The following is a 52,442-nucleotide window of genomic DNA, read 5'->3' as shown; positions in this document are numbered from 1 at the left end:
TTCTCCCATGTGTGAAAGTGAAAAGTGAAAGTGAAGTCTCACAGTCGTGTCTGACTCTTAGCGACCCGATGGATTGTAGCCCACCAGGCTCCTCAGTCCATGGGATTCTCCAGGCAAGAGTACTGCAGTGGGGTGCCATTGCCTTCTCCAAGGGAGTAGGGTGGGGGAGAGGAAATTAAAACTTGAATTCCTGAAGAGAGGAATAGTTTAAAACATGCATGGCTATATAAGATCACTATAAGATTATAATAAAACCACTATAAGACCAGATCCTACTCTGGTGTTTGTTGTCTGAACCCTTTTCTAAGGTTTGGGAAATGCCCCCATTTTCTGCCAAAAATGTTAGCTGCTCTCCAGGTTTCTCTTCTAGCTAAGGCCCAGGCTCTTCCAGTTCACACCATCTCCTCCAGAGAGCCAGTGATGCCCACAAGTTGGGTTGGGGAGGCCCAGGAGCAGTTTTCTCTGGTGGGGGCTGTGGTGACAAGACTGAGGTCCTGGGCACAGCGTCAGGACGGGCTGGGCTGCTGGCACAGGCAGCAGCGTCCAGAGCTTAGCATAGGCGGGGAGAGCCGTGTCCTTTCTGCGCCTGTTCTGTGATGTGAGAGGGGTATATACCTCAAGCCCAGCTCTTTAGCGCTCTTGGTAGTTTCTTGAATTTGAACTAGCTGGAATTTATTTCTGCTGCTTTCTGCTGAAAATCTTGACTCACCCCGAGGGACTTGGCCCTGCTAGTCTCTCCCCTTACATGGTGACATAGTCTCCCTCCTTCCAGATGACAAGCATATGCTTGCCTCAAGGCCTTGGCACACACTGTTCCCTCTGCCTGGAATATCCCCTCCCCCTCCCCTGCACCTGTTACCCATCACCCCAGCCTAGTTCCTATCCAACCTCCCAGTCTTAGTTTGATGCTTGCTTCCTCAGGGAGGCCCTTCCTGCCCCTCCCCCAGCCTGGGCTCAGTCCCCCAGTTATACGCTTTAGCTGCAGTCGTTTTCCTTCCCAGCACTTTATCACAACTGTAATGAGTAACTTGTACCCATTGGGTCCTCTGGGACAGAGATCGTGTCTCATTCCAGGATCCTGGCATACAGGATGCCCTGTGGAAAAATAAGTTCACTGTCCAATACACTCCAGGGAGCTCTCTCCTACACTAACAGCCCTCTGCCAGAAACTGCTCAGCTCCTAGCCAACTTCCTGGCCCTCAGGTGCAAGTAACAGATTTCCCAACTCTAATCAGCTTATTGAGATTGAAGGTGGGAGGAGAAGGGGAGGACAGAGGTTGAGATGGTTGGATGGCATCACCAACTTGATGAATGAGTTTGCATAAGCTCTGGGAGTTGGTGATGGAGAGGGAAGCCTGGCGTGCTGCAATCTATGGGGTCGCAGAGAGTTGTACACGACTGAGCGACTGAACTGAATTGGTTTATACAAAATAGTGAATTGATTGGCCTTTGTGTTTTAAAGTTCAGGGGCAGACAGTCTCCAGGAACAGCTGGATCAGGACTCATTCTCTTTCCTGTTTTCTTCCCAAGGGCTCCTTTCTCCAGCAGATGCTCCCCAAGAAGTAACAAAGAAGGTCACCAACAACTCTGGGCTCAAGACCTTCCCAAAGCTTCTAGCAGAATCCAGGAGGGTAGAGTCAGACCCACCCAGACCACAGGAGCTGAGGGTGGGGCTTTTCCAGGAAAATCTTATCATAGGAAGAACGGTAAATAGATACAAGGAAGCCAAAACAAGGGATACATACTGTACTTGGTGATTCTGTGATCCTTTACTGTGCAATGAATCATCCCCAAACATAGTGATTTAAAACATTATTATTATTCCTTGTGATTCTATTGAAGTCGAAGATGTTCTCCTTCATGCATGTGAAATTGGCTACTGGCTTCTGTCTCCATGTGGTCTAGTCCAGACTTCTTTTCAATATGGTGGGAGTGGAAGTTTCAAGGCCTATGCCCTAGCCTTGAAAGTTGCACAATATCACATTCCTACATTCTCTGAGCAAAGCAAGTCTCGAAGTCAGTCTAGATTCAAGGGATTGTGAAATGGACTTCCTATCTTGATGCCTGGGTTTTCCAGGTAGCACTAATGGTAAAGAACCTGCCTGCGAATGCAGGAGATGTAAGAGACTCAAGTTCAATCCCTGGGTCAGGAAGATCCCCTAAAGGAGGACATGACAACCCACTCAGTATTTTTGCCTGGAGAATCCCATGGACAGAGAAGCCTGGTGGGCGACAGTCCATTGACTCGCAAAGAGTTGGACACAACTGAAGCAGCTTAGCATGCACGCATGCATCTTGATGCCTAGAGTGACAAAGTCACTTTGCAAAAGGGCTCAGACCCAGGAGGCCAAAAAATCCTGAGAGGTCATTATTGTAACAATCTACTACACCCCATAACTTCTATGTCCTTTCACTCTCTTCCCACCCAGCAACCTGGTTCCTTTGACCTTGATAATCACTAGAGGCTCTGCTCCTTCAAGAAGTCTTCGTGTAAAATTCCAGCAATGGTCCCTACGAGCCCATATTCACTTACCCATTAATTTACTCATCACAAAACAGTTATTAAGATAATCACAGTCCTATGCTAAGCACTGGGGACTCAGGGTAATGCATAAGGTCCAGTTCCTGACCTCAAGGAGTTTCTAGTTTAAATGAAAGTGTTAGCCGCTCAGTCATGTCCAACTCTTTGCCACCCCATGGACTATAGCCTGTCAGGCTCCTCTGGCCATGGGATTCTCCAGGCAAGAATACTGGAGTGGGTCGTAATTCTCTTTTCCAGGGAATCTTCCCAATCCAGGGATTGAGCATGGGTCTCCGAGCATTGCAGGCAGTTTCTTTACTGTCTGAGCCACCAGGGAAGTTGACCATAATAGAGAATATTAATAGTAATACTAGAGGAGGCACAGGGCATCTGGGAGCAAAGAAAGGCAGGCAACTTAGCCTTGAGGGTCAGTGATCTTCTCAGGATGAGTAGAAATGTATTAGGGGGCACTCTTGGTTGAAGTGATAGAAAGTCAACTTAAACTGACTTAAGGGAAAAGGAATGTATTGATTCAGAACTAAAAAGTCCTGAGAGTATTAGCTTCAGGCATGGTTGGATCCAGGTGCTCATTAGAAATCAGTCTCATCTTATCTCTCAGCTCTGTTTTCCTCTGAAAGCGAAGTCGCTCAGTCATGTCTGACTCTTTGTGATCCCATGGACTGTAGCCTACCAGGCTCCTCCCTCCATGGAATTTTCCAGGCAAGAGTACTGGAGTGCGTTGCCATTTCCTTCTCCAGGGGATCTTCCTGACCCAGGGATTGAAACTGGGTCTCCCGTATTGCAGATGCTTTACCATCTGAGCCACCAGGGAAACCCTATGTTGGCTTAATTATCAGGCAGACTATCCTTATATATTGGCAAAGATGGCTACTAACAGCTCCATACTTATGATTCTGATTGCCCATGTTTAGATCACAGGTTCACCCCTGGAACCAGGGAGTGGGTGGGGTCAGTCTCTCAGAACCACAGGGTCTAAAGAACGGAGCAGAGACATCACGCAAGTGAAGAGTTTTAAAAAAAGGCTGATGAGCAGGCTAGACATCAGGTGTACTCCCGGGCAAGTGACTAAATTAGAGCCCTGAGAGTTCTCCCCCAGGGGACACCTGGTAAGGTGTGCTAAAACTTGGGATCATGGGGGTCATATCTCTGCACACTATGTCTTAGTTGTGTAAGCTTTGCAAGAGTTTGCCTCTGTATTTCTCCTGTTAAAATGAAACTTTTCAAATTGTTTTGAGGGCTAAATGAAATATCAAATACAGGGGCTCAGAAAAAGTCATTCTGTTCTCTCTGGCCTTAAATCAAACAGTACTTTGGCCACCTCATGCGAAGAGTTGACTCACTGAAAAAGACTCCGATGCTGGGAGGGATTGGGGGCAGGAGGAGAAGGGGACGACAGAGGATGAGATGGCTGGATGGCATCACTGACTCGATGGACATGAGTCTCAGTGAATTCCGGGAGTTGGTGATGGACAGGGAGGCCTGGCGTGCTGCGATTCATGGGGTCGCAAAGAGTCGGACCCGACTGAGCGACTGAACTGAACTGAACTGAAAGGTCCTGAGACTGGTCTACTTTGTCCAGCAAAAAAGGGAGCTTTCTCCACCTAGTGGCCAATGGGGTCATTGCACTACAGAGTTGACCTTTTCACAGAACTGTAAGATTTCTTCCCAGTTTTGAAGCTCCTGGATGGATAGAAGCAGCATTTGTGGAGAACAGCAAGCTTGGGAGTGCTAGAGCAGGGCTGTGTCTGCCCTGTCTGTAATGTGGGCTTGACACAAGGCAGAGTAGGTCAGGTCATTAGGTGGAGAGATGGTGAGAGGGAGTTGTTTTACCTATTTGACACTATGGAGTGCCCATCAGAAGGCCTGGTTAGGGGTTGGAACAGCTCATCGGACAGGGGCTGTTGTGAGGGAAGGGCTTTCTTTTTTACTATTTCTTGGAAGCATCCCTGCCCATCACGACCTCTTTAAAACTCTGGTTGAGAACTCTGATTTCTTCTAATTTCTACTTCACAAGAAAATATCAAGGCCTCAGGACACATGAAGCTGGTGGCAGGGTTCAGACCAATACCCAGGGATCCAGAATCATATAGCTCCTGGCACATACACAATCTTGTGTCTGCATTGAGTGCTTGGTGCATCCAGTTCTGAGCTAAGAGCTTTACCTGCACGATTCCATTTCACCTTCTCTTCAGATGTCATTGGCTGTAGGGCTTGGGGTGCAGCGATGGGTTGAGGTCCCGTATCAGTGGAAGATGACTTCTTGCTAGAACCCAGGGGAGAATCATCTTTGGCCAGCATGTTGCCTTTTCTTCCTCCCTCAATCAGATTGAAATAGGTTTCTGACATTTCATAAATCACTGAGTTTTAATACAGGGGGCTGAGCCAGATGCCATCTGCCTATAGACTTCCCTCCCCAGAGAGACCCAGAGCTTAATTCTGGCCAATGGTAGAAACAGTAGTCATCATTCACATAGTTTCTATCATGTGTCAGTCACTGTAATTTTTTCATACGTATCTATTCTTCTGGGCTTTCCAGGTGGCACTTGTAGTAAAGAACCTGCCTGCCAGTGCGGGAGACTCAAGAGACTCAGGTTCAATCCCTGGGTTGGGAAGATCCCTTGGAAAAGGGAATGACAACCCACTCCAGTATTATACTTGCCTGGAGAACCCCATGTACAGAAGAGCCTGGCAGGCTACAATCCATAGGGTCACAAAGAGTCATACATGACTGAAGTGACTTAGCACACATATATTCTTTAAATAACCCTATAAGGTAAGTGAGTACTAACATTTTACCCATTCCGGAGCCTGAGCTCTTAATAGGTACTTTTGTTTTTTTGTTTCCCCTTGGCCACGTTATGTGGCAGGCAGGATCTTACCTAACCAGGGATCAAATCTGTGCCCTCTGCAGTGGAAGCGAAGTCTTAACCACGGGACCCCCAGGGAAGTCTCAGAGCCCGAGTTCTTTGCTGCTTCACTAGGCTGCCTCTCCAGGGCTGATACCCTTCTTCCATGAGAGCTTCCTTGGCCAGTGGAGTCATGGGCAGGGGTTCCCTCTAATGTTTATCTGCTGGGTTGTGTATGGTAGGTCCTGGGCCACACTGGAGAATATTCCAGGCTACAGAAATTCAAACCTGATTTCAGGGATGCTCAGAGTAAAAGGATCATTGATGAAAAGATAAGACTCTTGGGTTCAAGTTCCTGGGTGCCACCAGAATGGTCAAAATTAGAAAGATGAACAATACCAAGTGCTGACAAGGATGTGGAGCAGGAACTCTACACTGCAGGTGGGAATGTAAGATGGTAGAACCACTTTGGAAAGCATTTGGCATCGTCTAGTCCAGCTAAACATGCACCTACCCTACGATGCAGCAGTTCTATTCCTGAATGTATGCGTGCATGTGCACACCAAATGACACAGAAAAATTTTTTATAGTGGCTTTATTTATAATAGTTCAAAACTAGAACCAACCCAACTGTCCATTAGCAGTAGAATGGGTAAACTACAGTATATTCATAGAATGGACTACTATCCAGCATGAAATAAATTTTTTGTTTTAATGAACTTCTGATCCACACAATAACATGGATGAATCTCACAGACATAATATTGAACACAAGGGATGCACAGACGAGTCCCTTTTTATAAAATTGAAGGGCAAGCAAAATGAATCTATGGTAAGGCAGGTCAAGATAGTGTTTGCTTCTGTGGGATACTGACTAGGAAGGGAAACCAGGCCAGCCTCCGGGGACTGGTGATGTTTTCTGTCTTGATCTGGAGGCTGACTGACCATATGGATACAACCATCCTCATCAAATTGTACTCTAAAAAATTTGGCTCACATTATTGAATGTATGCTGTATCTCAAAACATTAGAAAAGCAATGATCAAGTAAAGATAATCTTTGAATATGGCTGACAACAGTTATTTTTGCCCTCCACATCCACTATTCTCCCTTGGGACAGAGGGAGCTCTGCACTTTCTTCTTTGACACAAGCACATCTTTCTCTCTTTCTGTCAGTGCATTGTAGGTGGGACTCACTCCTTTCCAGGTGCCCAGACGACCATTTCCCCTAGCTGCAGCGACTGGTTTAGGGATGGGAACAGATCCAGATGGGCTAATGAGTCAATCCCAGCATTTTTTACTGGTACCAAGAAAAAGATGTTCTTTCCACTGCAGTTACCAATCTATTAGGATATAAACCTGAAGCTGCCAGAGGCTGTGTCCACCTTCTGGAGAAAGTCTGCCCAGGGCAAGAGGCCACACAGAGCAAACCAGAGTGAGACAACTGTGTCAGAACCTGAATCTAGCCATCCCCGTACAAGGCTGTTTCATTTGGAGACTCAATAAATTTCCTTTTTTAGATAATCACTTTAAGTTTCTTACAGTTACAACTAGAGTGTAATACACCAGGAATCTTGGGTAAGATTATGAGAGGGGAAGGGGGCTGGGAATATAAAATAACCACAGAGCCTCGTCCAATCTCATTTTGATGGTGCCGCTGCCGCCCCTGCCTAGTGGCTACTCACTCTGTGAGGCCGTGCCCCTGCCAGATGAGTGAGACAGGCCCAGGGGTCATGGGGGAAGCACTCTGGTCCTTGTTTGTAAAGACAAGGAATCTAGAGAACCAGATTCTATGCTCCATTTTGCTCTTAGCAGTGAGACCTTAGGCAAATCACTATACCTTTTTGAACCTTGTTCTTTTTCTATAAAATGGAGTATCATCTCCTAGCTCACAATGTTGTTATAGAGATCAAATGCTAGTTTCCCAATTTCTTCAGTGTCTTCATACCCTTGGCTGAGTTAGTGCCTACTAACTTTGTGCATTCCCAGAGCATCCTGTATAACCCTCTATCACCATAATGATCTTTGACTGTATGAGCTACCCAAGGGCTCTAAGAGAATGTTCATTCCTGCATCCCCAGGCCAACAGGGCTGGGCACACAGCTGGTAGGACTCTTGAATCCTGACTAAGGGATCCTGCAGGTCAAGGGCTCATACTCTGGCAGCTCACTCATCTCTCTGCCTTTTGCTTCCTTGCCTGGCAGGTGGGGCTGATCATGACATCTTGGTTGGGGTAGAAGGACTCTGGGGAAACTGCTAAGGCAGTTAGGCTTTGGAAGCTGAGAGCTGTGTAGGACCTTTCCCAGTTGGTGAAGAGCAGGTTCCCAAGAATAATTTGCTGAGTGAAGAATGGGAGTTCAGGCCGCCTGGGCACCTTCCTCAGATCTGGTTGTCTGAAGCAAAGAAGGCTGCTGAAGTCATCGCATGCACTCCTTTCCCAGCTCATTTCTGGGTCATGGAAAAGGTTTTCCAAGAATGACAAGTCCCATGGCACCAGCCTACTGCTACGTATTAGCTGAGCAGGAGAAGCCCATCCCTTCTTATGCATCCTCATTCATTCATTCTTTCATTCAACAAACACTGCACGACAAACCACTCTGTCCACCAGAGGAATGGAGATGAATGACGCTAGGTCTCTGCCCTGAAGGAGTTAGCCTGGAGAGAGTCAAATTGGACACCCCTTCCCTTTTGGCCTCCCTGTACATCTCCTTTCCTGATCCCCTGAATTCCTTCTCACACAGCAGCCACACGATCATCTCAAACAAAGTAGATTCCCAGCTTAAAGCTTCTAAAGACCTCTGTGAGGCCCTCCAAGATAGCGGGAGGTACATGAGCAGATAAGCTTGTATTGAATTTAGGGCACCTGGACTCTGTAGGACTTCTACAGAGCTGCCAAGCAGTTTGGATACCTGTTTCTGTCCCCGCTCCTAAAATTACTGCTTAGGGTGCTGGAAGTCTGAGCAGGGTGAGGGCAAAGGGTAAAGATACACATACTAGATGATTCAAATCCCAGATCTGTTGAGTTGCAGTCTGGCTCATGGGAGAAATTCTTTATTTAGATGCTTCAGTGACCAAAAGATAGAGCATAAGTGCGCACGAGCGTGCGCGAGCACGCACGCACACACACACACACACACACACACACACACACACACACAAATACACAAAGGCATTTACAGGCGAAGGGACAGGGAGTGGAGGGAGGAGCCCACGAGAGCAGATGTGGACTTCTCTGACCCAATGAGGAGGGACCTCAGAGGGTGACCCTCCATGGAATTCCTGTTTGAAAGCTATGAGGTAAAGTCCACTCCCAGTGAAGTCCCAGGCCATAAAGCACAGCAGTGTTGTAGAAATCTACATTTGGGGCTGGGGACATAGCTGTTTCCTCACTGCAAAAGCTTACGCCAGCTCTCTTTTCTATTCCCTTAAGGGTCCATCTTGCTCCTTGGTCTCAGAGTCTCCTAGTGGGTGATGGGGGAGGACTAGCACCACAGCAGCCTGGGTGGATGGTCTGCTCGCAAGGGGAACAAGAGGACCAGTAGGGCCGAAGGACAGCGGCCAGTCTCGGAGCTGGCTGGTGTGAGGGCAGTTTCCCTTTAAAGGGAGAGAGCCATCCAGGAAATTTTTACGTGGGGACCTTCCCACATGACCCTGTGCCAGAGCACCTCTGATGGAGGAGAGGAAAGGCCTCTGTTGGCATTTTCTGTGATCCCACTGGGCGCTGAGGCCTCCTTCGGCTCTAGCTTGTCCCCAGTTGCTGCAGGTCCTTAGCACCATTCAGGACTGTGGAGAAGGGGAAAGCGGGAGAGCAGTGCTCTGCCAGGACTGTGTCACCGCTCCAGGAGGAGACTTCACAGTGGGCAGAAAACTGGACAACTGGCCAGCATCAGATACCAGGCTCAGGAAAGCTCACACTCTTTGCGGGGCGGGAAGTGTCACATGAACTCCAAGCCTCCATGTGGCAGCCACTTCCATCTGCCCTTTCCTACCTAGGCCAAGGCTTAGAGTGAAAATTCCGGGTTTCACTGGAGATGCCTAGAGCCTAGGGAGACATCTGTTCTTTAGCTGCAAGGAGTGGTCCATAAGTGACCTCTAGTGGAAAGACAGGCCTGGGGTCTCATGACATATGGCCCAGAAGGGCTGATGAAAGGGAAAGGCCATCCTCCAAATTATCACCCTGGGAAATACCGAGTCCTGTCAACATCTCTGCTTCCCTTACCCTGACCTACAGGGCCGATTCCAAAGGGGAGGAGAAGAAGTAGATCTGCCTGGGCCAATCTGAGGCTGTCTATGGTCTACTCCTGCCTCAGGCCTGTGTACTCTCCAGGTGTAAGAAAGGAAGAAGAGGGAGCCAAGGGCTGACCACAGTAACAGGAAGCTGGCTCATGGCTGGTTCAACTTGGGTTGCTGGACAGAAACACCTCTAGTTTTCCAAGGTGGTTGAGTCTTTCTGAATGGATTGCCTTTGCGTGGGAATCTGGCCCAGAGGTGATGCCACGGTTTTTGGTGACCTGTAATTTGAGAGGGAACAAAGGCATAGGATTAGTTTGTGGTGGTTGTGATGGTATCCCAGGTAGCTTATTCTAATGATAGTACAGCTCTTTCAGGGTGTGGAGTAATAAGCAGGGCAGCTCTCCTTTACTGAGGACCACTGCATGCCAGGCACAAGGCCGGGTGTTCTGCTTTCAGTATACTGTTTCATTCTCTGCTAATTTTGCAGGCCGGGGGGACCAGCACCCCCATTTTATATACAAGGAAACTAAGGTTCACAAAGTATAAGTGACCTGCCCACAGTAAGCTGTTTTAAAGTGTGGTAGATTCAGGACTGAAGCCCATGCGTTTGCTCTATACTGAACCACTTTTTCTGCCTGTGGGGCTCTACATGACCTGGATGGGATAGAAAGACCATTCTCCTCAGCACATGGAATCAAGTGGCTCTCCAGTCATGACCTCACTAGTATCACCTGATACTGTCTGATTTGTTTTGGATTTGTTTAGGATCTCTTTCTACCATCAGAGGGGGATCAAATGGAAAAGAGAAAAGCATTGGTCTTGGTTCCTACCATAGCCCTGGTGCTCAAAACAGGGTTTGACACATAATAGGTGAACAATAAATCGTTGGTGAGTGAATGAAAGCTTATCTCTAATAGCTCCTCTTATCAGGACTAGGACTTCACATTTATTATCTCTAACACTTACTTCTTCCCATAAGGTGAGGAAGAAGAGCTCCATTTGGAAACAGCAGAGCAAAATGAATGGGCTTTGGAGTCAGAGGTTTGAATACTGGGTCTAACTCCAAGTAACCATGGGATCTATGGCAAGTTACTTAATCTATCTGATATTAGGTTTCCTTGGGTTGTAAAGGGTTGGGGGAGTCCTAGTTCAGAGATGCTGTTGCAAATTAAATGAGATTGAATTACGTGTTCAACAAATTATACTATAGTCTTTGTTTTGCTTTTTTGTACCATAATCTTACAGAGAACAAATCGGAGGCTCAAAGAGGTTTATTGACTCACCTAAGGTCACACAGCTGGAAAGTGTAAGAAGAAAATAATAAACAACACTAGCACTTTCAGGTCTGGGTAGCCCCACGGTAGGGTTCTGACTGGTTCCGAGCTGTTTGCCAAAATTGCCACCAGCCAAGCTGCAATGCTAGAAGCGAGATGCAAGCCAAGTTGCGAGGGCTTGTCTCAAATCATATCTAAGGGGAGCCTCACGAGTTCTCCCAGTTAAAGATGCATCTATCAATAAAGCCAGTGTGGGAGAAGAGACTTCAGGCAGAGCAGAGAGGACCAAGAACGTTTTGAGCCTAACACTCTGCACTTCTACTACCTTAATTCACTTGCTCTGTAAGCAATGCAGAACCAATCATCAAAGTCAAAGCAGTCATCTCAGCAGATCTGCCTGAAACTGTTTCCTCATCTGTAAAACAGGGATAATTCCTATCTCTGAAGGTTATGCTGTGGCACACCGTCCACACTACCCTCCTGAAAAGCAGGGACTGAACCATCTGAGCCCTCCCAGCCAGATGTGGCCTGTTCGTATCACATGGCACCACAACCCCCTAGTCAGCATTGCCCTGGAGGAGCATGCTGTGAGCCTGCCAAGCCTCAGTGTGAATTGTAGCTCTGCTGGTCGCCTATGTCTGTAAATTAGAATAACCCTTTCCTCCCAGGACTATTGTGAGGATTACCTGAGAGAATCTGCTTGGCATATGGCCTGCAACAGACCAGGAGCTCAACCAAAGAATGTGAGTCATTTTCAAGATTATTACAGACAACTCTGTTAGTCTCTTCCCTTTAAAGCACTTACCACCATTTGTAATTATTGGTGGTTTGCATGGTCATCGTTTTTGTCTCCTCCCATCAGAATGTTAGGTTATCAGAGCAGGGACTGAGTCTGTCAGACTGGGTCTGTCTGGGCTACCACTAGGTGTTCAGTATTTGATTAATGAAAGAACCTGGTCATATTTGGTAATAACCTGTAGAGGGAGCTCTTGCCACAGAACCAATGGCAGTGAAAACTAGGGTCTTCAAGCCAGTGGTGGGTTGGGATTGGGGAGTGTCCCCAGTTAGACTGATAACATGTTGCCAAAAAATTTAGGAGACCACTAAGAGAATCATTTCTGTTTTTCTACTAAAACCTTCAGCCCAACAGGTCTAAAGACTGGGGAGAAGCTGACAGGAGAACTCACATAGGGGATACTTCTGTTGACTGACCGAGCTTCTGCTAACTAAAAAGAAAAGACCGCCAGGATTCCTTTTTAGCCAAGGAATACCTGGCTTTGTTCTGATTCCGAAGCCCTGAACTCCTGCTGCAGACCCATGAATTTCAAAGTGTGATTACTTACTGGTTCTTGTGTTTGAAGCCGCTGACATGAGCTTGGTACTGTTCTATGGAGTTCAGCACTATCTTGCATGTCTTGCAGGGGTAGCCCTTCCCGGCTGAAACACACATAAAAGTCAAGATGCTTAGTAATCCAATAAGAAGGGACCTGGGGACTCTGTGCTTCTCACAGCATGTGCAAATGCCCTTCTGAAGATGGACGAGTGGAGTGAGGTTAGGTCTTTGGCCCTGGTAAGAATCCCAGAGGCCTCAATGACTCAATGATCAGGGGCACATGTATGCCTGTGTGTTCCCTGGAGCTGGGAACCTGCTTGTTCCCCACTGCCCTGTACCCTTAGTCCCAACATGGAGCCTGGTCCAGAGTAGCTGTCTGCTGAGGAAATAAATGATTGATAGAACAAAGAAGTGACATTTGGTGTCACTCTTTTCCAACTGGACTGTGCCCTTAGATGAGAGATCTCTGGGAAGGCAGCCCTCTCCTTGGGATTGCAATAACAGTAATTAACGAGAAGGCTTATAAGGAAAATTAATCTCTCTCTCTACTGTGGGGCTCACAGACACCCTTTTTCACTAACAGGGCTGTTTCAATGACAAAGTGGCCTTTCTTCACATGGTCTAGCAGAGAGAGCATGGGTTGGGAGCCAAGAAATGGGGCTGGACTCCTGGCTCTGCATTCACATGACCTTGGCTAAATCCCTTTGCCTTTCTGATCCTCAGCTTTTCTCAACTATAAACCAATTATACCATACCCATAATATTTACAATAAAAAGCAGTTATTATTTACTAAGTGCCTGATATAGTCATGCACTTTATATTATTTTGATTGATGCTCATAAGGATCCCATGAAAGCCATCCTTCTCTTACAGAGGAAGAAAATAAGGCATGGTCACATGTCCACAAACACAGAGTTAGTGAATGGCAAACAGGAGTGGCTGACTATGAGGTTCTACTTACCCAGCATGCCTGGTGCCAGCTGAGCAAGGCAGGCCACTGTATACATGACTTCAAGAGCCCTCTGACACACCTTTTGAGTCATCTGCCATCCTAAAACCTCACGGCTCTGGAGTGAGATCACCTAGGTTCAAACCCCAGCTCCATCATTTCTTACCTGTAGGACCACATGCTAGGTACTTAACCTCTCTGATATGTGTAAAAGTGGGGCTTCCCTGAGACTTAGGTTCCATACCTATAAAATACAGTTAATATTAGTATCAACCTTATAAGGTTATTGTAATCATTCAAATAAAAGTAACTGACACATAGTAAGTGTCCAGTAAATATGAGGTTTTGGCTTATTTGTATTTCACTCTTATAGGTTCCATGAGTGATGCTGGCAAAAAAGTGGAGAGTATCTTTTAACCAGCCTTCCATGGCAGCTGGGAACACCAACAATCTCCTCTAATTCAATAAGCTAGCCAATGTTCCCAGCTACCTTTGTTTCTCTTGTATCTTCAGGTATTTCCTGGAAGACATATCCTTTTAAAGTATTTAAGGGGAAAATTATTGCAATTAGAATTCAGGTCTTTTTTAGACACTGAAGGCCAGAATTCATGGTTCAACACAAACAGGCAAAAGACTCATAATGGACTAGCAGAACCACCATCCCTGCAAGGTCCAGGGTAGAACCCGCGGCTGGTGTGGGGGTAACAACCACCAATGGTTAAGAGTCACTGATGCCCAGATTACAACAGCTCACTCATCATCTATTAAACACCAAGCACCATGACAAAATTTTAGATACATATGCCCTTGGATTCTTATAACAATACTGGAAGATAGGTAGGTGGTTTTCTCCATTTATCAGAGCAGGAAGCAAGCTCAGGGAGGTTAAGTGACCTGGGGTCACAGCTGGATTTGCCCTCTGCTTTGTGAAGCTCTCATCCTTTCTTCTGCACCACAGGTCTCTGGACTCTTCTATGCAAAGTACATCTCAGTGCAGAGTATACTGATCTGTAAGTTAGATTCAAATCGTCACTTGGGGTAAGTGAAGAATTCATTGGTGCTTCTAAAAAACAGCTTTGTTCAGTACCCACACTCATCCATTTTTATCTGGTTTTCATTTGACATGTTTGATATTCTGGTTTCCCCCTGTGATCTTATGAAAAATAAGTCACTAGAGCTCATTTTAAAACATCTGATTTATTTGGAAAAGCACCTGTATCTCCTCCCTTTACTGCCAAGACTTTGAAAGCCCTGTTTACAACTGCTTCTCCATTTCCTTGTCTCTCAATTATTCTGCAACCTATCCCTCTACACGCACACACGCTCTTTCTGAGGCCAATGGAGGCTTCCCTGTATCTAAACTTAATGGACAAATGGATGCTTATGCAACACTTTTGTATTTGGCTTCTCAACAGTGCCTGACAGCACGGGTGATTCCTTCCTCCTTCAGTCTCTTGCTCTTGCTTTCAGCATGCCACACTCTTGATTCTTCTTCGCTGGTGGTTCCTTCTCAGTTTCTTTTGCTGTCTCTTGTTTGACCTTTACCATTTACTATTGCCAGTTTCAGAGGTTTCAATCTTGGTTTTCTTTCTTTCCTTTTTTACTATTTTAAATTGTGGTAAAATACAAATAACAGAAAGTTTACCATCTAATCTATTTTAAGTGTCCAATTCCGTTAATGTTAAAGGACAGTTCTGGGTTAGAGAAATTTGTGTTTTCATCATGTTAAGTATCTTCACATTATTGTGCAGAACTTTTGTCATTTTTGTGAAACTGCCAATCTATACCCATTAAACTCTCCATTTCTCCCTTCTCCTAATCCCTGGCAACCACATTCTACTTTCTGTTTCTATGAGTTTGACTACTCTAGATATTTCGTACAAGTGAAATCATATAGGAATTTTCTTTTTGTGACTGATTTATTTCACTGTGTATAATATCCTCAAGGTTCATCCATGTTTATGGCACATCAGAATTTTCAGAGGGCTCAATCTTAGGCCCTTCACTCCTCTCTCTCCAAATTCTCTAAGGGATCTCATTCGTTTCCCTGATTTCAAGTACCACTTATTAGCTTCAAACATATGAAACTATCAATATTTAGCAGTTTCTAACCACCAAAATGGTGGTATCTCTAACCAAGACCTTTCTTTTAGGTCTACACCTATGTATCCAACTGCCTCTTGAACATTCCTACTTGGATATCTCATGGGTGTCTTAAACTCAGGCTGCCAAAACCTGGTTATTCACCTTGTGGCTTAAGGCTAAACCCTGACTGCTCGCTTTCCTTCAGCTCCCACACTGAATGGCCAATTCTACTTCCTATCTACCTCCTGAATCCATTTACTCCTGTCTATCTCTACCAATGCCACCTTAGTCCAAGCTCCCATATTCCCCACTACGAATTACTGCAACAGCCTCATTGTTGGTCTCTCTCCACTACCCTTCCTCCTCATTCTAAACCATTCTCCACTTTGTAACTAGAATGCTCTAACTAATAATGCTGAAGATGTGAATGGCTTCCCAGTGCACTTAGGATAAAGGCTCAAATCTCAAACATGACCTACAGTGCCATGATGGGATACCTGCTCATTGTCCCAGCATCATGTTGCCCCACGCTATCCCTTTTGCTTCTGGGAGCCTTTGATCCTTGCTCCTCCATCTTAAGTTATCTTCATAGCATACCATTTGTTTCTCTTTCTAAAGCTTGCCACACTTGTAGTTAATTGCTCAATGCCTGTCTGCTCTGCTAGACTCTAAGCTCCATAAGAACATGGACATGTAATTAATATGTTATATACACAATGCCTGGCGTATATTAGGAAAGAGCTCAACAAACATTTCTTGACTTTGTATGAAATGAATAGACCTGAAAGCCTGTCCCATGTACAGAGGTTGAAGAAACTAGGGGATCAGAACAGGGCAGAGAAAGCAGACCTGCTCTGTGCAGGAGGCAAGGCCCTAAGGAAGGAGGAGCGAAGGTGATAGGGGGTACAGAAAGAGGATTCCAGTAACCCAGGAGGGATGTCGAGAGCTCCAGCGACTGAAAGCATTCGGCTACCTGAATGATATGCAGGGCTTAGTTTGGCATTCTTGAATAAATGAGAGAAATGTGGGCCTGGAGTACAAAGCAAACTCCAAGTCTTGTTTAATCTGCTTGGTAGAGGCTACATCTCACCCTTGTGGGAGACATCTGGACACTCTGGGTCATCCATCTCTCATTTGACTCATACTTGTCATGATACATGCCAGAAGCCCCATGGAAACTATTCTGTGGACCTAACACAGAACCTTACCTGGATTTCAGTGTTGGCTGCCACAGTCTAGCATGGGATCCAGAACAAACCATTTCATCTTTCTGATGCTAATGTCCTCATTTGTAAAATGGGAATAATCAACTGTGCACAACAGAGTTGCTGTGAGGATTAAATCAGGTAATTACACGTGAGAGCATCTAGCCTAAGGCCTGGACTATGGCAGCTATTGGTAAGTGCGATGACTGTCTGAAAGAATGAATGAACAAGGGTGGACTGAAACCAGCAGGGAAAAAAAGCCAAGCTGCGAACAACCTAAATCGTTTGGGAAGGCAGAAGTCCTGTCAGTGGAAGTCCCTGCTTGCACATCCCAGGTCAACACCCCACCTCTGTAAGTAAGAAGGGGGTCAGAGTCAGTTCGATATTTCTGCTGACACCCTGTACCTGGAACACCTCCAGCCAAGTACATTTAAAGCTGGAGGCAGGGGGAAGGAGTGTAAGTTTTGGAATCAGACAGAGCCAGAGACCCCGACTGATGCTGTCATTTATTAACATCAGGTCATATCAGCTGTATGACCTTAGCATGTCACTCTGAGTTTCATCTTCTTTACTTGTAAATTGGGAAAATCACAAACTATTTTATAGGAATGCTGTGGGGATCAAATTATGCTGTATACATTAATATCAAAGTGGGATGTGATACCTTTTCCCCCCACCTAGGTTTTCATGAAGGAATTTAGTTGATCTGTAAAGAAATCAGATGATTTAAGCAAGAAAAAAGTATCTAGGAGACAGTTCTAGGATTAAATATGGTAATTCAGCCTTAAATGGAGGAGGGTGAATATAAGGAGAAGGCTTTGGCTTGAGATACAAGAAAAGAATGGATACAAGTTAAGATAAGCGGCCTGAAACACTGCAGTGCCTGAATCCTGCCAATAAAAAAGAGACAATGAGGGAATGGCCAGGCAGGACCAAGTAAAGCAGGGGCAGGGACTAGAGCAAAGAGGGTCAGCTGTAAATCTGGCTTCCAGAGTCTTTCAAAAAACTGAAAGATACGGTAACGAATGTTTAGCACTGCCTAGGAGAGGCACGTACTCCTCAGCTGACTACATCCCTTTCTGGCTTTTTCACTTATCAAAATTTCCCATCTAGCGTTTGCAAGCATTTGAATTTGCAATGCTTGCTTCAGAAGACCTAAAGAGGAAAGGCATACCCTTGATGGTCCAGGGAGCTCTAGCAGTCAAGCCCTGATCCAGCTCTGGGTGTGAGCTAGGCCCCTTACCTGAGTCAGTGACAGCAGGGTCGGCCAGCCGTCCGTAGTGTGCCATAAGTTTGAGTTTGGTCTCCTGTTTCCTGTGTTTCTTGCCCACATAATGTTGCTGAGCCATGACAGGGTCATTGAAAGTCGCGTGGCAGAGGCTGCAGAACTTGTCTGGGTCTATCATCTCTCTATTCTGGTGCAAGGCTAAGGTGGAGGCCATAAGGAAAGGGTTTGTAAGGCGTTTCGACAGAGCTGTGGTGAGAAAATTCAAACAGAAACAATGAAAAAACCCAGAAGGTGCGAGGCTTTTATGTATGCTGAATGCAAAGAAAGGCTGGGTCACTAGTTAATCATACTTGCATATGGGGCATTGCCTGTATGAATCACACAGTGAAAGCCTTCTCTAATTGAGAAGATATGGGGGAACACCAAGACTGGCTCCTTTGTTTGGCAGCTTAAACTACTTTAGGCACGTGAATCCCTATTTTCTCATATTCCGAGGAGGTTCTGTACTTCTGCTACCCATCTGCCAAATTACAATAGATGAGAGATGTACATGTTTGCAGTCTTTTCATCCTTCAGAACTCCCCAGAATGTTACAGCACATAGGACAAGAAATGTGGGTGTTTTATTCCCATCCTTAAAGTACCCGTTATAGATCTGGAAGCCAATGCACAGATGCACAGCCTGAGGGTCTAGAGGGTCATTTAGAAAAGGCGCCACACTAAGGGGGGCCTTTTGAGCTGCACTGCCTTCTATGCTGAGTTGGGAGAGGAGAATGACACTGACATTTAGTTACCAGTTTTGTATATACATTTTCTCTTCTGGTCTTCTGAATTATGCTCTGCAGTAGGTATCATCTTGCCATGATATAGAGGAAAACCAAGGCTCAGATGGGTGAAATGACTTACCAAAGATCACTCAGTTAATGAGTGAATCCAGGTCTGTGTGACCCTAAAGACCATGCCCTCTTTGCTATGCCAGGCTGCCAGAGTGTGGCAGGGAGACAAGAAGGCTACAGCCCATGCGTTTACCTACAGAAAGCATCCCTGGCTCGGATCTATGAATTCAGCTAATCAGAGCCTGGTATGGGTATATGTGTAAACCTCCTGTGGGCCAACAAATGTCCTGACTATAGGCTGCACTGCTGCTTTAAAATGTGGATGCCATGGCTCACTCATGAGCCCACGTGGCTGGAATGGTATCAATCCAGTAACCACTGCTTTAAGAATGTGGCCTAGAACTCCCACCAACGGTGGAGGAGGGGTGGGGTTCAGTAGCACTCACACACAGATGCTCTTTCATCCCTTCCACTTCAATGGGGGAAGTTTTGAGGATTTTCAACAAGCCAGAAGAAAGTTGCTGGCTTTTCCTACATGGTTTTCCAGTAGAGAGACTCTTGATTCTCCTGGCTATTAATTTTCCTTAGTCATTATTTCAACAAGTCACTGGAAAAGTAATGTACATGTTGCAGAATATTCAATAATATGAGAAAATATTCAGTATGTGGTGTTGAGTGAAAAAAAAAAAAAGCAGGTTATATAGCAAACTATTTCTTTTGTCCGTAGTTCTGTAAAACAACTGGTAATGTGTAGAGAAAGACCAAAAGCATTGAGTAAAAGGATACTTTTCAGTATTTTCCACCTTTTCTACAGTGAGTGTAGATTTTTGATATCAGAAGAGATAATCATAGTCATTAAAACGTAAAGGTCAATCTTTAAAAGACACTAAAGAGAAACATCAGAGGTGAATGGTTCATTAAAGTTGGAGGAACCATTTAATGGACATCCAATAAAAATGAGAGCTATGGGAGTCTTCTTTCAGGAAACAACTTGAAATATAGAAAGAGAATTCTACAGGACTGTTCACTGTAGTGTTATTTATAAATACCAACAAAAGAGAGGGAGAAAACGTAAATATTCATCATTAGAGGATGGTTAAATGAATGTGGTGCAATGGGACATTGTCATTAACAATGTTTATGAAAAGCTTTTTAATAACATGGAGAAATACAAATGTTCTATTAGTGAAAAGAGTATAAAATAAAATTATACACACAATATGATCATATCATTACTAAAAGACATATGTGCAATCTGTATGTGTGTACTGGTATTCTGAAATGCTGCCAACACATTAACAGTGTTTCTCTCTTGGTGGTAGGATTTGAGTGGTATTTACTCTTCTCTTTGAACCTTTTGCATTGTTTGAACTAGAAGTAACAATGAGGAGTATGCATTGTTTTTATAAAAACAATAAAGTTAAAGTATTTACATTTATATACATAAGCTAGACATACATAAAACAACTATAGACACAGATATACACACATACACATAACAAAAGATTATAGGAGAAATAGTACTCCAAAATGTTAACAGTGGTTGTCTTTGAATGGTAAAATTATGGGTATTTTTCTTTCCATTTATCTATATTTTCCATACTTTCTACAATATGCTTGTATTACTTTTACATTAGAGAAATGTTTACTTTCAGAAATATAGTTATAAACTCATGTAATAGCATGGAAATGTGCTCTAACTACAAAATTAAAAGTTAATGCAAGATACAAATGGTACATGAACTATGATTATAATTATATAAAAACACATCTGTTATGTGGCAAGGGCCAAAAGTAAATATGAAAAATAAACTCTTCGATATGGAATCTTCGGACCAGGAATATTCCAGGGAATTTTCCCATTTATGTAAAGACAAGTTCATATAAATCTAAAGATAAGTGATCTTACAAAGTTCTGTTCTTAAGCTAGTTTCCTTTGGCCTAATGTTTTGGTACCATAAATGGTACCAACAGTGACTTCACAAAAAAAGCAACTAGTACTAGTACAACTTAATGACGAACAAATTGGAAGCAAGGCCAATGACATGCTCTGGGTGGTGAATGCCTGACCAACTGCTGCATTTTATGTGGGGATTCCACTCACTATCGTGGTTGTGCTGCTAATACCGACAATAGAATCTGCTGGGTACTCTCTGGCAGTCCAGTGGTTAGGACCTGGCGCTCTCACTGCTGGGGCCCAGATTCAATCCCTACTTGGGATTGAATCCCTGCAAGCCGTGCAGCACGGCCCAAAGACAAAACAAAAAAATCCTAAAATGTCATTTACTGAACATCTATTATGTCTCAGGGCCCTTATATGCATTATTTCATCCTCATAACGTATGAAGTAGATGATATTATCAACATTTTATAGGTGAGAAAATTCATGCATTAAGTTCAGTCATACAGATGGTAAATAGCAGTGCCAGGATTTAAACTTGGGCATCCATGACTTCATCTGTTGTTTTATTGCTAGAATACTAGATTTGGGTGTGGTAAGACAGTATAATTATGAGTGATTTTATTTTTTTACCCTATTCTTCAAAGTCTTCTAAAACATAATTGTCTTGTTTTCATAATACAGCAATTCAAAAATGGACAAGTATTACAGATAGTATAGTCTACCTCTTGGTCCAAAATAGAGAAGAAAAATTACTGAGAAAAAAATGATACAAAGATCAAAGAACCTTCAGTCTGCTAATTAACTGCTAACTAACTGCAGTTAGGAGAGATGTAAAATCCTAAAAAGTCAAAGAACCTTCAGTCTGCTAACCAACTGCTAACTAACTGCAGTTAGCAGAGATGTAAAATCCTAAAAAGTCAGTAGTTAATGAGATGAAAATGAAGGCTGAGCCCCAGTAGTGACAAGATAAAGGGGGTTATTTTAGAAGTCACTGCCCTGGGAATGGATTCATGGCAGCTGCAAACACTGTTTGTTGGGCAGTACTGGCAGTGCTGAAGTCTTCAGCTTTGAAAGGCAGGTCCTTGTCTTGAGGAGAACAGGCAGCTTAGAAGATTAAAGTGAACAGGGCATAACCTGAGCACACAAAAAAGACAAAAATCTAACTTTTAACTTGGAATACATGGTAATAAGGGCAGGTGGATGCTAGGAGGGAAAAATCTAAGTGAGAGAGGCAGGAGACAGAATGCTCTCCTGGTGTGCATAGCCTGGAGGACTTAGGCACTCCCGAGTTATAATTATTTGTCAGGACAAAAGCTCAGGGCTAAGAAGCTTCTACAGAGAAAGACTGATATAACCAAAGAAAGGAAGGTTAGGTGAGTAGGACTCTGAGGCTGCATTTCAATGAAGCTGTGTCTACTCTGATATTTTTAAGGGCTCTCAAAAGCAGTTCAACCTCTTCAAGTCTGCGGCCCCAGTGAGCATTTCTGGGAGCACCTGGCATTGGTGCCTTGAGGACGGGAGGGGTCCCGATATAGCACCACTCAGGAAAACCAGTACCTTCCACCTTAGTGGATTGCTGCTTCAGCTTTAAGTTCTTTGCGTGGGTCTTCCCCAGGTAGTGCGACTGGGCCACGACAGGGGAGGAAAAGGTCATGTTACAGATGGGGCAGCACTGGTTCTTGTCTTTGCTTCTGCTGCTCTTCTGGTTAGGAGAAAGAACACAGGTCTGATCACGCCACTGCCCGGCCAGAAAATCTTCACTGGTTCCCCACTGCCCATAGGAGAATGGGCCTTCAAGGCCCTCTTCACACACTGACCCCAACCTACCTTTCTGGATTCTTTCTGAGCTACTTCATCTCATGCTCTACTCACCACTCCCCGTTTTGTTCGCTGCTACTTCCACGTTTTACTTGGGCCGTTCCTACTGCCTAGAATGGTCCTCCTTTCTTTCCTGCCTGGCATATGTCTGCTTAGCCTTCAAGGCCCGATTAAATATCATCTCTTCTGAGAGACTTTTACTCAAGAAAATTACTCAGTAAAGAATTATCAACCTGCTTTGTGTGATTATTCCAGGAAGAATTAGCTTTATTCTTTCTCTATACTCCTGGAATACATTAAACAGACCTCTATCATACCACGTGCCACCCTAAACTGACAGTGTTGTAGCTTAGGAGACTTTCCTGTGGACTCAAGTTCAACGTTTGGGCAAAGACCGTTAGACTCACGTATGTTTCCTATCCTTAGCACCCTGGGGGAGACTGGCACACAGCAGATGTTCAGGGTTTATTGAACAAGCCCATTGGATTTTATTTGATGATTATGACTAGGCTAGAAAACAATGTATTTCAAGCCTATATTAAGGGCTTCCAGGATCTCTTTCAGGTCTGCTCTCTGAATAAAATATTCATTCTAAGATAGGATTTTTCAATTTTGGTACTATTAACACTTGGGGCTGAATAATTCTTTGTTGGATGTGGAGGAGTCTGTGATCTCATTTGAACTACTGGACCACCCCGAGAGTTGAGGGATTGGAGATATAAAGAGGTAAAGTGACTTGCCCAGGGCCACAGAGTTGATACTGTCTTTCTGAATTCCACATCATAAGGAAGGCAACTAGGGGGTTAGTCCAGTGAATGTGGAGAAAGGATGAGCAACGCCCTTCCAAACCTGTGGCCCCTGTGATAGGGAGGCACAGTTTGTAGTGTAAAGTCTAACTTACTGAACATCCACTAGAATTGTAATTTGACTTTACAATACCCTTACAAGGTAGCAACTATTATCTCTACAGAGAGGTTAAGTGACTTGTCCAAGGTCACCCAACCAGTAAGTTCTAGAGCTAGTATTTGGCCCTAGTCTGCTGACTTATCATCCCATGACATTTGCACAGCCTGCTATAGAACAAAAATAATGGTACACCTGAGGGACTGGGGTTGTTTCAGCATAATTCTCACAGTATTGCTAAGGCAAAAGCAAACATGTTTACATCTTGATCAGAGCAAGAATTTGGAAAAGTGTTCCTTCCACTTGTTTATTCCCAATATTCAAGTGCTAAACTCAGTTCTTTCCATTGGATCTCAAGAACGTAAGCATTCTGGTTTCCTTCCTTTCTCTTCCTGAGTAGGGCATGGACAGTGGTCCTACTCTGACAAACCATTCAACGTAATATATAACAATGGCTCCATTTACTGAGCCCCTACTATGTGCCAGGCTCTGTGTTGGGTGCTTTAATAAACCTTCCTTCATTTTTGTTTGGAAAAATCCTGAAAGGTAGTTGATATTAGCATCCTCATTATTACAGAGGAAGAAATCAAGCCTCAGAAAGGATCAAGACTTGCCCAAGTCACACAACAGGGCCAGGATTTGAAGCCCAGTCAGTCTGACTCAAAGCCCACGCCCTTTCCACCACACCAACCTGCCTGCTGGCTTCATCAGGAAGTGAGTGGTCTCAACATGGCAGCTGGATTACCTGATCTGAGTCTAGCCTCTTCATTTCCCCCTTTAGTGTCTCCATTCCATGGATTGCTAGGTATCTCTTCACTTTGTTGGCATGTTTTTTGCTCTGTAAGAACCCAGGAAAAAGATCAAAGATACCCAAATGCCATTTCATACCTAAGGCACTCAAAAATATCTACTAGATTTTCAGTGGTTCATCCTCACAGAAACTTTTGAGGAGGAGAGGGTAGGGGGAAAATATAGTTTATTGAATTCCTACTTTGTATAACGTACCTAGATGCTGTCCAATCTAATCATAAAAATTTATGAGAAAATTATCATCATCTCAATCTTATAGATGAGGAAACTGAGGCTGAAGATAATGAGGTTTCTTGACCAAGAGGAGTAGCAGAGTTGTGATTCAACTACAGGTTTATTTAAAGCATAGACTTTCTACTACACCAAGCTGTAAGGGAAGATATAAGTACAATGATCTTGATTTGGATGGAGAAATGAGACTCAGAAAAATTAAGTAAATCAGTCAAATTAAGACAATCAGTCAAATTAAGACTCAGTCAAAAATTAAGCCAACATGCATGGAGGCAACATCTGGGTGGCTAAGAAGGAATTCACTGTGCAAGCCAGAGAGAAGAGGGGACGTGGCACTGGGTCTAGAAAGTACTAAGGTCCAAGGGCATACCTGATAGTGTGCCAGCTTCTGGGACTCAGAAATGAGCAAGGCGCAGCAAACCTTACACTGGGTGTTGGTGAAGAGACACTGGTTCTTCTGGATCATGTGTTCCACTACAGAGAGAAAAATAAACACTCTGTGAGTTAAAAACCTGCCTCAATAGCACTGTCTTTGAACACTGCCTCAAATGCAGGCACTGAATAATGGAATGCCATGCTATTAAATCTGCCACCCCTCCCCTAAGGGCTTTCATGACTCAGGCTATATTCTTGTGCCACCAAACCTATAACTTACTTTATAATTTTATGTAGGCTAACTTTCTTCACTAAATTCTTTTAAAAAGGAGTCTTTAAATTACAAACTTAAGTAAAAACCAATAAAAATGAATACATTAAAAAAGAAACAATTCTAGCTAGATACTGGTGTGAGAAGCTTGCAGAGCTTCCTAAAAGGAACATCAAGAGAGTGGCAACTGTGAGGAGACGTGTTAAGACATGGTAGCAACCAACTGACACGTCTCAGGTAGAACTGGAAGGACTGAAAGACTTGAAAAGGAAATAATTCTCTTACTGTTCTTGATCTGAAATTAAGATTTTGAAATATCTAAAATTACTCAATATGTCATGTAAGTTCCACACTGTAGGAAACCACAGTATTAACCTGTACTTAATTGTTGCACCTGGAAAACAAGGCCTTACTTTTTGAAGAGGGAGTAAAATCTCACTCCAGACATTTCTATCACCATGGCATTGATAATCTGAGGCAGGGATAAGTCTAGAAAACCATGATGAGATGGCAAATCCATGTTTTTTATCTTCTACTCTGGATCAAAAAGTGGACAAGATTTCCTGGAGGGAACTTTGGGTGGGGAACTTTTAAGGTTCTTCTCCTGCAAGAACGAAAGCTTATTTATAACAGCCCTTTTGGGAAGAAGGGGTGTTGTCTGGCTATATTTCTGCTCCTTGGAGTCCCTTGTTTATTTCCCCATTTTTCTCCTACAGTGTTTGGTAAATTTTTCTGAAAGACTTTGGCTGCCTCAGCCATTCTCAGAGAAACAAAAGGAAGTGGATGCGTGAATAGATCTGGGACAGAGCTTTTTAATTTTTATGTATTTATCTTTGGCTGTGCTGGGTCTTCACTGCTGTGCGCGGGCTTTCTCTAGTCACAGCAAGCAGGGGCTACTTGTTGCAGTGTGAAGGCTTCTTATTGCAGTGGCTTCTCTTGTTGCAGAGCACAGGCTCTAGGGTGCATGGGCTTCAGCAGTGGCAGCACATGGGCTCAGTAGTTGTGGCTCCCAGACTCTAGAGCACAGGCTCAATAGTTGTGGCACATGGGCTCAGTTGCTGTGTGGCATGTGGGATCTTCCTGGATCAGGGATTGAACCCGTGTCTCCTGCATTGGCAGGTGGATTCTTTACCACTAAACCACCAGGGAAGCCCCTGAGAGCTTTTTAAAGGGAGGGTGAGAGGCTCCTCAGAATGCAAAGCCCACAAGAGGAAAATGTTACCCAGGGTCCAGGCATCCTCTCCTTGCCTGGAGATGTTGGATTATTTTATTAAAGGAGATGGGGTTTCCTCTCAAGAATATTCAGAATCTGATTCCCAGAGACTAAACAGGTAAGGACCATGTCATTTATGACTTTGTATCCCCAATATCTAATAAAATGCATGACCCAGAATGGTCATCATTAAAAAGTCTACAAATAACACATGCTGAATGAGGGTGACTCTCTAGGGACTCTCTTACACTGCTGGTGGGAATGTAAATTGGTACAATCACTACGGAAAACACCATGGAGGCTCTTTAAAAATTGAAAAAAATAGAGTTGCCATATGATCCAGCAATCCCACTCCTGGGTGTATATCCAGACAAAACTATAATTCAAAAAGATACATGTACCTCTATGTTCACAGCAGCACTATTCACAATAGCCAAGACATGGAAACAACCTATATGTCCATCAACAGATGAACAGATAAAGAAGATGTGATACCTACACACAATAGAGTATTACTCAGCCATAAAAAAGAATGAAATAATGTCATATGCAGCAATATGGATGCACCTAGAGATTATCATACTGAGTGAAGTCAGACAGAGAAAGACAAATAACATATATCACTTACATGCAGAATCTCAAAATACGACACAAATGAACCTATCTATGAAACAGAGACAGACTCACGGACATAGAGAACAGACTTGTCATTACCAAGGGGAGGGAGTGGGAGAGGGATGTATTGGGAGTTTGGGATTAGGAGATGCAAACCACTGTATGTCGAATGAATTAAATAAAAAGGTCCTACTGTATAGCACAGGGAACTATATTTAATATCCCATGATAAACCATAATGGAAAATAATATGAAAAAAATATCACTTTGCTGTACAGCAGAAACGTATTCAATATTATAAATCAGTTACACTTCAACAAATAAATTAATCAAGTCTCTGAGGCACGAATGTCTGGCATATGCAAGAAATGAAGAGAAGGACACTGTGGATACAGTATGGTGAATGAGTGAATAGTGGTAGGAAATGAAGTTGGGAAAAACAGCTTGAGGCCTGCCAGATAATGCTTGAACCAGTATAGGCCTCATAAACCATGATCTGAACTATGGATTTTATTCATAGTGCAATGAGAAGTGATAAGATATGGCTTACGTTTTGAAAAGATTAGTCTGTTCATTGTGTCAGCAGACTGTATGGGAATAGGAACAGAAGCAGGGAGAGCAGGGAGGAGGCTGCTGCAGTCTTCTAGGCAGCACATGACAGAAATCTGGACCAGGTAGGTTGTCAGTGGAGACGAGGAAAAGTGGATGGATTTGGAATTATGTTCTGGAAGTAGATCTGACATCCACTTTCTCTGACTGGATGGAGGGGGTGAAGTAGGACAGGAGTCAGGGATAACTCCTAGGTTTTGAATTTCAGCAACAAGTAGATGAGAAGTGGAGGAAGACAGTGTTGGAGGGGAAATTAAGACTTTTCCTTCAGCTATATTAAACATGAGTGGTCTATCATACACATGGGTAGAGATATCAAGTAGTCACCTAGAGATGCAAGCCTGGAGTTCAAGGGAAAGGTCAGAGCTGGAGATACAAATTGAGAATCATCAGTGTATTTATCATGTTTAAAGCGGTGGACTAGAAGAGGATGCCTAATGTAGATGGAAAAGGAAAGAGTTCTTGGGATTTTAATATTTATTTATTTTGACTGTGCTGGGTCTCTGTTGCTGTGTGGGTTTTTTCTCCAGGTGCGGAGGGTGTGGGCTTCTCACTGCAGTGGCTTCTCTTATCGCAGAGCACAGGCTCTAGGGTGCACAGGCCTCAGTAGCTGCATCTTGTGGGCTCAGTAGTTGTGGTGCTCAGGCTCTAGGGCACAAGCTCGTTACTTGTGCCATACAGGCACAGTTGCTCTGCACCATGTGGAATCTTCCTGGATCAGGGATTGAACTAGTGTCTTCGGCACTGGCAGGTGGATTCTTTACCTCTGAGTGGACTGGATTCTTTACCAATCCCAGGGAAGCCCCTGGGATTTTGAGTCCTGAACCCCCCAAATTTAGAAGTCAGGCAGAGAAAGTGAAATTGGACATAAAATGAGTAGAAGGTAGAGCTTGCAGCTATAGTAGAGTGAGGAATCATCTTCACCCAGAGCAACTAAAACTGGACAAAGTTGACAGAAACAATCCCTTCAGTGCTCTGGAAACTGATCAAAGGTACTTAACAATCTGGGAAGCAGTTATGCTTGCACAACTGCTGAACTCTGGATGAGAAGAGCAGGGATCTGGGACTGCTCTTATCACCTCCCGCACTCAGTCAGAGCAGAGGTTCTACCAGGAAGAGGCAGGATGTGAGAAGCAACAGCTTCCCCATGAAAGAGGAAATTACTTGAGTTGGAGTGGTACACAATGCCCTGATCTTTTGATAATGTCGGTGCAAGTGATGGTCTCAGAGGCAGGTGAGCAGGAAAGGCCAAAGGCTCTACTATAACCTGAGGTTAGTCATGTCTGTGGCTGAGACTGTGTGGCAGTGGGGACCTAAAAGGGCCTAAGGTGGCTAAATACTCCTGGCCAACTCTGGTTGTTCACATGAACCTAACTGATGCAAAAGAGCCTGACAGAAAGTAAAAGTTAGGGCTGACTTTAAAATGGCCTGAACTTTGAATGCCCTTTCCTACATACCCACAGATCCAACTGCAGAGGACTAAGGCCTTACTGACTCCAGGTGTTACTGAATCACTGTCTGACCACTAAGCAACATACAGACATGTGGAAGACATATCATAAAAATGAACCAAAGTGGGAATATTTGCTCTTCAAGTCTTTTTTTTTTTTTAAATATGGAATGCTTCACGAATTTGTGTGTCATTCTTAAGCAGGGGCCATGCTAATCTTCTCTGTATTGTTCTAATTTTAGTATATGTGCTGCCGAAGCGAGCACTGTTCTTCAAGTCTTAAGCCACTACATAAGCAGTTTTCTTCCAAGCTTGGAGGAAGTCCTAACTATTCCATCATGAAATCACATGGAGAGACCAAGACTACATGAAAAAAAGATACCTAGTCAGCCTCCAGAAGTTCCATCCACTATTGTTTCAGCTCTAGCCACCATCTGATTACAATTGCAAAAGGGACCTTGAGTCAGAACTGTCCAGTCAACCCTTTCCTGAATTCCTGACTTACAAAAATCTGCAAGAAGTTCATGAGGCTGGAGGAAGCTAAGGTCCACAGAGGGGAAAAAGACTTACATGAGTTATCAGAATTCTGAGAAGGTGGCCTGAATGTGCATCTCTGTTGGTCAGATACAACTCTAATCCATCTACCACAATTACCACAGGGGACAGGTTTGATACAAGCAATTAGGTGCTTAGAAAATATTGGAAAGACTGAGGTACTAGGCTGAGCCTTCCGGAAATGTCTCCAGGAACAATGCACGCATTACTGTTCCAACATGTGAGATAGTCTCTGAGGCCTGTACCGCAGCCTTGCTGAAGTAAGAAGCTCCATGTCACTGAACAGGCCTCTTAACCTATGAAGCTGGAGAATGGATGGTGGAACACTGATGTGGGAAGACCTTATAGTTTTACAGTTTTTCTTGATAGTACCAATAGTCTCAGGAATGTGATTTTCACCACATTTCTACCTTCCAAATCTTATGAGAAAGCACCTAATTGGTAGGATTTATTTTGTATCTATATTGTAGATAATCAGAAGATGTATGGGGCAGAGGCTGAGAGATCTAGAATGTGAAACAAAGGGCTGATTTTCACAAGGTCATGAAGGAGGGACAGCAAATCTAGCCATATCAACAACTAAATTAAATGTCAATAGTTTAAACAGCCCACTTGAAAGGCATAGATCATTAGAGGATAAAAAAGCAAGAATCATACAATGGAATTTTATTTAACAATAAAAAGAAATAAAGTATTAATACTCACTACAATTTGGCTAAACCTCAAAAACATGCTGAGTGAGAGAAACAAAATGCAAAAGACTATGTATTATATGTTCCATTTATGTGAGAAGTTCGGAGAGGGCAAATTTATAGAGACAGAAAAGAGATTAGTGGTTGCCAAGGGCAGGAGGTGAGAGTGGGGATTTAATGTAAAAGAGCACAAAAGAGGGACTTCCCGGGTGGTTCAGTGGCTAAGACTCCACACTCCCAATGCAGGTGCCCCGAGTTTGATCCCTGGTCAGAGAACTAGATCCCACATACCGCAACTAAGAGTTGGCACAGCCAAAAAAAAAAAAAAAAAAGCACAAAGGAACTAATTGGAGTGATGGAAATATTCTAAGTTGGCCTAGGGTTATACAACTCTATACTTTTACTACAAATCATTGAATTGCACAGTTATAATGGGTGAATTTTATGGTGTATAAATTACAACTCAATGAGAAAACAAAAATTATAACTAAGAGAAAACAAAAAACCCAAAGTGAGTAGGACTTGGTGTTATAGGTATCTATCTAGACCTCAAACAAATCCTTGGACAAAGTGAGATCACAGAAATGAATTGGTCTTTAAGTGATTGTGTGCCCTCATACACACATAAACAGTTCACTTTCCAGAGCACAGCTGCTGTGTTCTCTGCTTCAAGGTCCAGAGCATGCCTGCTCTGTCCCCTGAGGACAAAGGTCACTTCCTCTTTGTGTACCCGCAACTTTTAGACTTTCTTACTGCACCCACTACATTATACTGCAACTGTCTTGGCGTCTGCTTCCGGGACTAGACCACAAGCCCCTCCAGAGCAAGGACAGTATTTTCATCTCTGCAGCTTTGATTTCCAGCCAATCCTGGGAAGAGAGTATTTGTCAAATTAATGAAAGGAAAATTGTAACTGTGTGCCAAACAAGTTTGAAAGTATAAGAATGAGGGAGATAGGAGCCTCATATTAATTTAAGAGTCACACAAGACTAGTTTAACTGGTAGAGTATATATAGGGTATAGGTCTGTCATGTGTACCACCCCAAATTTAAACATATCTTCCTTGGATGTGGTCAAAAATTTCATTTTATCCCATGGCAATCAGTTCACAAGCAATATATTAACTTCCAAGATTAGTCTGCTCAGGAAGCAAACAAATCTTTAGAGAAATCTGATTTCTCTGCAGATTACCTGACAGGATTAGCACAAAAGCCCAGTTTGTGTACTTCTGGGTTAGAGTTAAGCAGCTAGCTCTGCTAAGAACTGTGAAGTGGGTCACAAAACGGGGTCACAGCAGCTCTTTCTATTCTCCTCTTTCTATCTCCATCTTATCCAGGGCCAGGTCAAGTGCAGAGCAAGCTGGGAAGCTCAGAAATGCCCTTCTAGGTGGCCTTATGTATTCCATTCTCAACTTTGGGTCAAGCGTGGGATACAAACAAGAAGCTGGAGCCAAAGAATGCCCTGACCAGCTTCTCAGGCTCCTGGCCCCCATATTAGAAAAAGGACCCAGCTGGTGGAGACAAGAGAAGAGACACCAAAAAACAAAAGAGGTAAGCCAGGACTCAGTCACCAAGTCCAGAAGGAACACTGAGGTAAGGAGGCGGCCTTCTACAGCCCTCGGAAGTGCAGGGATGAAAAAAGGAGGCAAAAGACACTAGGGATGGGAGAACCTGGAAACTGGGACGGTGAAGGGGCTACGAGGCTGGCAGGGAAGGTTCTGGGGGTCTCCGAGATGGCCTAGACGGCAAGCCTAGAGATTCCAGTCCTCGAATTCAGGAAGAGGTGAGCTCTGGTACGTGACGAAGGCGGGGGAAAGAAGCCCACGGCGAGCGTGAGAAGGCCACTGACCATCTGCGCGCGATTCTTGGGGTGCCGCAGCCTGGATTTTTCAGGGGAGCTGGCCCACGGCGCCCGGGCCATAGCGTGGTGCACGAGTCAGGGAGTCCCCTGGCGCCTCGCGCAAGGGGGCGGGCCGAGCGCCAGGGGGTGTGACCGTAGACCTGGGGGCCGGTCCATGTCCCCGCCCCGCGCTTCCGCCCCTCCCCGCGAAACTAGCAGGCGGGCGAGGGGCTTCCAGCCTCTGAAGCCCCCGGACTCACCTTCCTCCCTCCCCACTGGTTGCGACCCGGACACTGCTTCCCAGAGGCGGCGCGCCCTCTCGCGGTCGAAGCGCAGCCCATCCGGTTCCCGGCCCTCCCGCTCCTCCGAATTGTTGTACGACCTGGCCCCGCCGCTGTCCGCATTCTCCACCGTGCCCAATGCAGGATACTCCATCTTCCCCGCAAGCTCTGACCGGCCGATAGCTGCTCAGGAATCTTGATCTCGCGAGATGTGGCTGGGAAGATGACTTTGCCAAGAAATCTCGCGAGGTTTGGGCACCGCAAGGCTCCTTTGCGACTTTGGCACGAGCGCTTCTTTCTTGTCGCTGCGGAGCTCGTGCGGTGGATTCGAAAGTCGGTTGTTCCACGGCAGCCCCCTTCTCTGGGGCAGGGCCGTGCGGTCCTTGGCTCAGGGTTCTCACCTTGCTCACGGCCAACTTTGACACTTCTCATTTTGTTCTCATGAAGGCCCTGTTATATGGGAATATCCTTTTCATTTCACTAGTAGTGCAGCAGAGGCTCAGAACCTAGAAATGATTAACTCACGAGTTTGCTACTAGTAAGTGGCAGAGCTGGGACTCGATTACTTTTATATTAGGTACCATTTGAGTTCCAGGTGCTGACGCCTAGGTCACAACTCTCTCTAAACTCCACTCCAAAGTAACTGTCAAAAGTCAAAATGTAATCTTCCAACCCCACACCTCCTCCTTCCCTAGTCTTTCGGAGCCCCGATCTCTTGCTATGGTATTTGTAATGTCCTTACTGATCCCTTCACTTACCTTTCAGGTATTCCCCAAACAGCAGACCCAGAGATCCTCTTAAAGCAAACCATATCATGATACCCCATGCTTAAATTCTCCAAAACCTTCTCATAATTCTTTTGTAAAAGTCAAAGTCTTTGGTTTAGTCGATAGGGCACTATACAATATGAATTTTCTTAACCTCCTGACCTTATCACCTACTGTGTTAGCCTCCAACCCCTTCATTCCTGTCCCACTTACCCTGTTCTGGAATGCACTTCCCCCACATATCCTCATGGCTCAGTCTCATTTTTGTGTGCCCCTCCACATACACTTCATATCCTCCTTTACTGCTCTCTTTTTCTCCTTAAAACTTACTATCAGATACAGCATGTACTTCACTTTTTATCTTATTTGTTGTTTGTTTCCCCACTAGAAGGAAAGCCCCAAGAAAGCAGGAATTTTGTCTGTTTTGTTCTCAGTTGAATCTCCACCACTTTGAAATAAAGCCTGAATCCTCATAGATGCATACAAAATATTTGTTGAATAAATGAAACTTTTGATATAAAGTTATTTCAGTCTTATTTATTCAAATGTTTGTTGAGAGTTTTCTATAAGCTACATGTTTTGGGGCATTGGAATACAGTGGTGAACAAGACAGACATAGGAGGGACTTCCCTGGTGGTTCAGTGGTTAAGACTTTGCACCCCTAATGCAGGGGGTCAGGTTCAATTCCTGGTCAGGGAACTAGATCCCTAGCTGCAACTAAAGAACCACCATGCTGCAATGAATATCTAATATCCCACATGCCACAACTAAGACCTGGTACAGCCAAACAAATAAATTATTTAAAAAAAAAGACAAGGAATCTCTAGTAGAGTGTTTTTTATTCTCGTGAAGGAGAGTGTAATAAGTCAATAGGTAGAGAAAATAAAACAGGAGTATATCTTGAGTGAATGATAGGAGAGGAATATTAGTTAGGGTGGTAAGAGAAAGCCTCTGAAGAAATGACAGTTGGCTTAAGACCTGACTGAGGAGAATGGAATGGCTGTGCAAAGAGCTGAGGAAGCGTGATCCAGGCAGAGGAAAGAGTAGGTACAAAGGCCCTGAGGCAGGAGTAAGCTCACTGTTTAGGAGGACAAGAAAATGGACAGTATGACTATAGTCCAGTGAACAAGGGTGACAGTGATATCAAAGGAGGAGGAGGAGGAGGACGTAGAGAAGAGATTTTTGTTGCCTGAGATCACAGAACTCATCAGTTACTCATTTAGCTCTATGAATTTTGAATTCTAGCTCTGTGTCAGGTCTCATGCTAGGCTCTGGAGCTTCCAGTGCAAGAGATGACTGATGTTTGTGCAGTGCTTTATAGTTTATGAAGCACCTTTAACATTAAAATGATTTTATTTACAGTTGACTTACACATAAAATCTTGGGTTCTGAATCTGTGATGCCTCCAAGGTCTCTTGATCAAATGGGGCAGCAGCCATCAGGGAAGCCTCCAGAGGGGCCGATCCAAGTTATCTTACTCAAAGTATCACATCAAACAAGGGAAGGCCTGCAGTGGCAGAGGTAGAGGGTCTGGGATTCAGTCTCCCTCTGGACTAAATCTCCCCACACTGTGAGATCACCAGAGGCAGCTTGGTCTTATTGTTGGGGCCTGTGGGAACATTCTCAATCTTTCTCATCACCAAAAGTCCATCAATGATTTTTCCAAACACCATGAGCTTCCCATCTAGCCAATCACACTCAGAGCAGGTGATGAAAAGCTGGCAGCCATTTGTACTGGGACCGCTGTTTGTCATGGAAAGCAGGCCTGGAGCTGAGTATCTAAGCTTAAAATTATCATCTGCGAATGGCCCCCAGTAGATACTGGTGACTCAAGTACCATCTCCATTAACAAAATCTCCACCCTGAATCATGAAATCTTTTATGACCCTGTGGAAGGTGCTCCCTTCGTAGCTTATTGGAACCCCATCTTTTCTGAATTCTGTGTAGAACTGCCTAAAATTCTCGGCAGTCTTAGGCACAATGTCTGCAAAGAGTTCAGTCTTCATGTGGCCAACTTCCTGGCCGCCAATGCTGTCATCAAAGAATACCATGGGATTGACAGGGCTTGAATTTGCCACTGCCATGGCTCTCACCCAGAAGCAGATGAAGCACCTTTAACATTTAATCGTCAGGGTAGTTCTCTTATGATAGATTCTTATTTGTCAATAAAGGCAGAGAGGTAAAGGTTTTATCAGGGTCACACAGCTGATTAGTGACAGAGCCTAGTCACTCTTGTACTTGAACATACCAGTTCTCAAACTGCAAATCCATGGCTTTTTGCCCATACCAGATGACCTAAAAACCAATGACTGCATGTTACTTATTTATCTTAAAGAGGATTTCTAGATATTTATATTTGCATTTTGCTGCTTGCTAAGTTGCTTCAGTCATGTCTGACTCTGCAACCCTGTGGACTGTAGCCCACCAGGCTCCTCTGTCCATGGGATTTTCCAGGCAAGAATACTAGAGTGGTTTGCCATCTCCATCTCCAGGGGATCTGAATTATTCAGTTAGAAATACCAAGGGATAGAGAGCATCTCTGTTTAAGTCCCAGAACTCAAGCATATGTAATTTAAAAAACACAATGGAACAAATCTTGAGAATGGGATAGTTAAGATGCTTTAGGTTTTTGAAAAACAATCCCCAGTTCCTCACTGTCAATCCAGTTAGATACTCAAAATAATTTCCATTTATTCTCCAATGAATGCTGTCATGATTTGTCTCCTGTGTCATTACTGACGCAGAGTCCTGAGCCACAGCACTGAGTATCTAAACAGCCGTGTTACCAGTTTTCTGCTTTGTCTCCGTGTAAATGCCTCTAATATTGGTCTAGGCCTGGACTCCTTATTGGGACCCAGCAGTCTAGGTAATGCCTTGTGTTTGTGGGGCTGGCTTTTTTATTTCTTCCCTGTGGAAAATGAGAACCACTTCTCTGCATATCCTACGGTGTACTGTTGCTATGGGAGAAGAACAGTCGCAAGGAAATGGCTTTGCCAAGGGATAGGAATTGACCACAGTTCAGCAAATCAGTTGGATAAACACTGATTGTGTACATTCTCAGGCATGTAAACCCACACTACAGAGCTTTTTAGTAAAATATGGTTCCTGCTCTCAGGAAGATTAGACTCTGGAGATGAAAGTATCTACTATATACATAATATCTGAGAGTATATGTTAACTGCTATAATGGAAGTGACAGATGTTTTGATTGTGCCCAGTACTTAATTTATAGAGGTGACTGAGTTGTGACACAGGAGTTCAATGCCATTGAAAGTTTTATTATGCAGAGTTCCCAAGAGGCACATACAGGGGCCTAAGACCGAAAGTTGGCCAGGAGGCAGAAGGTGTGTGGAGAAAGCTTTGGCCAAAGACTTTATTACGGTTTCCACAAGAAGGAATGGGTGAGGCAAGGAAAGAGGTTGAGTTGGCTACTTTTGAATAATTTATTTTTCTTTTTTTTAAAAAGAATTTTGTTATTTTAAAATATTTATTTGTTTTTATTTTTGGCTGTGCTGGGTCTTAGTTGTGTGTGGGCTTCCTCTAGCTGTGGTGATCGGGGGCTACTCTTTACTTGTGGTGTGTGGGCTTCTCATAGTGGTGGCTTCTCTTGTGGCAGAGCACAGGCTCTTAGGGCACACAGGCTTCAGTAGTTATGGTGCATGAGCTCAGTAGCTGTAGCACACGGGCTTAGTTGCCCTGTGGCACGTGTGATCCTCTCCCACCAGGGATTGAACCCATGTCTCCTGCATTGGCAGGTGGATTCTTAACCACTGGACCATCAGGAAAGTCCCAGTTTGAATAATCTCAACAGGGCTCTGGGTCATACAGGTGATCCCTAGTTTTCTGGTACCTGGCCTGGGTGATTTAGGGCAGTGAGAATATTGGTTTGGTGCATGAGAGTCCATAAAGGAGGTGGTTAGGCATACTGGTTTGGATTGGTTGGTTTGCACAAAAAAGTGTGATTGAAGGCAAGTTGTTTTCTGTCTCTATAAATTAGCAAACCCTGAGAGGGACAGTTCCATCCTGGTCTACAAGGCCCAAGACGTCAAAGCATCAATAAAATAAAACAGAAAACAAACAAACAAACATGTCTAGTGTGGATAGGGTGGAACAATGAAGCCACAGTTGTGGGGATCATGATGGTTTCTGGGTTACCCTATATAAGGCAGACACATCTCTAGCTGTTAGAAGTGGCCATAGATTAATTTTTTTTTTTAAACAGGATATTAACAAGTGTTATCTCAAACCTGAAAAATTAATCTAAAAAACAGCGTGGGTGTTCCTGAGGGAAATGGTGGAAAAATCACACTCTGGGAATGATCTTTGCCACAATCCTAATCTATTTCTCAGGCTGGGTCATTTTTATTAGTGTCTTCAGGGAAGCAGTGTCTTCAGCAGATGCCAAATTTTAATTCAGTGGCTTTAAAAAGATAGATTGAGGGTATAGTGGAGTTTGCTGATCCTAGATTGGGATTTCCGGACGATTTTGAGAGGAGGAAGATTAGGAAGATTAGGTTTCAAGTAGAGCTGCTCAACTTTTTCAGTGTCATAACCCACTTAGAAAATGAGCATGTCTGTATGGCAAGTTAGCGTAAACAGCTAAGACTGCTGCTTCTCATCACCCTCATGGCAGTCTAGGGATTCTAACCATTTTAAGCTCTACCAAGTCACCCTTTGGGAAGAAGAGGTGGATAGTCAGAGCCATATGAGGGGCAGTGGATGGTCATGATGTTTTGGACCTAGATGGTATCGGAGGCAAGCAGCTGGGTATTAACCTCAATAATCTCTGAGGAAAAAAACAAACAAACAGGCAGTCATTTAAAGCTGTGAGGTTCTCAGCTTGACATCAACTGCTCCATTCTGCTCCCATGACTTATGTGACCTTAAATAAATTGTTTCACATTTGTAAATCGGCTTCTTCATCTGTAAATGAAAAAATGATAATCATTTTAAATGGTGGTGGTTGTGAAGATTAACGAAAATAATCTCAAACTACCCTGCACATTGCCTGGCACATAATACATGGTAGTTGTTACTGGTTTATTCCAAGACCCACATTTTCCTGTAATTTAACAAATTGATACTACACTGTAGTCTCCATCTCGGTAAGACTATATCACTTCAATCCTGCTTTTCTAGAGCCAGTTTTAGGTCCTATAATTCTGAGAACCAGTTTCAGCTAATAGTCTGTACATTTGATTGTGAGTCAGAGTGATATAGTCTAGTTAATGTATCTAATGAAATCTAGAAAGGCTTAAAATGATCAATGAAGTTCTGTCATCTCTACCAAAGGATTTCCAAGAAATCAGTATGGATCTTGAACTGGCATAGTAGTTTTAGTCACATCAGGTAAGCAGGCTTTATTTAGAGCCTACTATACTATGTGCCAGTGTCTTAGTCCATTTGGGCTGTTATAACAAACTACGATAGATTGAGCAGCTTAAATGACAAACATTTATTTCTTATAGTTCTTGAGGCTGGAATGTCCAAGACTGAAGTGCTGGCAGAGCTGGTGTCAGGTGGGGGCCTTTTTCCTGGTTCATAGATAGTCTGTCCTCACACGGAAGACAGGGTGAGGGAGCTCTCTAGGATCTCTTTTATAAGGGCACTAATCCCATTAATAAGGGTACCATCCTCATCACCTATTCACCTCCCAAAGGGCCCACCTCCAAGTACCATAACAGAGATATTAGGATTTCAACATCATAATTTTGTAAGGACATATACAGTCTGTTTCAGCCAGGCGTTGTACTATACCCCCTCACTGACAAAACTTTTGACTCCCCATTGCTTTCAGGACAGAGTTAAAATGGCCCACTCTGGTGTAAGAGGTCCATTATAGTCTGACTCTTTCCCTCTCCACTTCCTTATTCTGGTATTTTCTCAAGCACCTTGTTCATTTCAGTCACTCAGTTGTATCCAATTCTTTGTGAACCCATGGACTGCAGCATTTCAGACCTCCCTGTCCATCACCAACACCCAGAGCATACTCAAACTCATGTCCATTAAGTTGGTGATGCCATCCAACCATCTCATCCTCTGTCATCCCCTTCTCTTCATGCCTTCACTCTTTCCCAGCATCAGGGAGGGTCTTTTCCAATGGGTCAGTTCTTTGCATCAGGCAGCCTAAGTATTGGAGCTTCAGCCTCAGCATCAGTCCTTCCAATGTATATGCAGGACTGATTTCCTTTAGGATGGACTGGTTGGATCTCCTTGCAGTCCAAGAGACTCTCAAGAGTCTTCTCCAACACGACAGTTTAAAAGCATCAATTCTTTGGCGCTCAGCTTTCTTTATAGTCCAACTTTCACATCCATATATGACTATTGGAAAAACCATAGCTTCGACTAGACGGATCTTTGTTGGCAAAGTAATGTCTCTGCTTTTTAATATTCTGTCTAGGTTGGTCATAGCTTTTCTTCCAAGGAGCAAGTGTCTTTTAATTTCATGGCTGTGGTCACCATCTGCAGTGATTTTGGAGCCCCAAAAATAAAGTCTGTCACTGTTTCCTCGTATATTTGCCATGAAGTGATGGGACTGGATGTCATGATCTTAGTTTTTTGACTGTTGAGGTTCTTTTTTTTTTTTTTTGAAAAACTGATTGACATTTTAATAAAAATTTGCAATCATCTAAGTTGCTCAGTAGTGTCCGACTCTTTGCAACCCCATGGACTGTAACCTACCAGGCTCCTCCCATGGGATTTTCCAGGCAAGAGTACTGGAGTGGGTTGCCATTTCCTTCTCCAGAGGATCTTTCCCACCCAGGGATTGAACCCGGGTCTCCCACATTGTAGGCAGACGCTTAACTGTCTGAGCCACCAGGGAAGTCTACAATCATCTCCATGGAGTATATAAAATTTTGCCTTTTGCTTTTCTTACTTATATTCAATTCACATTTTCAGTAAGCTGGTCAGAAAGGACCTAATGTCTTATTCTGGCATGAATTACAGTAGAACCCCTACTTGTGTATGTCTGTATTCAAACATTAATAGGCCTGAATCAAAAAATGCACAAATATGAGTCCCATCATGCCTTCAGATTTGTATCCAATCTCCTGTGAATCTGTATGACCACGATGTATGTACATCATCAATGATTTGTAGATCTGTAACTGTATGCATGTATGTCTGTATATGTGAAGGAGGTTTTCAGGTTTTCTGACTGTTGAGTTTTAAGCCAACTTTTTCACTCTCCTCTTTCACTTTCATTAAGAAACTCTTTAGTTCTTCTTCGCTTTCTGCCATAAGGGTGGTGTCACCTGCATATCTGAGGTTATTGATATTTCTCCCGGCAATCTTGATTCCAGCTTGTGCTTCCTCCAGCCCAGTGTTTCTCATGATGTACTCTGCATAGAAGTTAAGTAAGCAGGATGACAATATACAGCCTTGATGTACTCCGTTTCCTATTTGGAACCAGTCTGTTGTTCCATGTCCAGTTTTAACTGTTGCTTCCTGACCTGCATACAAATTTCTCAAGAGACAGGGCAGATAGTCTGGTATTCCCATCTCTTTCAGAATTTTCCACAGTTTGTTGTGATCCACACAGTCAAAGGCTTTGGCATAGTCAATAAAGCAGAAATAGATGTTTTTCTGGAACTCTTTTGCTTTTTTGATGATCCAGCGGATGTTAGCAATTTGATCTCTGGATCCTCTGCCTTTTGTAAAACCAACTTGAACATCTGGAGTTTTATGGTTACATACTGTTGAAGCCTGGCTTGGAGAATTTTGAGGATTACTTTATTAGTGTGTGAGATGAGTGCAATTGTGTGGTAGTTTGAGCATTCTTTGGCATTGCCTTTATTTGGGATTGGAATGAAGGCTGACCTTTTCCAGTCCTGTGGCCATTGCTGAGTTTTCCAAATTTGCTGGCATATTGAGTGCAGCACTTTCACAGCATCATCTTTCAGGATTTGGAATAGCTCAACTGGAATTCCATCACCTCCACCAGCTTTGTTCATAATGATGCTTCCTGAGGAGGCCCACTTGACTTTGCATTCCAGAATGTCTGACTCTAGGTGAGTGATCACACCATCATGATTATCTGGGTCATGAAGATCATGAATTCTTCTGTGTATTCTTGTCACCTCTTCTGTTAGGTCCACACCATTTCTGTCCTTTATTAAGCCCATCTTTTGCATGAAATGTTCTCTTGGTATCTCTAATGTTCTTGAAGAAATCTCTAGTCTTTCCTATTCTATTGTTTTCCTCTATTTCTTTTCACTGATCACTGAGGAAGGCTTTCTTATCTCTCCTTGCTATTCTTTGGAACTCTGCATTCAGATGGGTATATCTTTCCTTTTCTCCTTTGCTTTTCACTTCTCTTCTTTTCACAGCTATTTGTAAGGCCTCCTCAGACAGCCATTTTGCTTTTTTGCATTTCTTTTTCTTTGGCATGGTCTTGATCCTTGACTCCTGTACAATGTCACGAAACTCCATACATAGTTCTTCAGGCACTCTGTCTGTCAGATCTAATCCCTTGCATCTATTTGTCACTTCCAGTATATAATCGTAAGGGATTTGATTTAGGTCATGGACAGGGAGGCTTGGTGTGCTGTGATTCATGGGGTTGCAAAGAGTTGGACACGACTGAGTGACTGAACTGAACTGAACTGAATGATCTAGTGGTTTTCCCTACTTTCTTCAGTTTAAGTCTAACCATAACCCTAAGTACCTTGTGTTCCACCCGTATTGAAAGGACTTCCCCACTGTGGTTTTTTACCCAATTAGGGCATCTTTTCATACTTATTTACCTTAGCACATACTGTTCCTACTGGCTTTAATGCCCTTTCACCACATTACTTTATCCATTCGACATGTTTCTTGAAGTTTTACCTAAAATATCAGCCTCAGTATTACTAACGATGCAGAAAAAAGTTAACGTAGCAAGCCTGAGACTGTTGTTCTCTGAAAGTCCTGCTTTCAAGGTTGGCCTTTGGCTAGCATCTGGGAATTTGGATTTTAGGAGAGTTTCTAACTACCCTAACATATAGCAATGGATCACTGAGCCTAAACCGTGCTAGCAATATGGTTTATGCTAAACACCTGCTTTCCTTTTGGGAGTCTGAAATTTTCGTACATGCTCGGCAGAGTGCCTACACTACTAACCTCTGATAAAAGCCATGGATGTCTAGGCTCAGGCAAGTTTCTCTGGTAGACAGCACCTCACAAGTGGGGTTATAGTTTCATTCTGGAGGAACTGATTATGTCCTGTGTAACTCTACTGGGAAGGGACTCTTGGATGTTTATGCTTGGTTTCCTTTGGACTTTTCCCCATGCCCCCTTTCCCTTTGTTGATTATTTTTGTCTTTTGGCTATAATATATCATAGCTATGAGTACAGTTATATACTGAGTCCTCTGAGGCTTTCTAGTGAATCACTGAACCTGGGGACTCCTGACACACCTACTAGATGAAATTCTTAATGTCTCCTCTCTTCCAGGAAGAAGTACACAACTCATTTTCTGCATACTCCTATAACACTTTCTACTGCCTTTTTCTTTATTTACAATATTTTGTTATCATATTTAATACATATAAAATATTACATATAAATTATAAAGAATGAAAATATAATGGACACTCACGAAGTCACCATCCAATCTGAACTAGGATGTTATCTTGTCTCCCCACCTCCTCCTAACTGTTATTTTGAATTTTGTATTTATAATTTCCTTGCTTTAAAAAAATTGCATATATGCTTAGAAAACATAATGTTCAATTTTGTTTGCATTTGAGCTTCATAAGCATGGTATCATACAGTTTGTATTTTTTTCTGTGATTGTCCTTTTTCATTCAACATTAAATTTCTGATATCTATGTTGTTGCAAGCAACTATGTTTCATTCATAGTCACTGGGGGACAATATTTTATTGTGTGGATATACCATAATTGCTTTATCTGTTCTACTATTGATGGACATTTGAGATGTTTCCAGTTTTTGCTTTTCAGCAGAGCTACTACTAACATTCTTATAATTAATGCTTGGGGCACTTGGGCAGAAGCATCTTAGGATCCACACCTAGGAGCTGAATTGTCAGGTGGTGGAAGACTCTACACACGGACATCATCAGATGGTCAACAAACACCCAAATCAGATTGATTATATTCTTTGCAGCCAAAGATGGAGAAGCTCTATACAGTCAGCAAAAACAAGACCAGGAGCTGACTGTGGCTCAGACATTGAACTCCTTATTGCCAAATTCAGACTTAAATTGAAGAAAGTAGGGAAAACCACTAGACCATTCAGGTATGACCTAAATCAAATCCTTTATGATTATACAGTTGAAGTGAGAAATAGATTTAAGGGACTAGATCTGACAGACAGAGTACCTGATGAACTATGGATGGAGGTTCATGACATTGTCCAGGAAACAGAGATCAAGACCATTCCCATGGAAAAGAAATGCAAAAAAGCAAAATGGCTGTCTGAAGAGACCTTACAAATAGCTGTGAAAAGAAGAGAAGCGAAAGCAAAGGAGAAACGGAAAGATATTCCCATTTGAACATAGAGTTTCAAAGAATAGCAAGAAGAGATAAGAAAGCCTTCCTCAGTGATCAATGCAAAGAAATAGAGGAAAACAACAGAATGGGAAAGACTAGAGATCTCTTCAAGAAAATTAGAGATACCAAGGGAACATTTCGTGCAAAGATGGGCTCGATAAAGGACAGAAATGGTATGGACCTAACAGAAGCAGAAGATATTAAGACCAGGTGGCAAGAATACACAGAAAAACTGTACAAAAAAGATCTTCACAACCCAGATAATCACGATGGTGTGATCACTCACCTAGAGTCAGACATCCTGGAATGTGAAGTCAAGTGGGCCTTAGAAAGCATCACTATGAACAAAGCTAATGGAGGTGATAGAATTCCAGTTGAGCTATTCCAAATCCTGAAAGATAATGCTGTGAAAGTGCTGCACTCAATATGCCAGCAAATTTGGAAAACTCAGCAATGGCCACAGGACTGGAAAAGGTCAGCCTTCATTCCAATCCCAAAGAAAGGCAATGCCAAAGAATGCTCAAACTACCGCACAGTTGTGCTCATCTCACATGCTAGTAAAGTAATGCTCAAAATTCTCCAAGCCAGGCTTCAGCAGTACATGAAATGTGAACTTCCAGATGTTCAAGCTGGTTTTAGAAAAGGCAGAGGAACCAGAGATTAAATTGCCAACATCTGTTGTATCATTAAAAAAGCAAGAGAGTTCCAGAAAAAACATCTATTTCTGCTTAATTTACTATACCAAAGCCTTTGACTGTGTGGATCACAACAAACTGTGGAAAATTCTGAAAGAGGTGGGAATACCAGACCATCTGCCCTGCCTCTTGAGAAATGTGTATGCATGTCAGGAAGCAACTGTTACAACTGGACATGGAACAACAGACTGGTTCCAAATAGGAAAAGGAGTATGTTAAGGCTGTATATATTTTCACCCTGCTTATTTAACTTATATATAGAGTACATCATGAGAAACGCTGGGCTGAAGAAGCACAAGCTGGAATCAAGATTGCCAGGAGAAATATTGATAACCTCAGATATGCAGATGACACCACCTTTATGGCAGAAAGTGAAGAGGAACTAAAAAGCCTCTTGATGAAAGTGAAATAGGAGAGTGAAAAAGTTGGCTTAAAGCTCAATCAGAAAACTAAGATCAGGGCATCTGGTCGCATCACTTCATGGGAAATAGATGGGGAAATAGTGTCAGACTTTATTTTTTTGGCCTCAAAATCACTGCGGATGGTAATTGCAGCCATGAAATTAAAAGATGCTTACTCCTTGGAAGGAAAGTTAGGACCAACCTAGATAGCACATTAAAAAGCAGAGACATTACTTTGCCAACAAAGGTCCATCTGGTCAAGGCTATGGTTTTTCCAGTGGTCATGTATGGATGTAGGAGTTGGACTGTGAAGAAAGCTGAGTGCCAAAGAATTGATGCTTTTGAACTGTGGTGTTAGAGAAGACTCATGAGAGTCCCTTGGACTGCAAGGAGATCCAACCAGTCCATCCTAAAGGAGATCAGTCATGGGTGTTCATTGGAAAGACTGATGCTAAAGCTGAAACTCCAATATTTTGGCCACCTCATGTGAAGAGTTGACTCATTGGAAAAGACCCTGATGCTGGGAGGGGTTGGGGACAGGAGGAGAAGGGGATGACAGAGGATGAGATGGCTGGATGGCATCATTGACTTGATGGACATGAGTAAACTCCGGGCGTTGGTGATGGACAGGGAGGCCTGGCGTGCTGTGATTCATGGGGTTGCAAAGAGTCGGACATGACTGAGTGACTGAACTGAACTGAACTGAGGTTATGTGAATGATATACTTTATAAGCTAACACCTAATTGCTTTCTAAAGTGAATCAATGTATATTCTCATCAGCAAAGTATAAGGGTTTCCATTGATTTTCATTCTCTACAGCACTTGGTACTAGCCGACTTCTTTATCTCTTGCCAATCTAATTGGTGTAAATGGTATTAAAAGTATGTTAGATCTTTTCATTCTATTCTTTATTTCTCTCTCCTTTTTAAATTCATTAAACATTTATTTAGCATCCTCCATGAACTAGATGGCTTCCCAGGGGTTAAGAGCCCATCTGCCAATGCAGGAGACATAAAGAAATGCAGGTTTGATCCTTGGGTCAGGAAGATTCCCTTGGAGGAGGGCATGGCAACCCACTCCAGTATTCTTGCCTGGAGAATCCCTTGGCCAGAGGAACCTGGTGGGCCACAGTTTATGGGATCACAAAGAGTTAGACACAACTGAAGTGACTTAGAATGCAACCATAAACTAGATACTTTTTAGGTACTAGGGAATTTAATGTCTTTTTTCTTTATATGCTTTTTTTTTGGCTGCACCACATAGTTTGTGGGATCTTAGCTCCCTGACCAAGGATTGAACCCTGGGCCCTGGCAGTAAGAAGGCTGAGTTCTAACCACTGGACTTTCAGGGAATTCCCAATGTCTTTTATTCTAATTTACATTAAAAAAACTAGCAGCAATTGGTTTATTTTCTTTTAAATTAATTAATTAATTAATTCCTTTTTGGTTGCACTGGGTCTTTGCTGCTGTGCACGGGCTTTCTCTAGTTGCCTTAAGTGGAGGCTACCCTCTAGTTGAGGTGCATGGACTTCTCATGGTGGAGGCTTCTCTTGCTGAGAAGCACAGGCTGTGGGGCATGTAAGCTTTAAGCTTTAGTAGCTGTGGCACAGAGGCTCAGTAGTTGTGGCTCACGTGCTTAGTTGCCCTGCAGCACGTGGAATCTTCTCAGATCAGGGATCCAACCTGTGTCCCCTGCATTGGCAGGTGGATTCCTAACCACTGAACCAGCAGGGAAGTCCCTCTAATTTACATTTTTATATACAACTTACTTAAAGTGTATAAATACAAATCTTGAATGAATTTTATATGTAAATACACCTGTATAACCACTGCCTATATTAAGATACAGAACATTCAGAGTCTCAGAATGCTCACTGTCTCATCTTACCCAAAAGAAATTATCTTCAACTCTATTTCTGTGGATTAGTTTCGCCTGATCTTGAACTTTGTATAAATGAGTTGCTTAATTTCCATATATTTAGGGCTTCTTTTGATTTCTTGTTAATTTATTATTTAATTTATTGTGATCAGAGAACATACCGTGTCAGACTTCAGTCTTTTGAAGTCTCTTGAGATCTGTTTTATGGGCCAGCATATTGGTCTATTTGGTGAACATTTCACTTGTATTTAAAAAGAATGTATTTTGCAGTTGATGGGTATGCTGCTGCTAAGTCGCTTCAGTCATGTCTGACTCCGTGCAACCCCAGAGACAGCAGCCCACCAGGCTCCCCCATCCCTGGGATTCTCCAGGCAAGAATACTGGAGTGGGTTGCCATTTCCTTCTCCAATGGATGAAAGTGAAAAGTGAAAGTGAAGTCGCTGAGTCGTGTCTGACCCTGTGCGACCCCATGGACTGCAGCCTACCAGGCTTTTCCATCCATGGGGTTCTCCAGGCAAAAGTACTGGAGTGGGCTGCCATTGCCTTCTCCGGTTGATGGGTATAGTGTTGTGTAAATATTCAATTTTGTCAATATAGTTGATGGTAGGTTCAGATCTTCTGTATCCCTACTGATACTTCACTAGTTCTGTCATTTATTGAGACGTGTGTCTCCAACAATGATTGTGAGTTTGTTTACTTTTTCATTCTGTTATTTTTTGTTTCATATATTTTATTTCTAAAGATGCAATTAAAAGCTTGTATTTTCAGCTATACAAACACTTTTATCAGTGTGAACTTATCTTAAAGTCTATTTTGCCCAATAATAATTTAGCTAAGCCAGTTTTTTTCTGTTTGTATTTGTATGGCGCATCTTTTTTGATCCTGTTCTATTGTGTTCTTTTAACCTTGATGAGCTTATATTTAAAGTGTGTCACTTGTAAATAGCATATAGTTGTATTTTTAAAATCCGGTCTGATAATCTTTATTTTTTATTTAGAGTGTTTTACTTCATTTCCATTTAATTTTGTTATGATATAGTGTGTTTATTTCTACTATTTTGCTGTTTATTTTGTTCTATCTGTTCTTTGTTCCTTCATTCTTTCTCTTTTCTGGCCTTCTTTTGTATTGAACAATGACTTAAAATTTTTTAATATATTTATTTTTGGCTGTGCTGTGTCTTCGCTGCTGCGTGGGCTTTGCTCTAGTTGCAATGAGCGGGAGCTACTCTAGTTGCAGTGCACGAGCTTCTCATTGCGGTGGTTTCTCTTGTTGAAGAGCACAAGCTCCAGGGCACATGGGCTCAGTAGTTGTGGTACACTGGCCCAGTTGCCCCAGGCATGTGGATTCTTCCTGGACCAGGGATAGAGTCTGTGTCACCTGCATTGGCAGGCAGATTCTTTACCTTTGAGCCACCAGGGAAGCCCTGAACAATGATTTTTATCATTCCACTTTTTAGTCTTTATTTTCATTAATATTTAACTATTTAGATATTTGATTATTATTTGATTACTCTTTTAGTGGCGTGAACTGTGGTGCTGGAGAAGACTCTTGAGAGTCTCTGGGACATCAAGGAGATCAAATTGGTCAATCCTAAAAGAAATCAACTCGGACTATTCATTGGAAGGACTGATGCTGAAGCTGAAGCTCCAATACTTGGGCCACCTGATGCGAAGAGTGGACTCATTAGAAAAGACCTTGATGCTGGGAAAGATTGAAGGCAAAAGAAGGAGGGGATGACAGAGTTTGGATGACATTGCTGACTCAATAGACATGAGTTTGAGCAAACTCTGAGAGATAGTGAAGGACAGAGAAGCCTGGCATACTGCAGTCCATGGGGTAGCAAAGAGTTGGACATGACTTAATGACTGAACAACAACATCTAGGGATTATAATAAGCATTCTTAACTCACCATGCTGCTGCTGCTGCTGCTAAGTTGCTTCAGTCGTGTCCGACTCTGTGCGACCCCGTAGATGGCAGCCCACCAGGCTCCCCCATCCCTGGGATTCTCCAGGCAAGAATACTGGTGTGGGTTGCCATTTCCTTCTCCAATGCATGAAAGTGGAAAGTGAAAGTGAAGTTGCTCAGTCTTGTCCAACTCTTATCGACCCCATGGACTGCAGCCTACCAGGCTCCTCCGTCCATGGGATTTTCCAGGCAAGAGTACTAGAGTGGGGTGCCATTGCCTTAGTATTTTTCACACTTCTTGAATAATGCTAGAGACTTGAAATAATTTGATTCTAACAATTTTTGCTTTCTATGCTATTGTTTTACAATTAATTAATTAATTTTTGGTTACACCCCACATCATGGGGAACTTCCTTGACCAGGGATCCAATCTGTGCCCCTGCATGGAAAATGTGGAGTCTTAACCACTGGATGACCAGGGAAGTCCTATATGTTTCAAAAATATATATAATTATTGAGCTGCCAACAATCAGTTCTTTTTTTGAAAAAAGTTTGTCTATTTATTTTGGAGAAAGAAATGGCAACCCACTCCAGTATTCTTGCCTGGGAGCCTGGTGGGCTACAGTCGATGGGGTTGCAAAGAGTTTTACATGACTGAAGCAACAGCATGGCAGCAGACTATTAGAGTCTGGGTCAGACAGACTCTTGTTTACTGTGGCCTTAGTACCTTGTATTATTCTTCCCTGGTGGGTCAGAGGGTAAAGAATCTGCCTGCAATGCAGGAGACCTGGGTTTGATCCCTGGGTCAGGAAGATCCCCTGGAGAAGGGAATGGCTACACACTCCAGTATTATTGCCTGGAGAATTCCATGGACAGAGGAGTACTAGGGCATATAGTTGGCTTTCAGTTTTTATTGACTGGCTGATGAAAGAAGCAACCAAGTGTCTTGAATGGAGAATCAGGGAGGAGATGTTGATTCTGAGCTTTGGAGGGTGATTACAAATTCTCTACATGAAGGAGAGAAAGTTAGTTTTAGATAATGGGAAAACTATGTATAACAGAAGGTAAGTTAAGGCATGTATGTGTGACCCTAGGGAATGGGAGCTGGAGCCTAGTGTGGAGACTGATAGGAGCAAGACGTAGAAAGTTATGCTGAGAATACTTTGAGAGCTATGCTTGTTCTGTGGGCAGTGATGAGTTATTAAATATTTTTATGCAGAAAAATGATAGGATTGGATTAGTGTTTTAAACATAAAGCTGGTGATAATGCATAAGCTATTGCAATATGGTACCTGGTCTCATCACTTCAGGGCAAATAGAAGGGGAAAAAGTGGAAGCAGCGAAAGATTTTATTTTCTTGGGCTCCCAAATCACAGTGAACAGTGACTGCAGTCATGAAATTAAGACACTTACTCCTTGGAAAGCTGTGATAAACCTAGACATCGTATTAAAAAGCAGAGACATCACTTTGCCAACCAAGGTCTGTATAGTCAAAGCTATGGTTTTTCCAGTAGTCATGTACAGATGTGAGAGCTGGACCATAAAGAAGGCTGAGCACCAAAGAATTAATGCTTTCTAACTGTGGTGTTGGAGAAGACTCTTGAAAGTCCCTTGGATAGCAAGGAGATCAAAACAGTTAGTCCTAAAGGAAATCAGTTCTGAATATTCATTGGAAGAACTGATGCTGAAGCTGAAGCTCCAATAGTTTGGCCACCTGATGTGAAGGGCCAACTTACCGGAAAAGACCCTTATGTAGGCAAAGATTAAGGGCAGAAGGAGAAAGGAGTGACAGAAAATGAGATGGTTGAATGACTGATGTTTAGAACCATCATTCAAAACTCTTTGCGACCCCATCATTTAGCATCACCGATTAAATGAACATGAATCTGAGCAAACTTCAGAGATAATGAAGGACAGGGGAGCTTGACATGCTGCAGCTCATGGGGTCGCAAAGAGTCGGACATGACTTAGTGACTGAACAACAGCATGACATGAGAGGGACCTGAACCAAGGCAGAGGCAAAGGAGGGGGTGGATCAAAGTGTCTTTCTGAATTCAAGAGTCCATAACCCATAGAATGTGCCCAGGAGGGTGGTCCAAGAGGCTTCTAGCTTGAGGGAATATGCGCAATAGATAGTATGTAAACCCACTAACAGAGATAAGGAATATATTAGGTGTGCATGTTCAGAGGCAAAGACAAGGAATTTTTGTTTTTCTTCCAACTTTTTTATTGTGGTAAAATACACAGAACATAAAATTTCCTACTGTAACCATTAAATAATATATTTTTATTTGTTTATTTTGGCAGCTCTGTGAGGCTTGGGGGATCTTAGTTTCCCAACTGGGGATCAAACCCAGGCCCTTGGCAGTAAAACATGGAGTCCTAACCACTAGACTGCCAGAGAATTCCCCTATCTTAACCTTTTAAAAAAATATTTGAGAGCAGGGGCGGGCTCCCGGCGGTTGGTTGGAGCGTCGTAGCAGCCGAGAGGTCCGGGAAAGTTTCTTTGGAGGTGCGGCCGGGAGTGGCCATGTCCCACGGCCCCAAGCAGCCCGGCGCGGCCTCCGCGCCGGCGAGCGGCAAGGCTCCAGGACAGCATGGGGGCTTCGTGGTGGCTGTCAAGCAAGAGCGCGGCGAGGGCCCGCGGGCCGGAGAGAAGGGGTCCCACGAAGAGGAGCCGATGAAGAAGCGCGGCTGGCCCAAGGGCAAGAAGCGGAAGAAGATCCTGCCGAATGGGCCCAAGGCACCTGTCACCGGCTAAGTGCGTTTCCTGAACGAGCGGCGCGAGCAGATCCGGACGCGCCACCCGGACCTGCCCTTTCCCGAGATCACCAAGATGCTGGGCGCCGAGTGGAGCAAGCTGCAGCCGGCGGAGAAACAGCGGTACTTGGACGAGGCTGAAAGGGAGAAGCAGCAGTACATGAAGGAGCTGAGGGCCTACCAGCAGTCGGAAGCCTACAAGATGTGTGCGGAGAAGATCCAGGAAAAGATCAAGAAAGAGGATTCCAGCTCTGGGCTCATGAATACCCTTTTGAATGGACACAAGGGTGGGGACTGTGACGGCTTCTCGACTTTCGACATCCCAATCTTCACTGAAGAGTTCTTGGACCAAAACAAAGCGCGGGAGGCGGAGCTGCGGCGCCTGCGGAAGATGAACGTGGCCTTCGAGGAGCAGAACGCTGTGCTGCAAAAGCACACGCAGAGCATGAGCAGCGCGCGCGAGCGTCTGGAGCAGGAGCTGGCGCTGGAGGAGCGGCGGACGCTGGCGCTGCAGCAGCAGCTCCAGGCGGTGCGCCAAGCGCTCACCGCCAGCTTCGCTTCGCTGCCAGTGCCTGGCACCGGCGAAACGCCCACGCTGAGCACCCTGGACTTCTACATGGCCCGGCTGCACGGCGCCATGGAGAGCGACCCCGCCTTAGCACGAGAAGCTCATCGTCCGCATCAAGGAGATCCTGGCCCAGGTCGCCAGTGAGCATCTATGAGGGTGTCGGCCGCCCCACAGATCCAGAGAAGACCAAGCTCTGGTCATGGCCCCTCCCCCAGTTGCACCCCCTGGAGGAGGGGTGGGGGGTTCCATCCTCTGGGGCCAGGCCTGATCCTGCACCTTGGGGGCTCTAGCCCCCCTAAAATTAAATTTCTACAGCATCCCTCTAGCTTTAAATCTCCCCAGGTCCCCATCCCAGAAAACCCACCCCCCATGCACTGTGCAGACTCCCAGGGCCCAGCCAGGCCTGTTGGCCTCACAGGTCACATCACACTACACAGACGTGGGAACACACGAGGGGCAATGTAACCCGGGACAGGAGGAAACCCACAGCCGCTCACAGCTGGTGTGGGGAGAGTTACACACCCTACACGCACTCCCCGGGACCAGCTCCCAGACCCAGGGCAGAGAAAACCCACATCCAATACACGGGGACTCCTGCCTGGCAGGTGTCACCCTAAGTACCCACACGGGCAGGCACCTTACAGGGACACACTCTCACACTCCTGGCAGAGCCATCTATCTGTCACCCTCGCATTCCTGCACCCCTGAATGGGGGTGCTGGCACCACCCCATGCTCGTTTAGCTGAGGAACCACCGTGGAGGCAGTTGTTTTGCCACCACTTGATCTGGACTTCTTAAATAATAATAATAATAAAAAGGTGGAATTGAATTTCAAAAATATATATATATATATTTGATTATTTATTTGGCTGCA

The 52,442-nt window shown here is 43.8% G+C and overlaps 1 protein-coding gene, 1 long non-coding RNA gene, 1 other non-coding gene and 2 pseudogenes across 8 annotated transcripts in view; 2 read left to right on the top strand and 3 right to left on the bottom strand.

Annotated features, from left to right (window-relative positions):
* Positions 1-1,861, top strand: part of LOC147369075 (uncharacterized) — a 5,156-nt gene extending 3,295 nt beyond the window's left edge. Inside the window, exon 2 of the long non-coding RNA XR_015167236.1 lies at positions 1,531-1,861. This is a non-coding gene — a long non-coding RNA (uncharacterized LOC147369075). The remainder of the gene's footprint in view (positions 1-1,530) is intronic.
* A 6,528-nt stretch (positions 1,862-8,389) lies between these two features.
* On the bottom strand, positions 8,390-33,378 carry ZNF346 (zinc finger protein 346). Of its 6 annotated transcripts, none has more exons than XM_086410870.1 (7): positions 32,198-33,378; positions 24,567-24,670; positions 23,901-23,993; positions 21,992-22,136; positions 17,712-17,942; positions 12,239-12,332; positions 8,390-9,899 (listed from the first exon to the last, which is right to left on the bottom strand). In XM_086410870.1, exons 1-7 carry the CDS (start codon positions 32,526-32,528, stop codon positions 9,812-9,814), a joined length of 1,086 nt encoding a protein of 361 aa, XP_086266996.1. In that variant the 5' UTR covers positions 32,529-33,378; the 3' UTR covers positions 8,390-9,811. The 6 variants fall into 6 exon arrangements, 4 of the variants coding, with proteins under 4 accessions (XP_086266996.1, XP_086266997.1, XP_086266999.1 ...); XM_086410871.1 differs by having other exon boundaries at positions 17,712-17,894; XM_086410873.1 differs by having other exon boundaries at positions 32,076-32,309.
* On the bottom strand, positions 28,889-28,995 carry LOC147369074 (U6 spliceosomal RNA). Its single transcript, XR_015168712.1, has one exon. It is a non-coding gene; the product is annotated as a U6 spliceosomal RNA (small nuclear RNA).
* Positions 33,379-34,403: 1,025 nt separating the features above from the next.
* LOC147369072 (peptidyl-prolyl cis-trans isomerase H pseudogene) lies at positions 34,404-34,947 on the bottom strand (annotated as a pseudogene).
* Positions 34,948-50,686: 15,739 nt separating this feature from the next.
* On the top strand, positions 50,687-51,963 carry LOC147369071 (SWI/SNF-related matrix-associated actin-dependent regulator of chromatin subfamily E member 1-related pseudogene; annotated as a pseudogene).
* Positions 51,964-52,442: the final 479 nt, after the last annotated feature.

The sequence above is a fragment of the Bos grunniens genome, chromosome 7 (genome assembly GCF_055505025.1).
Source record: "Bos grunniens cultivar Pamir isolate PY7600 chromosome 7, Bosgru_T2T1.0, whole genome shotgun sequence".
Taxonomy (NCBI): Eukaryota; Metazoa; Chordata; class Mammalia; order Artiodactyla; family Bovidae; genus Bos; species Bos grunniens.
Note: the sequence above shows the minus strand (reverse complement) of the source record. Positions and strands in the feature narration are given on the sequence as shown.

Bases quoted from the DNA above. Each gene is read 5' to 3' on its own strand.
- ZNF346 (XM_086410870.1), bottom strand. From the start codon at position 32,528: ATGAGAAGTGTCAAAGTTGGCCGTGAGCAAGGTGAGAACCCTGAGCCA. The intron at 17,943-21,991 runs GTACTGGTTTTC...TTCTCACCACAG, and splicing joins GCAATCCACTAAGGTGGAAG to CTCTGTCGAAACGCCTTACA. The intron at 12,333-17,711 runs GTAAGGGGCCTA...TGTGTGTTTCAG, and splicing joins CCCTGCTGTCACTGACTCAG to CCGGGAAGGGCTACCCCTGC.